Genomic DNA, 72,089 nt, shown 5'->3' with positions numbered 1-72,089 from the left:
GTCCACTAATCGATTTGTTTTTTAAGAGGATGAATTTGGGTGCATAGAATTACTAATGGCATAGTGACCTTACGTACTATCTTACCCGCATTCACGATCAGTTCGAACTTTGCTGTCTTGCTTTTGAAGCAGATTCTGCCACCGTTCCAAAAGCTTATGCCATCTGCAAAGCAAACAAACCGTCTTCGTGAAAATCGAATTTTGGCTGTTGATCCCTGTTCGTCGCATAACACCTTCCAGTTCCACACTGGTGTATTGCGGAACATAAGGCAGGACAGTTCATCATTTGCCGTAGTTTTCTGCGAGATAGGAATGAACGCACAAAACCATTATATTACCATTAGATACCTTTACAAACCATTACGTACGCAGTTTCACACACCGTTTATCGTTGGAGTTGCTTCATTTAGATTGGTAAGCTTTCCAAGAATGCCATTTTGGAATGAGCTATCCGCTTGGCAGTCGCTAATGCAATCAAATTTCACTCTCATTCCAACGTTTCGATGTATTTTACATCTTCTTCAGGAAATGAAAATTCTATGTTGGAGTCGAGAAATTGGGTTGTTTAGCGAAAATATTAATGCCATTGTCTATAGCCTTATCGGAAGAGCTAATACTTCTGAGTATAACAAGATTAATTGTATTCTAATGCCTTTGTTTCGCTGGTCAAATAAACAAAACAGACGACTAAATTACAGTTTAATCGATAAAAGGAGAGCAGTCCCGAAGAAAAAAAAAACTTCCCATACCTTTAAATTTTAAAGGCATTTGAAAAATGGTTTCCGATCTTAATGCTCACGGATTTTGGATTTTCATTAATTTTCTTGTTTATATTTCGATTGTGAAATTATCTGGATACCCGTACTGGAGCCTGATTGTGTCGGCGCTGTTGTCGCAACCTTACACAGTTAGAAAAAATCACCGACTTCGGTAATGTTTTATCGAAATATCAACCGTTAAGTTTTACAGAAAAAATTGGTAAAGGTAACAACTTTTACCGAATTCCGTTAGAGTTTGACAGATAAACGATAACATTTTACCGAAATTTGGTAAATGTTTACTGAATTTCGTTAAAAACCCATTACCGAACGATCAGCGGTTGAGATTTCGGTAAAAACTACCGAACGCGATTAGCTGTGTACTGGTATCGAACACTATGGTTATCTAGGATTGTTATGCTCGGTTTTATCGCCGGTGTCGTATATGACCCTCCGGCCTCATAGAATTAAAGAATCCATTTTTTAATGCCTACTAAACATGCATGTTTTGTGCAATGCGTGCTCGTGCGACCAGCGGTGTCATCCGTTCAGGAGTATTGTGAGTGCTACGGAGGAAGGATTTGATCCCCGCTTTAGCCAAAGGTTTTTCATCAAACGAGAAATTCTCCATGGCTTCATCGGGTATTTCGCGATGTCTTATGCTAGAGTTTTGTAAGTCTGTACAACTCCTGGTTGTGGTGCAGTTTTATTGTTAATTTGCTTAACCCTCCTCGGCATTAGGGACATTTTTTACCCAAACCGTATAGGGTAAACAGGTATAATATGCCCCCCTTTAGCAGAAATGACAATATATCTAAAAGTGGCGGCTTATTCCATCTATTGTCCACTGCAAATCGTTGTTTCTAAAGTCAGTGAAGTGTTGCATGAGAACTTTGCCTTTGGAGGGGCGGCAATGGAAGCTTTGAAACGTTTTCCGAAAACGTTCCAAAATTAACCTTATCAAAACAAACGGGGCAAAACGCCCCATCAAAAGAAAAACGTCCAGCCCCGTGATAAAACTGTACCAGGGAATAATTCCACCACATGCTTATCCTAGGAGGGCCTTTTAACAAGTGTTTAACTGCATAAAAGTTGCAAAATAACCCAAAGAAACAGAACTAGCTTCGTTTACAATGAAGTTAGCTTACAAGAGGTAAAATATTACGCCAAAAACCTCGATTTCAGACTTTTTGATATTTTTATTGCTTTTCAATAGCGGACTAGCTTGATGGCAATTATTCATCAATATTTAAGATTTCCAATCGATCACGCATGCAAAAAGCGCTTGAATCGCTAGAAAATGAAGGGGGCGTTTTGCCCCGGTGGGGCGTATTATACCCTTTTACCCTACTTCGTCAGCGAGCTGCTCCCAACGTGATGCGTTAAATAAAAAGTAACTGATGGTTAGTGTTACCCTGTGGTTATCCAGATAGCCCATCCTCCTAAACTTTTATTTTATTTTATTTTTTTATTTTTTTTATCAATATTTAAGTACCCAAAATAGGTACATCTGCTCAAATGGTACAAGACCTTATAAGGAATCGACGAGCGCCCATATAGATATAGTAAATGCGGCCAGTGCACGGGTATTCAACAAGTCAAAAGGGTGGTACACACTTAGTTTTGATTACCGAGTTCGGTAATTTTTTGAAGAGATTAGAACTGCTGAGCACCGAGCTTGTTCAGCAAAAATGCATTGTTTACCTTTTCCATACGAATTTGACAGTTGTTTTACTGAACCTCAGTAAAATCGATTACCGAAACTACCGAGATCGTACTGCTGTTCTAATTTCGCCAAAAAAGTACCGTACAGGCAATTCAAACATAATTGTGTACGGTCAAATTTTGGTCATACATTTATTTTCATAACTTTAGACTGCGTACACCAAAATAGCTGATTTTTTGATCAGTAATGGTACATCAATCATTCCCCAACCAAGTTAAATTACGCAACCAACTTTCAAGCAATTTGTTCGACGAAAACCTTTCATGATGAAGAGAACAACCCTGCCGATAATACCCTTAGCCACCTCAATTGCCACAATTGCAAAAAACGCGTTTTTCACATAAAATACAATAACATTACAAAAGTTTTCCAAGTAAACCACATATTTTACAAACACTAGTGTATACATATATCGTTTGCATCGTAGATATGGTTAGGAGAGCTAAATTGAAGATAGAAAGTGGACACAGTTTACTTGGTTGTGCATACAACAACATCCATAGACAAACAGGCGTAACATTATCAAAATTTCCATCGACCACGCTTTAAACGATCATTTCAAATCTTCATAGTTGTGATCTTCACAACCAGAGGTACGCGCATCGTTTTTCTTTGCGTTTTAAGGCGAAACTGGAAGCATTTCCTCACTTTTTAGTTTTTCATTTTTTTATTAAATAATGAAGCAATATTTTCAAAATCGGTTTTCGTGCACATGTAGAGTATGGATCAAGGTATCTTCTGATTTTTTTTTGTACTGGAAAATGTTTTTCGTTTTTGCAGAAACCATTTTTGAACAAAATTTCACAAAAAAATGGTTTCTGCAAAAATGAAAAACATTTTCCACCTCAAAAAAATTCAGAAGATACCTTGATCCATTCTCTACATGTGCACGAAAACCGATTTTGGAAATATTGCTTCGTTGTTTAATAAAAAATCAAAAACCGAAAAAATGAGAAAATGCTTCCAGTTTCGCCTTAAGTTTTACACTAATGCCTAATGTTGACTAGGTTGTACAATTCAGTGTTTCGTGCAACATGTCTACCAGGTGATGATCATGTGAACTGGACGATGGATTTTTACGAAAACTGTTCAAGGTGTTACGTCTGTTTGCCTGAGCAACATCTATGTATCTTTATATATAAAAATGTGGTGGCATACGTGGAGCCGCGCATAACAAAAATGTTTATGACGCAAAAAAAAAACATGACAAAATTGAAACTTTTTGAAACTTATTTTTTCATACATTTAAAACGGGGGCTTTGACTTGGAACGTTAAAAAAACGCAGTAGGCAGAACAAAGTTTTTGGGACAGCAACATACTTATTCTTCATTACACCAACAAAGCTGGCCATGAAAATGTTTGACATTTCTCAGGTCATTTTGACAGACTACACGCATGCACGAAAAAGACGGAAGATAGATTCTACTTTATCGATCTTGTTGCTGTCCTTTTCATGCTCATGTTACATCTGTCAAAATGACCTGTGAATTGTCAGTCATTTTGAGGTTAGGTTCGATGGTGTAATGAAGAATACAGCCATTCCATAGAAAATTGATGAAGTGCAATTCCGATTGTCGTGAAACTTGGTGGGTGTGAATAAAGGTGATCCAAAAGTCATAGGTTTTTTAAAATTTTCTAAAAATTTTAGCTTTTGAACCAGGTAATCGATTTGAAACTTCTTTTTTTTATTAAAAAGACAAAGACACCAGTGAGCTATTCACTCTTTGAAGGAAGCACGCACTAGACAACGGACTAACATGCAATGCCCAGTGGCACAGCCGAAAGCTTTTCCTGACAGCTGCGGCGGGAATCGAACCCACGCTCCTAGCACGATGCGACTAAATGCTTGGGGACACTAGCCGCACGACCACGAAGCCACTTATTAAGTTTGGAAGATATTGAATTGTAATTTTCGAATTGGAATACGCTGACTTAAATTTGTCGCATAAAATCTTAAGGATTTGGATTCAGAAGAACGTTTTTAAACCAAAAAAATCTACTGTGTCTTATCCCTTTCGGGACGGAGCGCAAAAAAGAGAAATTTCCATACAAATTGCTCAACTTTGGCTCTCCAGAACTCTTACATTTCCCAAAAAAAGCAACACTTATATTTCCTCATTTGAAAGAACCACTCTTTAACTTTCGATTTCTAGTTTTGACTACCTAGATAAATCGGAAATAAAAAAATATGCGACAGATAAAACTTTTTCATGTTTTACAGTTTTTGCCCACATTTTGTTTACCTGGTTGTGGTAAATTCCACAGGTAATGTAAACAAAAGTTTGTTTACACACAAACAAGTATAAGTAATGGCTGAATTATTGAAACAGTTTACGTCACATAAAACAAAGTATAAACAGATGAAAAAATATGCAAAACTGCTACCGCTCAACAGTACTATTGTGCTGGTTCGTCACGAAAGGGTTATCAGGAACACAACACAAAGCATTAGAGGAGCAGTATTGAGATTGAATCAAATTTTCGTTTAGAGCCTAGCCTCATAGGAGAAATCTGTCCAAGCGGGTAAAAGCCACGTCGAATGGAGTAAGAAGGCCACCCAACATTAGACAACGGATAGCATATATAACACACAGTGGCCCAGTGGAAAATTTTCCGTTTGACGAAAACTTTTCCCTGGCTGTAGCGGGAATCGAATCCGCACTCCGAGGCTTATGAGAAGACACCTGAACGACTGACGCCGCCAACCGCTCGGCCACGAAGCCCACAATTCATAGAATAATTTAGCCGCAGTCCAATCTAATGAAGATTTTTTGTTAAAGCCTTTTTATATAAATAAACGCATGTTTGCGTTGTTTGCGTTGGACGTAACCAGAAACACTATTTTTGTTTTAGTAACAATGAGTGTTTGGGTATTCACATTTACAGTGCTCTAACAAAATCAATCAATGGCGGCCCTTTGGATAACTAAATATGTAAATCAATTTTCCATGTGAAAGATCTTATGAAGTCATATCTTATTGCAATGTATGGAATTCATCTATTTCTAATCGCTATTGTCCCGATGCAAATATAAATTATCTTCTATGTCCGAGACCTTTCATCGTGCTGTGATAGAACTCGTGTAATTCATTGTCAGTTTTAATATACAGTTTTTAGGCTTTAGGGTGGCCGTTTTAACCCGTCTTTCAACAATTAACGAAGTGAGAATGTCATTATACAAATTTGTATTGAAGCATATACTGATACAAAGACAATTATCACATTGTAACAATTAGTATTTTATCATACCTACCACCACCTCATGAACCAATAAAAATGTTGATTGACTGCTGTATATTTATATACGGTAATACCCATGTGCGATTAATATGGATTTTTCTCTAATAATATTCATAAAACAAACTATATTAGCTTAAAAGCAGGTTCTGCTTATACGAGAGTGTTACGTGAGAAATTTCGCTACCGTATCATAAACAGTTTTGTGTACAGAACAAAAAATCTAAGGAATTACCAAAAATAAGCATGATGAATTTTAATTTGTTCACATACTTAAATTTGATTTTCGAGTTTGATAATTTTTGATGAAAGTAGAACAGCAGAACACCAATGTATTAAAATATGCAACAAGTTGCAAAATGATGATTTTTTCAGCACGAGTCGTACAAACACGACGAGTGCTGAAAAAAATCGAGTTTTGCAACGAGTTGCATACAAAGTTTTTTGTAATTGCAAAAATACCCAGTATAATCTTTCCTTGCTACACGAACTTGTATCAAGAGGAATTACGTGCCACCATTCATGCGCGTCAGCGTGGTGCTTTTGTTCGATTAGGTAGGCTATGATAGGGTAGGTGTCAGAAATTTGCAAGCTCCCGTCGTCGTCATACCGCAGCATGGGCAAGAGCAAAAGTAGTTTCAGCTGCTGTTTCTACGCCTGAACTTCTGCAGTCCTAATCAGAATCTGAATAGTCCTAATTCGGATTCGAACTACTCAGAGCACGTAGAAGCAGCAGATGTGTCTACGGTAGCCGAAAAGTTGTCGAAAAGTGGGTTCTGGCAAAGATGCCGAAAAGTACTATTTTTCAGCACTCTTAAGAGTACCGAAAAGTAGTACTTTTCGGCACTTTTGTTGTAGTGAAGAAATGTAGGCCGTTTTATCATTGAAATCGCGAGTAGGGGAAAACGTAACGCAATTACAAAAATACAGTTTTGCGTCAGGTTGATGAAAGATGGCGAATGTATGGGACACTTGTTTCCGATACTTCCTAAAAATTGTGGAAATATATATTTATTTAAAAAGAAAAATACAATTGAAAACATATTTTCAACGTTTATTTGCAATATAAGATATTAGCGAATTACAGTAAAAAAAACTAGTGTAGGTTGATAAAATAAAGCTACGATAAATTTTGTCGTATTTTTATAGGACTGCAATGTAGCTTTCAATCAAAAACCTTAAATGAATCACAATAAGGATAACGCCACAAAAAAAGAGTGCACCGCTTGAATACTGTAGTCTCTGTTTATCGCAAACGCGATACGCCTGTCATGGCATGAAAAGATATATTTGCACTGCACACGATACCTGTCATACATTCCACAGTAATTATCATTCTCGGTCATTTCAAAGTCACCTTGACCGAAAGGCTCAAGAGAAAAATAACTATGCCATCCCAACGCAGATTCGTCCCCATATGTGGATGATTCATGACCAACATCAACGCAAACGAGACATTATCTGCACGCACCTCCGATTGATAATTGGATGTTCATTGAACCAAAATATATACACATTTCCAGAAAAAGAAACCAAAAGGCCACACACGTAAAACCAAAACAATTGCCAATCCCGCATGCTTCGTGGACGTGATACGGCCGGCGGCCTCCGCCGGTGTCAATTATAATTATCTCACACGGAATGATGATCAAAAATCGGCGCTATCAACAGACAACCGGATTTTTCCAACCTTGCAATCAGTACTCGTTCGTTTTTTATTTTATTTTGCAAATCCCTAAAAGTGTTTCAAATTAGCACTAATTTGACACTTGGTGAGCTCGTTCCGTGTGCCGCTTTATTGATGTTGTTTGACCCGCGACATTGCCGCAATTGTGAATGATACGAAATTAAACCATCATTCATGGTGGCGGAGATGCTTTTGCAAGCGGCGGCGTGGCAGCGAAAAATGCCCGTCTGCATAGCCCGCGGTCGTTACGACGAACGACGATAGATAAGGCAGAGCCTACGCAAGGACGCCACGCCGGTACGGCGTAGGTCGTCATTGTTGAAATCAGCAGCACCGCATTTGCTTATCGAGCACAAGAATTTGCGGTCGCTCTTATCGCGTCCGTTTCCACGTGTGCGTGTGGGTGGGAAGGTATAAAATCAGAACCTGTCTGATTCATTTGGGAAAGTCACTGTCAGCTTAGGGCTCACGTACCTACCTATTTGTCTGGCCAAAGTGCATCTACCTAGTTTCTGTTTTACGGATGGTGAGTCGTTCCCATTAATAGTTAATGGGTCAAATGTACAGACATAATCATCCGTGTTGATACAGATCTTCTGCGTCAACTGCATCCTGTCTGGGTTATTGATTCACATGTTTGCTATTTTGTTTTGTTTATAAAATGGTCAAAGCAGTGGTTTTCAATCATATATTAGGAAGACATACAAAAATCGGAATTTATTTCCGAGTTTATAGATCTGTAGAAAAAGCTCAAAAGCTGTAATCGCTGACCTGAAGCAGCACTGGATATCTAGTTGTGAGACCACCACCATGCATGAGCTATATACATACAGCCGTTTGGTAATCTCCATTGATACACATCAGGTTTCATTGACATGCAGCAGCACAGATTTAACGTTTGCGTTATAAATTTGGATTTTGGATTTAGAATTTATTGACTTGGAAGAATACTGAGCGTGACATCATGGTCCACACATCCCAACAAACATTATTGATGTATAATAGATGAATAAACTGTTTTTAAGCATGTATTTGAAAATTTTGGCTGAATAAGCTGTTATTCAGCTATCATTCTTAGTTGCGACTATCTCACAACATGGACTCACGCCTGCCGCCAGAGAGTTCCGTCTTATGTATCCGGTTTAGAATCACTTGGCAGAGGTCTATGAGAATGAGGCATAATTATGTACATAATGCTGAACTACATGAAACAGTTGATATGTCAATGAGTTGGCATTTATAACAAGCTTATTGAAACGTACAGAGATGTGTTGAGCAATACTGAACTGTTATGACGACACACGGAGTAAACATGTTGCACGAAGAATAGCAAACGTTATCGCCTTCAGCGAGCTCTCACTAACGCGAATCATTTAATTCCACAAACAAATAAAAAACAACTCTTACAAGTAGCACGTGACTATACGATGCCCGACTAACGGTTATCTCCCAGCAGTGTATGATTCGTGTTTATTTTTATTCACTTTCAGAGCATCCCGTGGCGTACAGCTGCCGGAACTGGGTCGCTATGCTACCGGTATCTTCTACCTGGACAAGAACAGCCACGAGGAGGCCAAAAAGGACTTCAACACGTTGGCGGAGAGCCTGGGAATACAGGTGATCTGTTGGCGCGAAGTTCCGACCAACCAGGACGCTGTCGGTGCGGTGGCGCGCAAGAGCGAACCCATGTCGGAGCAGGTCTTCGTTACGGCCGATGTCGACGAGGAAACGTTCAAGCGCCAGGTGTTCGTCCTGCGAAAGCGAGCAACCCACGAGTTGGTCCGCCCCGGGCGACGGTTCTACATCTGTTCGCTGTCGATCAAGACCATTGTCTACAAGGGTCTGTTCACCTCGGACCAACTCTGGGAGTACTATCTTGATCTCAAGAATCCGGATTTCTTGACCTATCTGGCATTGGTGCACACTCGGTTCAGTACCAACACGTTTCCCTCGTGGGAACGTGCCCATCCACTGCGTGTCTTGGCGCACAATGGAGAAATCAACACCCTTCGCGGAAATGTTAACTTCATGAAGGCTCGCGAAGGTGTCATGAAGAGCGAGCAGTACGGTGAAGAGTTGAAGAAGTTGTATCCAGTGGTGGAGCCCAATCTGTCTGATTCGGGTTCGTGCGACTGTGTGCTGGAGTTCTTGACTCAAGTCGGCAATCGATCGCTTCCTGAGGTAGGATCCATGTAACTCTCCAGGAATCATGGAATTTGATCAACATTTTGTATTATTTCAGGCCGTGATGACCATGGTACCGGAAGCGTGGCAGAACGATCGCACCATGTCGCAGGAGAAGCGTGACTTCTACCACTGGTCCGCTTGCGTTATGGAACCATGGGACGGCCCGGCCCTGATTTCCTTCACCGATGGACGCTACATCGGAGCGATTCTTGATCGGAACGGTCTACGCCCGTCGCGGTTCTACGTGACGCGCGACAACCTGCTGATCATGGCTTCGGAAGTTGGTGTTTATGACGTCGATCCTAAAGATGTCACCCTCAAGGTAGAATATTTGGAATTTGACTTATATGCTTTTATTTTTTGTAGATCTTTATAACTCATACACACAAATCGTATCATCACATTTGATAGGCCCGAAAGGCGCATCAGAGGCGCGTTTCGTGAACAAAGCCCATCAGAGTCAAAGATTAACCGGTAATTTTTAACTCTGGTAGAGTTAAGTGTATTTTCATTGTTGCTCTTTTTTTGTTAAGGCTCTCCCTCTCAAAACACACTTGCCGTCCCACCACGAACAAAACTGCAAAAAACGATTCTAATCTGTCCATTTCCGTTCTCTTTTGGAATCGAATCGTTTGCGGTTTGATTACAAACTATTACACTCAATAAAAAAAATCAATAGAGTCGTCTCAAGCCAGGCCGTATGCTTTTGGTGGACACGGAGAAGAAAGCGCTGATTCAGGATGTGGAGCTGAAGTCGCAGATTGCCAGGTCCCGGCCGCACTCGGAATGGTTGCAGCAGCAGGTAAGCCCTCCAACGTGTCTTCAAATGATCAACTTCGTTCTCGAATTGCAGCTGCTCGTATGTCCATCTGTGACTGTCCACGTGCATCCATCAGGCTCGCAAACTAACCAAGCATCTCATGATCTCTCAGCGTGGAGGCATATATATCTAAGGTTGAATTGCCATCGTCATCACTGCAACATCAGAATATCACATTCGTTTCGAACGCGCGCATATAACACTGAATTGAACATGGCCTTTGAAAATTATTAATCGTTTCTCTGTATTTTCTCTCTATTTCATCCCTCACATTTATCGCGCACACACACACAAACAATTTCTGAACCAAAAACATATGCAAACAATTTTTTCGGTACAATCTAACCCACACCAGATGGTAAGTTTCCAAATTGGCTTCAAAATTGTGTTTTGTAGATTATGTAGTTTTCGATTGATTTTAGTTTATAGTGTGACGGTTTTCATCATTATTCCATTATTCCGCTGATTTCACAACAGGATGTTTGCGTTACACTATATAGCATGACCCTGCTGAACCTGCCTTGTATATAATTTTTATATTTACTGTTCGGAATCGTGTGGATACACTTTGAAATGAAAATATTGATTTGTGACTTGATTTGAAAACTAACAAAATAAAACACTAAAAGATAGGTAATTATAATGCTCACACAATTTCTCTCTTTTAAGACATTGTTGTCACCAACTGCACACACTCCCTAATTCTTTAGCTCAGTTGTTATAATTTCAAAACAATGTTTAGGATTTTACGGACGGATACGGAAAATAAAGCTTAAACACTGGCTTTAAACCATGATAAAACCAGGACTTACATGGATTTTCAAATAAACTACTTCTGACTGTATTTCACATAATGCTGTTTGGCATAATGTCATTCAGCATAAATCAAATTGGCATAACGACCATCTGAAATAATACTCATGTGACAAAATGACGTTTGGTATAACAATCATTATGCCCTTTTTTCAAATAGACGGCTTTGAATGGTAGGCCAAATGGTATTATGTCAAATTTAATAACATTTAACCAACAACCATTATACCAAATGGCTTTATATCAAACATCACTATGCTAAACAACGTTATGTCAAATGGAGTGGATGCTTTCTTATTAGCTCTATATCTTTATCATTCAGATTATTCTTGCAATAATTTGTTTTTATTTACTTAGTGTTCATCTAATTTGAATTAATACTTTTATTCTCTATTTGTTTTACTAAATACCCTCTAATGATTGATCATACAGTTTTTATTCTGTTCAGGAGCTCGTCAATACGCTATCTTGAACATATATGAATTTTTACTTACATTTTGACGTTCCTTTCTAACCTATTGCTTTCATACTTACTTTATTGTTTACTTTAATTTCTTATGACATTGACATATGCATATAATAAGCCATGTAAAATGAAGTAATTTTTGAGCCTAATCCACGAGGATGTCCATATTAACCATAGCATACAAAAAAAAATATCTGTTTGATTTTTTTCTGGGATTCTATCAGAAATTTTAGAAAATCTTCCAGATTTTTCTCAGAAAATCTTCCGATTTTTTAAACAAATTTCTGCAGAGTTTCATTTGGAAAATTTTCCAAGGATTTCCATCAGAAAGCAGCAAAAAGTTGGAAATTTTCTTCAGGGATTACCGCCAGTCGGGGTGACATTGGGCCTGGGGGGTAACTTTGGGCCGAAAATCAATAAAGATGTTTCGCTCAAAAATACTAACATTTATACTAACATTTATAAAATACTAACATTTATATTTATATACCGTTTTACGGTACATGGTTTTGGACAAAAAATTCAACTTACGAGTCAAATGTTTTCCCATACTAAATTCCCATACTAAATTCCATACAAATTTCAATTGAAGTGCGATAGGAATTCGTTTTTCTCAAAAATGAAGATAGAGTATTGGTGTCTTCTACAAAGTTGCAGAAAAAGATAGTGCTGGAAATTTGTCGAACACAATATTACCTTATTTGCTCAACTTTAAGAGTTATGTGTCATTATTTGTGGACGACCCCTTGTAATAGGTTTTCTGATATAACTTTTTCTATGGATTTTTAGGATTTTTCGAGTGTTCTGCAAAGTTGTTCTATGTGATGGAATACACCTTCTTCTCATTTTCTCTTCGTTCTGGAATAACGCTCCAAGTAGAACAGAGCTTGCATCTCAACAAATCCCAAAAAGACTCCATGGAGGAGTCTTTGGAGAATTTCGCTTTTTGGGTGTTTTTGTGGCGCTCCAGTCTTTTCGGGGATCAAAAACAACTATATGTTTCCAGTTTCCAACGTTTCGATCCTTATTGGCTCTTCTTCAAGGAATCGAATAAGTTGTTGTTTCTTCGTCTAGTAGTCGTTTTTTGAAACATTTTAACTGTCATTTCTTGTTTTTGACATTTGTCCGTTTTTTTTGGAACCGGAAAACTTTCAAATTTCCGCAATCCACTACGGTTCCAAAAAAAAAAAAAAAAACTAACAAATTTCAAAAACAAGTTATGACAGTTAAAATGTTTCTAAACACAACTACTAGAGTCCCACGGTTCCCAACCTTGGCTCTCGCGACCCCCCAGTCTGTCGTCACTGCGCTTTTCGTAAAACAATCGAAGCGTGCCTGCAAGCGGTTGGGGGGTCGCGAAACGAAGGTTGGGAAGCTATGTACTAGACGAAGAACAACAACTTATTCGATTCCCTGAAGAAGATCCAACAAGGGTCGAAACGTTGGAAATAGAAAACATGTAGTTGTTTTTTATCCCCGAGAAGACTGAACGCCACAAAAATACCCAAAAAATCTATCAAACAGTCGTCGTCAAAGTTGTTGAAATTCGCTTTATTCAGAGGAATTCATGAAATAATTATTGTAATGCTCCAGAAATTATTACTGTAATCTCACATGCAATTACAGCTGAGGTTTTTACATACTCAAAAATTGCTGTGACTCTTCTAGGTATTTTTTTCGAAATTTCCTGCTGTGATTCCTTCAAGGATTTCTACGAGAATTCCTACAGAAACTTTTCTTAGTATTTACTCAGTAATTCATGCCGGAAATCTACTTGAGATTCCTTTAGGATTTTTTTTGCTATGGTTACTCAAGGAATGCTTCTGGGATTTATTCCTTGTTGGAATTTCTCAGCCAATTCTGGCTGGTAGTATACCAGGAATTCTTTGTAGACTAAGAGCAATTACTGACGAAATCACAGCTCAGATATTTTTCCAGAAATTCCAGCAAAAATTCCTGAAAAAAATAGAAGAAATATCTGAAGGAATCCTAGCAAGAATTTCAGCCGATGTTGCAAGAGAACCTCTTAAAGGTATCCTTGAAAATCTCTAGAAAAATCTCAAAGAGAATTTCTATAGGAATATTTGGAGGAATTACAGGCAGCATATGTACAGGAATCCTTGGAGAAACATCTGGGCAATCTCGGCAAGAATTATGGGTAGAAAACCCATAATGAATTTGTGGAGGAATTCCAAGAGGATTTTTCCTTGGATTCCACCAAAAGCTCCTATTTGTATTTGTTGTGCATTTCTCCAAGAATTCCTTCAGGATCTCTTTTACGAAAAACTGTAGAATGCCCAACCTATAGAAATTTCTGCAGAAGTTTTTTTTGTGAATTTACAGGTTTTTTTTTGTCAAACCATTCCTCCAACAAATTTTCGCTTCAAATTTCCCCAAAAATGCCAGCTGGGCTTTCTCCACGAATTTCTCAAGTCCGAGTCCACAATATCGAAGAATTCTTCTGGGATTACCTCTGGACATTCCTGTTGGGATTCATTGAATTATTCTTGATGGGATTCATCCAGCAACCACTCCTGTAACTTCTGTATGGGTTTCCCCCAACGATTTTTTCCATTAATTTCTTCTGAATTTCTTTTGCGATTCTTCCAACTTCTCAAGTAGGAATTGTTTCAGGAACTATGTTGAAATTATTTCAAATTTTTCGGGGAATTCGTGGTGGGAAACCTCTTAGGAAGTCTTGCTGGGATTCCTCAAGCAATTAATGGCGGAAAATATTCAGCCATTCCAGGAGAATTCTTTAGAGAAATTGCTGCAAAAATACCATCTGGAAAGGCTTGTGAAATCTCAGCAAGAATGCTTGAAGAAATCCTGGTAGGAGTTCCTGAAGGAATCCCAGCAAGAATACATATAGATAGACCGAGAGGAGTTCTTTGGATAAACTGTATAATACTTCTTGAAGGGACATTCTTTCCCGAAGGAAGAATTCCGACAGCAGAATCTCATCAGGCATTCCTGGAGGAATTGTAAGAGGATTTCCCAAAAGATTACTCCAGCTTGTAGGAATGACTGCTGGGGTTCCTACTGAAGATCCCTACTCCTTTCTGGAATTCTTCTCCAAGGATTCCTCTAGGAATGACTCTTGCAATATATCCAGTAAACAGCAGGGATTCCGAAAAAAACCTTCTGCAAGGGAAACCCAGAAAAAAAAATTCTGGAAGATATCTACCTAAAATGTCTAGAGAAACCCCAGTAGCAGTCCTGGGCAATCCCAGCAGTAGTTCCTAATATTTACTCAGAAGGATTCCCAGTAGGGTAAGTGTACCAATTATAGCTATAGTACCATTTATTCGCCATAGTTGATTTTCACCCTTTAACGATATATATCAACTATAAAAAAATGTGAACAACAGATCACGTTCACAAAAGAAGGTTGCATTCATTTAAAGTCAACATTTTGCTCAAATTATGGTAGAAATTAATAATTTTCCTTCAAATTTCGGCTCCCTTGCACCCTTTTCCGCCATAGTGTACCAATTATGGCTAATCCCATAAGAAATGCATGCAAATAGTGCGAAAAGGAACCGAAGTTAAAAAATGTAGCCATAACTGGGACAGGGTTCCTATCATTGGCACAAGCCGTAATAAATACTAAAAGTAGTTTTGACTCTGTTTCTATATTTATCCTGTAAAGTATGGAAACTAAACTATCTTTTAACATGTTGGTGACATTCGTTGGTTTTCGCGTTATTTTTGTACAAATAGTTTACCTTAGGTAGTGCCATAATTGGTACAGGCACCCTAGGAATAACTTATTTCTGGAGAAATCCATAAATAAATTACAGCATGAATTACTGGAGGAGTTCCAGCAAGAAATTCCTATTGGTAATGCAAGAAAAATTGAGGGGTCTAGATGCAAAGGGGTGTAAGTGACCATTTTGTCGATTTTGAGCTGAGCATATCAAAGAAACTCTTATAATTTTAAGCTGTGGAGTCTCGTAGCCGTGCGGTTAGGGTCACCAAGCTTATAATTGCACCATGCTATGGGGTGAGGGTTCGATTCCCGCTTCGGGCGTTGAAACTTTTCGTGAGAATAGTTTCTTCCCCGTTTCCACTGGTGCATGCTCAGTTGTCCGTTGTCTAATGTTAAGTTTAAAACAGTCTGTACAGCCGAAAGCAGAAGACGTTGTCCGTGTCTTATAGGAACTTTTTCAAGCTTATTTTTACGATGATTAGAAAAATTACAATAAATCGAAGAAAATTGAGCCGATTTTGAAATTCCATACATTTTGCATGGGATGCAAAATTGGTGAAAACTTCAAACCTCATTTACTCGAAAGTAGATATTTGTCACTTACACCCCTTCAATTCTTGTGTGAGTCCTTGCAGAAATTTATGGAAGAACCCCAAGAGGAATTGCTGGAGGAGTTCTTGATAAAAACCTCTGAGGAAGTACAGAAGGAATTTCTAGAAGAGTCCGTGGAAAAATGCCTTCAAATGTCTCAATGCGGATTTCTGGAGGAATCCCAGCAGACATACTTAAAGGTTTTTTTGGGAAACAAAATCTGAATGTATGCTTGGAGAAATCACTGAAGGAAGTATTGTGGAAATATTTGGAAAAGTCCCTAGAGGAATTCATTGAGAAATTCTTGGGTCAATAACTTTAGTGGAATCCCTGGAGGCATCCCCGAAGAAATTCCTGAAGGAACCCATGATGCTATTCCTTCAGCAATCCTCGCAGGAATCTCCAGGAGAAGCCCATCAGGTATTCCTAGAGGTATTCCTTTTGGAATTTCCCCAAGGCGTTTTAAACATATTTTTATACATATTCCTTCTGTGATACCTTCAAGGATTCCATAAATGAATTTTATTGGCTTTTCTCGGTGAACTTAATACTACTCAAAGAAGGAGGAAGTAACGAAAGTAATGAAAGAAACGGTGGATAGAATCGCAAGTGTGCGACGAGAGAAATTGAATAGAAGTTGAAAATTAACAGAGGGCCATAATTGAACAACACAATCACAACGACAAGGATTCAAGGATTCCTCCAGAGATTTCTCCTAGGTATTCTATAGAAATTATTTATGCGATTCATTCATAGATTTCTTTAAGGATTCCTTAAACTTCCGTTACTCGCGTGGTTGGCTACCGTTAGTACCACGCTAATGCTGAGTACAAAAAGCAAGATTTTTACAACATGTTGTACAAAATACAACAGCGCGATCACTGTTTCAAATTACTTCCCAGCTGGAAAATTTGTAAGAAAATTTCTGAAATAATCGCCGTATTCCCCGAAAGAAACAAAACGAGTTTTTTTTTTAAGGAATCGCAGCTGACACCACAAGCGTGGCCAGCTGCTTATTTTTTACTCGTTCTTCGGAACAAACACGAGAAAGAGAAGGATGAAAGAGTTCTTGGGTAGAAAAAAAGGACTAAAAAAGCATATTTTGATATGGATATCAAAAAGTGTTATTGGTTTGATTGATATAATATATTGAAGATCTTAAAAATTAGTCCTGGAACATCATCTTAATATTATATTTAGACCTTGTAAGATCTCACCAATAGCAGCGAGCTATTTGTTTGATCCTAAAATATCAAGTTTTGATATTGTCAAGATATTCCAGGAACATGCTTTAGGTATTATTTTTAGATCTTTTATCTCTTATATCAATCAAATCACCAAACTGTAAATCGCAATGTTATGGCTCTAACTCAGAGGATTCTCTTTTTATGTCATTTGAATGCAGAAGAACTTACAAATATCAGGTTTCAACAACAAGCCGTAGCATAGGGTCCCGACACTTGGAAACAAACGTTTTGAAGCGAATACCTGTTAGCAGCATACAATTTAGTCCAATTCCATGCTGCTGAAGGGTTGTTTATCCAAATACGACTGTATTGTCAAATGTGCCGGTGTGTACAGTTTAACTTTGTGGTTCAAAAATTTGAGCATTGTTTTTATCATTCATCAGCTGGGATTTAAACTTTTTCCGAAATTTTTTATCAAAATTCTCATCTGAGATACTAGAGGAGTCCCTACATTCTTTTACCCAGATTTCAAATAGTTATTCATCCAGCAGTTCTTCCTATAAAATTTTCACTTGAGGAAACCTTGAGGAAAACTTGAGGAAAGTTCATGAATGTTAACGTTGATAACGAAAATCAAGAATTTACTTTCAAAAATGCCTTTCAGCTCTCTGGTTACCTCATTCTTCCTAATGCAGTCTTGAAGAAGTCCAAAAATTTAAGTAAAAATAAAGAAAAATAGTTGTTTTGAAAACGTCTAACCTAATTGTAATCATAATGCAATGAATCCACAGTATTCCAGAACAGATTGTAAAAAATCTCACCTACGTTAATTCATAGAATCACTATCCAATCCAGGAAGCTCACTAACGTCCCAATCCGGTTGCCAATTTGTAGATCACGATGGATGAAATCCGCCAAGCATCTGCGGATCAAAACGGTTGCACCCAGCTGAGTGCCTACCGGCTCTCGGTGGAGCAACGTGGCATGATGGATCCACGGTTGCAGCTGTACGGATACACCACCGAAACCATCCACATGCTGCTGCTGCCCATGATCAAGAACAAGAAGGAAGCCCTCGGTTCCATGGGTAACGATGCCCCGCTGGCATGCCTTTCTGCATTCCAACCGCTGCCATACGAATACTTCAAGCAACTGTTCGCCCAGGTTACCAACCCTCCGATTGATCCGTTCCGGTAGGTTTGACTGTGATTTTCTGAGAATTTCTTATACTAAAAAGAACTTTTATCCTAAAATCTAGCGAGAAGATCATCATGTCCTTGCAGTGCCCGGTTGGCCCGGAAGCCAACTTGCTGCAGGCCAACCCCTTGCAGGTGCACCGAATCTGGTTGGACAACCCGATCTTGAGCATCCCGGATACGGAGACCCTCAAGCGAAACGTGCACCGCGGATGGAAGACCAAGGTAATCGATATCACATTCCTGGCTCGTGAGGGTCCCGATGGTTATCTGAACGCGCTGCGCCGTATTTGCTCCGAGGCACAAAACGCGGCCAAGGGTGGATACCAGCTACTCATGTTGTCGGATCGTGCTTCGTCCAAGGAACGTGCTCCGGTTTCGGCCTTACTTTCTCTGGGTGCCGTACATCATCATCTCATTGAAACGCGTCAACGTATGAAGGTTGGTCTGGTGGTTGAAACGGCCGAAGCTCGTGAAGTGCATCAGATGTGTGTGCTGTTGGGTTACGGTGCCGATGCTATTTGTCCTTATCTGGTATTTGAACTGGCGGAAGCGTTGCGTGATGAAACTGTGATCGATCCAACTTTGACTGACGATGCGATCTACAAGGCGTATGCCCAAGCTGTTGAAACTGGTATTCTTAAGGTTATGGCCAAGATGGGAATTTCAACGCTGCAGTCCTACAAGGGAGCTCAGATCTTCGAAGCCGTCGGTTTGGGTTCGGATGTGATCGATTTCTGTTTCCGTGGAACACAGTCCCGTATTGGTGGTGTTAGTTTGGAAGTTCTGGCGCAAGAAGGTCTTCAGCGACATGAGCTGGTGTACGGAAATCATGCTGTTGATATGAAAATCTTGCGCAACCCTGGACAGTATCATTGGAGAGCTGGCGGTGAAGGCCACATCAACGAACCTGCTGCAATTGCGGCTCTACAAGAAGCTTCCATCAATGAGAACAAGGGAGCTTACGCCCGTTTCCGTGACACAACCATGAAGAGTGTGCAGCAGTGCGCCTTGCGTGGACAGTTGGAGTTCATCAAAGGACGGCCGAAGATCGACATTTCTGAGGTTGAGCCCGCTAGTGAAATCGTGAAGCGCTTTGCCACAGGAGCTATGAGTTTCGGAAGTATTTCCCTGGAAGCACATTCCACCCTAGCCATAACCATGAACCGGATCGGTGGAAAGAGCAACACTGGTGAGGGTGGCGAAAATGCCGATCGATACCTGAATCAAGATCCCCAGAACAACAAGCGTTCAGCCATTAAGCAGGTTGCTTCGGGTCGATTTGGAGTAACTGCTGCCTACGTTGCAAATGCCGACGATCTGCAGATCAAGATGGCTCAAGGCGCTAAGCCTGGCGAGGGCGGAGAACTACCTGGATACAAGGTATCGACGGATATTGCTAAGACGCGACATTCCGTGGCTGGAGTGGGTCTTATCTCGCCTCCACCGCATCACGATATCTACTCTATTGAGGATCTCGCCGAGTTGATCTACGATTTGAAGTGTGCCAATCCGAAAGCTCGCATCAGCGTCAAGCTCGTGTCGGAAGTTGGTGTTGGCGTGGTGGCGTCTGGAGTTGCCAAGGGCAAGGCCGAACATATCGTCATTTCTGGTCATGACGGAGGAACTGGCGCTAGCTCTTGGACCGGCATCAAGTCGGCTGGATTACCGTGGGAACTGGGTATTGCTGAGACTCACCAGGTCTTGGTGTTGAACGATCTGCGATCAAGGTAAGTGTAATTTAATGCAGTTCTATTTGAGAGGTTTCTGACGTCTTTTTTTACAATCCAGGGTTGTGGTCCAAGCCGACGGACAACTGCGAACTGGTTTCGACGTAGTCGTGGCCGCCATTCTCGGTGCCGACGAGTTCGGATTCAGCACGGCTCCACTGATTGTGATGGGTTGCACTATGATGCGCAAGTGCCATTTGAATACCTGTCCGGTCGGTATTGCCACGCAGGATCCAGTGCTGCGTGAAAAGTTTGCCGGAAAACCGGAACATGTGGTTAACTATTTCTTCATGTTGGCCGAAGAGGTAAGTTGGAGATTAGAATGGTGCATTTCAGAATCTTAATGTTTCTTTTATCACCACGTCTAGATCCGGGAAATTATGGCAGGTTTGGGTCTGCGCAAGTTCCAAGACTTAATTGGCCGTACCGATTTGTTGCAAGTGCGTGAAGACCTGACCAACAAGGCGGCCCTCCTGGATCTGCAGATGCTGCTCAAGAATGCTTTGGATCTTCGTCCGGGAACGAACATCATCGGAGGTTCTCTGAAGCAGGACTTTACGCTGGAGAAACGAGCCGATAACATGTTGATTGAGAAGTGCCGTGGAGTTATCGACGGAACTCAGCAATCGATTACGATGGATATGGATATTAAGAACGAAGAGCGGGCGTTCACCAGCACCTTGAGCTATGAAATTGCCATCAAGTATGGGGATGAAGGTCTACCAAACGGAAGATCGATCCACATTAATCTGAAGGGATCTGCTGGTCAAAGCTTCGGTGCATTCCTAGTCAAGGGTGTAACCCTGAACCTGATCGGTGATTCGAACGATTATGTCGGCAAAAGCTTGTCTGGTGGTACCATCATTATCCGACCACCGGAGGAATCACCGTTTGAGTCGCACTTGAATGTTATCGTCGGAAACGTGTGTCTGTATGGTGCCACGTCCGGTAAGGCATTCTTCCGAGGTATTGCTGCCGAACGATTCTGCGTTCGTAATTCAGGAGTTACGGCCGTCGTTGAAGGAGTTGGTGATCACGGTTGCGAATACATGACTGGTGGAATGGTTTTGATTTTGGGATTGACCGGAAGAAACTTTGCTGCCGGTATGTCAGGAGGAATAGCGTACGTTTTGGATGTTGATGGCTCGTTCCGCTCCAAGGTCAATCCCGGTATGGTGGAATTGCTGGGATTGGACACAGATGAAGACCGTGAAACTGTTAAGACATTGATGGAGGAGTTTGTTGAAAAGACTGGATCGGTAGTTGCCAAAGATTTACTGACAAGGTGGCCAGAGTCATGCAACCGATTTGTGAAGGTATTCCCATACGAATACCAGAAGGTGTTGAAGGCGTTGAAGGAGAAGAAAGCTCTTCAGCAGACTATCAAGCCAATTATGAATGGAACGCCGAGGCATGAACCAAAGGTTAAGGATATTGAAGAATCAATTCAAGATGCTGCTCTGGCCAAGAAGAAGCTGGATCAAGTACTAGATAAGACGCGTGGTTTCATTAAGTACAAGCGTGAAACATCTGTTTACCGTAATGCAGTGGAACGTCAGCAGGATTGGGCTGAGGTATACAACTTCCCACATGTCCGTAAGAATCTAAAAGTGCAGGCAGCTCGTTGCATGGAGTGTGGAGTTCCGTTCTGTCAGTCCAACTCTCATGGTTGTCCTTTGGGCAATATCATTCCCAAATGGAACGATCTGGTATTCAACGGCAGTTGGAAAGAAGCAATCGCTCAGCTCCTGCAAACAAACAACTTCCCGGAATTTACGGGACGTGTATGCCCAGCTCCTTGCGAAGGAGCATGCGTCTTGGGTATTTCTGAGCCGGCGGTTACAATCAAAAATATTGAATGTACCATCATTGATCACGCATTTGAGCAGGGCTGGATCGTCCCTCAGATTCCAGTTGAACGAACCGGCAAACGAGTTGCTGTTATTGGTTCCGGTCCAGCTGGTCTGGCCGCGGCCCAGCAATTGAACAAGGCCGGTCACTTGGTTACCGTTTATGAGAGGAACGATCGCCCAGGAGGTCTCCTGCAGTACGGCATTCCAACAATGAAACTCTCCAAGGAAGTTGTCAAGCGTCGTATCGATCTGATGAAAGCCGAAGGTATCGAGTTCAAGTGCAACGTTCACATCGGAAAGGATATTATGCCGTCGCAGCTGGAACAGGAAAACGATGCAGTCCTATTTTCCACCGGTGCCACCTGGCCACGTGACCTGAATCTGCCGAACCGTGACCTGAAAGGTATCTACTTCGCGATGGAGTTCCTCGAGGCTAGTCAGAAGAAGTTGCTCGGATCACGTCCGGATTGGATTTCGGCCGAAGGCAAGGATGTTCTAGTCATCGGAGGTGGCGATACGGGATGCGATTGTATTGCGACATCGCTGCGCCAGGGTGCCAAGTCGATTACCACGTTCGAGATTCTGCCAACTCCGCCGGAGAAGCGAGCCCAGGATAACCCGTGGCCACAGTGGCCGAAGATCTTCCGGTGAGTGTGATTTATTGGGATGGGGTTCTGATTAGAGAGTTGGTCTTCAAGGGTTTTCCAGCAATTGATTCAGAGGTTCTACAATTTTTTTTTAACAAGAATTCCGACAATAATTGTTTCAGGGGTTCCAATACGAGTCCTCCAGGAATTCTTCCCGGGATTCTATTAAAAGATAATACAGGGATTCTTTCAGCGAGCAATGTCCTGAGGTTACTGCAAGAGTACATCCAGGATACTTGGAATTCCTCCGGAAATAATTTCAGGAATCACCTGCAGTATTTGCAGGATTCCCGGAGGATTCCCGGGGTTGTTTCAGAAAGTCCTCCCTGGTAGATTAATAATTCAACTAGGGGGGATTCAACTAGGAAATCCTCCTGGGATTCCTCCAGGAATTCATCCCAGGATTCCTCCAGGAATTCCTCCCGGGATTACTCCATGAATTCCTTCCGGGAATCCTCCCGGAATTCATCCCGGAATTCGTCCCGGGATTATTCCCGCAATTTATCCCGGGATTCCTTCAGGAATTCCTCATGAGATTTCACCCGGAGTTCTTTCCGGGATTCATCCCGCGACTCCTCTCGGAATTCTTCCCGGGATTCTTCCTGGAAATCCTTCTGAAATTCGTCCCGAAATTCCTTCCGAGATTATTTCCGGAATTCCTCCCAGGATTCCTCATAGGACTCCACACGGGATTTTTTCAGGAATTTCTCCCGATATTTCTCCCTCGATTTCTCCAGGAATTTCTGCCGGGACTCCTCCAGAAATTCATCCAGGCATTGCTTTAGGAACTCCTCCCGGAGTTTCTCCAGGAATTCCTCCCGGAATTTTTCCAGGAATTCCTCCCGGAATTTCTCCAGGAATACCTTCCGAGATTCCCCCAGGAATTCCTCCCGGGATTCCTCTGGAAACTCCTTTCAGGGTTCCTCCAGGAACTCCTCGCTGGATTCCTTCAGGAATTTCTCTCAGGATTGCTACAGGGTTTGCACCCGGAGTTCTTCCCGGGATTCCTTCATGAATTTCTCCAGGAAGTGATCCCGGGATTCTTCCAGAAATATTTCCCAAGGTTCCTCCAGGAATTTCTTACGAAATTTCCTTAGAAATTTCTTATGAAATTTCCTTAGAAATTTCTCCTGAAATTCCTCCAGGAATTTCTCCCGGAATTCCTCCAAGAATTTCTCCCGGGATTTCTCCAGGAATTCCTCCCGGGATTTTTACAGGAGCTCCTCCCGGTATTGCAACCGAGATTCTTCCCGTATTTCCTCCTGTATTTCCGCTCGGGGTTCCTCTCGCGATTCCTCCAGAAATTCCTCTTGGGATTTCTCCAGGAATTTCTCCCTGGATTCCTTCAGCAATTTCTCCCAGGATTGTAGTAGAAATGACATACTCTGGGGTTTCCTCCAGGAGTTCCTATCGAGATTGCTCCAAGAATCCCTCCCGGGATTTCTCCAGGAATTCTTCCCGGGATTGCTCCAGAAATTCCTCCCAGGATTCCTTCAGGAATACCTCCAGGGATTCCTCTAGGAATTCCTCCCGGGTTTGCTCCAGAAATTCTTTCCTGAATTCCTCCAGAAATTCCTCCAGGAATTCTTCTCGGGACTCCTCCAGAAATTCCTCCCGAAATTCGTCCCAGTATTCTTCCATTCTATTGAAGTTATAAACCCATAGAGGTAAATACCCCCTGACCCATTACATTAACGGCAGAATATAAAGTAATACATTATATTGTTACTATTTTGTTTGCATTCACAGAGTTGACTACGGTCACGAAGAAGTACGAGTCAAGTGGGGCAATGATCCTCGCCAATACAGTACTACCACGAAGGAATTCGTAAGCGACGGCAATGGAAACATCAAGGGAGTCAACACGGTACAGGTCGAATGGACGCAGAGTCCAACCGGTCAATGGAGCATGAAGGAAGTCGCTGGAACCGAGAAATACTACCCTGCGGATCTGATCCTGCTGGCCATGGGCTTCTTGGGACCGGAGAAGTTGGCTCCTACTGAGATGAGTAAGTTTGAAGTAGATTTTATGTGAAATAGGTAAGGTAATCGAACTATGTTAATTTCCAGAACTTGAATTGGACGGCAGAGGTAACATCAAGACTCCTGTTGGCACATATGGAACGGCCAATCCCAAAGTATTCGCCGCCGGTGACTGCCGTCGAGGACAATCGTTGGTGGTCTGGGCCATCACCGAGGGACGACAGGCAGCCCGTCAAATCGATAGCTATCTAATCGGCAAGCCGAGTTCGTTGCCAGGACCTGGTGGAGTCATTGATCTACGATCACCCTAAATCCCTTGAACGATCTACGTGACGAAATACACACACTGATGTTTAGTAAGATTTTGGCTAACAGTTGCCAACTTCAATGAAGCCATTTGTAACAATAGGTCCAGTACTGTTAGTTCCAGATGAGGCATTCAACATTCAAACCGACAGAAACAGTGACAGGTTTTACAGATATAGAGCGATCTTGAACGTTTGATACGTCCAGAACGGTTCACAATGAACCCTAAACAGATTGAAAATCTAGTGATTCTCATGTATTTCTGCTATTATTTTTTACCGTACGAAGTTTCATCATTTCAAGCATTATTCAACTATTTACTCTAAACCATCCTTAGTTAGTAATTTAGTTTTATGATACTTTATAAACTCTATTGTATTATTGTTAGCTACTGAACAACTGCTTAGTAACGGTCAATAAAAGCTTTTTTATTTTTATTTTTGTAACCACAAAACCAAATGTTTAAAATCATTGCCTAACTTAGGACACCATTTTCGGTTCACACTGTGATGATGTAGCTTCTCTTAGTGTTTAGCAATGTTGCCAACTGTAAAGTGACAACCAAAAACCAGAAGATGCAACGTATCTGTGTTATTATTGTCATTTTTACGAAAACATAAAATTTAAGATTCTTAATCATGTTGATTAGTTCGCTTTTTGAGTTTTATTATCGGAAATATATCTACTGTTTCTTGCTTTGGCTTGTATTTTGATTTCTCCCCCTTATTATCATTACTTCACGCAAAACTCTCATATTTTCTTCATTTTGAAATTAACCAAACAATTGCCAACAAAGGTTCAACAACAGAACACAATATCAACCGACTTTCAAATACCTCTTTCCACGGCCACCGTATATCTCCTATTGATTGGACATCGCGTCCGTACCAACTGTCCTCGTCTCAGACTATCAAGTAACCTGAAGAGTGTACTGAACTTTAAGTCAATTAAGACGATACTAAAACAATGGGTTTTGTCCGAACTGGATCTGACACAAGTTATCTATGTGTACTGACAATAATTAGAAGTTTAAAACAGTTTTGTAGAATGCTATACTTTTCGGCAGCAACGCGGATTGCTTATGTAGGACGAGCAGGAATCAGATGAAATGTCAATCGAAGGGCGGTGGGGATGGAGCAACAAACTATGTTTAGGCTGCGCAACGCATATTAATTCTCATGTTCTCATAAATAACGCGTTCAATATTCATGTAATCTTTAGCCGCTATCTAGTCTACTATACTCCTGTGTTATCGGAAAGTGACTTTTGGTTTTATTCAGCGATTCGAATGAGGTATCGACGAACATCAATGTCCATCAATGTTATTCATATCTAATACTTGTTATACCTCATTGGAACTGCATAATAAACCATACTACTCAATATTGCAATTGAAGTTAAGAAAAAAGTTTCCAAAACTGTGTTGAAATTAAATACAAAAATATTTACACACAAAATAGTTGATGCATTAGGCTAGATGTTGAACCGGATAAGATTACGTTGAATTCCGAATTAAGACAGAAAAAATCATTGGCACATCAGAATCGATCAAACACGCGCTTATTGTTGTAAAATTAACTGTGAAACAAAATTCGTGCATATACAAGTGAAAATCACAAAAATCCGGAAACAGTATCTAATAACATTGTTATAACTATACTATGCAGGCTGTAGTTCCAAACGTGACTAAAGGCACTGATCAGAGAACCGTCGTCATATATTATACACCCCCCAGACTCACATTATAAACCTACAAAAAAATATGGAAACCCAGCTTGAAGTTGTTCAATAAATGTAGAAATGCAAAATTGGTTTCGGTTTCATTTCGCTTTTTGGGGTTCGCTGCAGCCGCCAGCCGGGTGTGTGGAAGCATCACTTGTGATGATGCGGGAATGCGTTCGATGCGTTAGCTGGCGATGATGACTGGACTGATGGATGCAATCGGTTGCTGTCGGTCGATGGCAGATCGGTAGGTACATATGAATGATATCACCGCAGAGTGAATCGGGAGCATTTTCAACTACAATGGTGAGTTTGTGCATTTCTTTTATGTTGGGTAGTCAATTTTGGATTCAATTATGGGGTTTACAAAAGGCATATTGCGATGGGTTAGCTCTGACGCATCAGATAAGGTTGTCTAACTGCTTCAGGAAAGATTTCAACTTAGATGAACTATGGCTATGTTACGGAATATCATCTAATAATTTAGGGAAGAACAATGTTTTAGAGATCTGATAATGGAAAAAGGCATTTATGGATTGGCTAGTAAGCATGAGTATTTATACGGGGATGAACCTTAGACCTTGGACTTAAATAATTTCCCCATAAGTCAATTAAAATAATAAGTTTTGACTAAAATATATGACATGTAGGTACCGTTCAAATTATTTCGTTAGTGTTAAAATTAATGAAAACAAGTTATTACTTACTATCCAAAACTGACTTGGGAACTTGTGCCACTACTCCAAGCGACGAACTACCGATTTAATCAGCGTTTTGTTGTAGTTAACTTCGTGTTACGGCGAACTTTATTCGATCGTAGAGTTTCGCGGAGTCCAAAGTAAGCACGATTTCCTGCCACAATGCGCCACAGAATTTCTCTGCTGTGCTGGTGTCGTTGTCGGCGGTCACCAGTGAGCCCAAACATGAATTCTTCCACCGCCTTGATTTCATCACCGTCGATATAAATTTGGTGTGGCGGGCGCGGTGATTCTTACCTGGAGCCCTTTGCCATCATGTACTTTGTCTTTGACACATAATTGACTAATCCGATTCGCCTGGCTTCATTATTTAGCCGGATGTACGTTTCCGCCATCGTCTCAAATTTACGAGCAATAATATCAATACCATCAGCGAAACCAAGCAACTGAACGGACTTCGTGAAAATCGTACCACTCGTGTTAATCCCCGCTCTCCTTATTACACCCTCTAAAGCAATGTTGAACAGCAAGCACAAAAGCCCTCTGCGAGATTTGAAGGGACTCGAGAGTGTCCCTGATACTTGAACTACGACATCACTCGATCCATCGTCGCCTTGATCAATCGTATCAGTTTATCCGGGAATCCGTATTCGTGCATAATCTGCCATAGCTATTCTCGATCGATTGTATCATACGCCGATTTGAAATCGATGAACAAGTGATGTGTGGGTACGTTGTATTCGCGGCATTTCTGCAACACCTGGCGGATGGCGAACATCTGGTCCGTCGTAGCGCGTTCACCTATGAATCCAGCCTGATATTGCCCCACGAGCTCTCTTGTAATCGGTGATAGACGGCGGCATATAATTTGAGAAAGTATGTAGGCAGCACTCAGTAGTGTGATCGCGCGATAGTTCCCGCAATCCAACTTGTCACCCTTTTTGTAGACGGGACACACAATACCTTCCATCCATTCCTCCGGTAGTACTTCCTCCTCCCAAATCTTGGTAATGACCCAGTGTAGTGCTCTCACCAGTGTTTCTCCACCGTATTTTAGAAGCTCGCTTGGTAGTTGATCTGCTCCTGCGGCTTTGTTGTTTTTCATTCGGCCAATCTCCTCCTCAATCTCTAGGAGGTCAGGGGCCGGAAGTCTTTCGTCCTGTGCACATACTCCTAGATCTGTTACCACGCCACCTTCGGTACTTGCAACGTCGCCATTGAGGTGCTCATCGTAATGCTGCCGCCACCTCTCGACCACCTCACGCTCGCTCGTGAGAATATTCCCGTGATTATCTCGGCACATGTCGGCTTGTGGCACAAAGCCTCTGGGCGAGCGGTTCAGCTTCTCGTAGAACTTTCGTGTGACCTTAGCGCGGTACAGCTCTTCCATCGCTTCGCGATCTCGTTCTTCCTGCTGGCGCTTCTTCATCCGGAAGACTGAGTTCTGCCTGTTCCGCGCCTGTTTGTAACGTGCCTCATTCGCTCTCGTACGGTGTTGCAGCATTCTCGCCCATGCTGCATTCTTCTCGTTTTTCAACTCTTCACATTCGCCGTCGTACCAGTCATTTCTGTGATTGGGAGTCGCGAAGCCTAGTGCTGCCGCCGAAGTACTATCTATGGCGGATTGTATGTCCCTCCAGTCATCTTCAAGTGTAGCTTGAAGCACTTGTAGCACTTCTACGTTACGCAGCTTCTCGATGTTGAGCCACGGCGAATAATAACTGTCGAAAGTTTTGAGCGCATGTATACAGCGACTAAGTAGTGATCCGAATCTATATTTGCACTGCGGACATTGGTTATATCAGAGAAGAATCTACCGTCGATTAGAACGTGGTCGATTTGGTTTCCTGTTTGATGGTCGGGTGATCTTCAGGTGGCTTTGTGGATATCTTTGCGGGGGTCAGGAGGCTGCAAAGTTTACGCATCGGTGGCCGTTATCATTCGATACGGCGTGCAGGCTGTTTCGCCCGATTACCGATCTGTACATCTCCTCACTTCCTACCTGCGCGTTCATGTCGCCGACAACGATTTTCAAGCCACGCGGCGAGCAACCATCGTAAGTTTGCTCTAACTGCGCGTAGAACGCTTCTTTCTCGTCATCAGGTCTCACTTCGTGTGGGACGAATTTCGCCCCAAATCGTATTCGGAGTTGGCAGCACCCTCTCAGATTACAATGAAACTTTCTGGGTATGTACACCAAGACTAGATAAGCCACTTTGCATACTTAGTGTCTTCAAAATTTATCTGGACTGACTTTTGAAAAGGGCTAAACTTTTTTTATGGATTTAAAAAAAAATGTTTTTAATCAAAAAATGACTACTCCTACAAAAAAGTGTTGTATGGGTGATTATCACAAAATAAGTCAAATTTTAAGAAAAAAATACTAAAAAAAATTCAAAATGAGCCCTACACTGAAAAAAAAAATCATTTCTAAAAACTCAAAGTTGATTTAAAAAAAAAACACCTTTTTTGAAAATAAAAGAAAATCGGGTTAAGTACGGTTCCTTTGAATCAATTCAAAGGAACCGTACTTAACCCGATTTTCTTTTATTTACAGATATTCCCCTAACAAGCCCAGGTTAATCATCACCTTTTTTGATTTTGATGAAATTTTGTCTCAAGACTGGTAATTATGTTCCCTACCAACCGTCCATACATCACAAGATGGGCACTTTTAAGGAAAAAAAGTTTTTCTAACAAAAACTTTTTCATGTCCAAATTATTATTTTTTCAGTGTCTTTCTTTAAAAACAAACTAAACCAGTGAAGGTTATCTAGTAATCTCAAAATGCAATGAAACTTATTGTGTCATATGCGACAATGCAATGCACCCATATTCACGCAGCAGCACTCTAGAAGTACGAAACAATATACAATTAGAACACGCATTTCATACGTGCTGCTGTAATTTCTACCCAAACGTTTCTACCCCATGTTCTTACCTAATATTAGGTAAGGCTATTTATTAGATTCGAACTACCTAATCAAAAAAAAAAAACAAATCAAGAGTTGTACCTAAAGCAAATATGAACAAAACAAGAAAATGAATCGGTATCATTCAACGTGTTACTTCTCTTTGGTTATTAAAGGCAGTTCTGAAAACTAATGGATCAATCGTATAAATCAAAATTCAACAAATTCAAGTGCAGTGCAAAAATAAACAATCCAAAGTGCAACCGTCATAATCTACGGGGCATGTCATTAAGATTGATAGATAAAATTCATTCCATGAAATCGACGAATCGATGAGTATTTGTGAGTCATGTCGTGGATTTATAAGTCACAACAGAAGCCCGAATACGAAAAAACGCCGATCGGATGGAAACGACGAAACTATGCAACCATCATTTAGTGGGCAGCAACATCATGATGTTCCAGAACCAGAACCGTCAACGAGTGGTCAACAAATCGAACATGAGCTGGGTAAGTAAGCCTTCAACGTGTTAGGTTCTTTTATATAACTCATTTTGCAGCTCGTTGCAAAACTACATTTTTCAGTATTCTTCGTATTTATCCAACCCGGCAAGCCTCGTTGGATAAATGTACTACTTGTGCGAAAAAAAAATCATTTTTGCAACTCGTTGCATAAATAACTATCATTAACTTTCCACTGCATTTATTATTATATTGTTAACCTTAACTTTTATCTTACAGATATGGTACCATCAATTCCATCATTGGAGTCAATTCCGTCAACAGATCAACTACAGGGTCCCCATAATATTGAGAAGTTTAATACCATTGCTGAAACATTGAGTTTATTGCCAATCTCATCTAGAAACATGAGAAGTATGGAATATCGCATAAACAAATCATTGCAGATTACGAAAGCAGTTCGAAAAAATATCTTCGGAATAGATTCAACGGATGTTGGCAAAGTGGAGGCGTATGACGAGATAACTATGCAGTTAAAGGATAAGTTCAATCACCCTACAACTGACAGAAGCGAACAGATTAAAATACTATCTGTACTTCCTAAGTCTTGGTCGGTAAATAAAATCACAAGAGAATTTAACGCACCAATGTATATGGCGAGGCAGGTGAAGGATCTTGTTTATGAACAGGGTATTCTTTGTACCACCGAAAAAAGAAGGGGGCATGGTATTGATGACGATACAAAACAAATAGTAAGAGAATTTTTTGATGATAATGATATCAGCAGGCCAATGCCAGGAACAAATGATTTTGTTTCTGAGGTTCGAAATGGAAAAAAACAACAAGTTCAAAAACGACTTTTGATGATGTCGCTCAAAGAGGCTTATATGATTTTTGTAGATATGTACAAAACTGTGAATATTGGTTTCACAGTATTTACACAGTTGCGACCAAAGCATTGTATTTTACTTGATTCTACTGGTATACATAATGTATGCATATGTACTATTCATGAAAATGTAAATTTAATGTTCAACAGTATAAGAATTGTGTCACAAGATGAAATAATACAAAAAATGCTTTGCGATATTTCCACCAGAACAGATAATTGCTTTTTCCGTGCTTGTGAAAAGTGTGCTTGTAATGAACACATTGAAGAGGAACTTACATTGATATTAGAATCAAATGACAAAGAAGAGATTATATTTCAGCAGTGGTTGAATACTGATCGCTGTAATTTAGAAACGATTATTAAACCTGTTGATGAATTTGTTCCGTATCTTGTTGATAAAATTGACAAACTTATAACACACGACTTTATTCATAAACAACAATCATCATTTCTCAGAAATAAAAAAGATACATTAAAGGATGATGAAATTCTTGCGATTTGTGATTTCTCTGAAAACTATTCATTCAAGGATATCATTGGAACAACTCGCAAGCAACAATACACCCATTTGAAATTTACTATATGAAAGATAATAAACTTGTAAATGTTAGCTTCATTATCATATCGGAAGTAATGGCTCACGATACAGTTGCGGTCCAGTTGTTCATCTCAAAAATGATAGATTTTATGAAACAATTAACGAACTTTTCTAAAATTTATTTTATGTCTGATGGGGCAGCATCACAATACAAAAATAAGAAGAACTTTGCTAGTCTATGTAGATTCCAGTCAAAGCATGCATTAAGAGCAGAATGGCATTTTTTTGCAACGTCCCACGGTAAAGGTCCATGTGATGCTATTGGTGGCACTCTCAAGCGAATGGCAAAGAGAGCAAGTCTTGCTCGAGATTATGGAAATACCATAACAACTCCACGAGAGTTATATAACTGGGCAGTTGTACAGACAGATAAAAATATAACTAAATTAAATTTCTGTTACGTATCCACTGAACAGTACATTAAAATGTCAGAAGATCTCGAAGAAATATATAATAACGCCAAAACAATACCAGGCACTCAGAAATTCCATAGTTTTTTGCCTATTCCTGGCGACAAAGTAAAGGCAAACAGGTATTCTAATTCAGAAGATGAACCAAAAATAATTAGTATGATCGGAAAAAAATAGAAAAGAACATGTTTGAAATTGGCTCTAAGACACATATATATATATTTGAAAAATTCATAATTATAAATAATTGTATATTTAAAAGTGCACATACATATTGCGATCAAACATTACATTTCCTAAGAAAATACATTTGTAATATTTTGAAGTTTTTTTTATGTATAGGAAAACCCTTCCAAATGATTGAATAAATAACACAAAATCTCCTAGAAAATTGAGTTTCATTGGATTCTGGGATTGTTATGGCCTTCACTGGTTTTATTGTTGATAACAAAATACACTGAAAAAAAAATCATTCGAACAAGAAAAAGTTTTTGTTAGAAAAACTTTTTTTCCTTAAAAGTGCCCATCTTGTAATGTATGGACGGTTGGTAGGGAACATAATTACCTGTCTTAAGACAAAATTTCATCAAAATCAAAAATGGTGTTTTTTTTAAATCAACTTTGAATTTTTAGAAATGATTTTTTTTAGTGTAGGGCTCATTTTGGATTTTTTTTTCAGTATTTTTTTCTTAAAATTTGACTTATTTTGTGATAATCACCCATACAACACTTTTTTGTAGGAGTAGTCATTTTTTGATTAAAAAATGCATAAAAAAGTTTAGCCCTTTTCAAAAGTCAGTCGAGAAAAAAAATTAGAAAAATGAGTATGCAAAGTGGCTTATCTGGGCAAGGTCTACACACCAAGAAAGTTTCGTTGTAATCTGAGAGGGTGCTGCCAACATTTGTTCGAGTTGGCGTGAAATCCGTCGTGGGCAATGGACGTTGATGCTGCTGTACACTCAGAAATAAAAGTATACACGGAATTACTATTATTTATGCATTTTGTATCCACATCTCTCTCACTCTCTTTCTGTTTTCATGCTATCCGCTGCTTCGTCTGGGTTGACAAATCACTTCGCTTCAACCCAGGCTAAACGGCAGATAGCATGAAAACAGAAAGAGAGTGAGAGAGATGCGGATACAAAATGCATAAATAATAGTAATTCCGTGTATACTTTTATTTCTGAGTGTAGTTGAAGCTTTGGTAGAAGGTATTTAGCCGCTCGATGCCCGCTTTTCCACACTTTCTGTCCAGTCCAACAAAGTTCCTGCAACGCCACGATGTCGAAGTTGCGGGGATGTAATTATCCTGTCACATCCTGCGAAACCAAGTGACTTACAATTCCATGTTCCAAGTATCCAATCGTTGTCCTTTATTCGTCGCACGGATCTTTGCCGATTGTAACGAGTCTTTTTTTTTTTCTAAGTTATTCGCAATGGGGATTTTTACGGGTGGCTTATTGGGCCTACACCAACACTCCTGTCTAGAGGGTCTTGCCCGGGATTTCCCGGGACAAAAATCCCGGGATATCCCGGGATCTGAAAAATCCCGAATCCCGGGATATTTTTCAGAAATTCCCGGGATTTCCCGAAAATAAAAAAATATACAATACTAAGACAAATATTTTCACTTTGAAATCTTTTTTTTTTGTCAATGTTTCCTTTTTCGATCCAATTCTACGCTATCTGTCAGGCATAGTTTATTTCTTCTTAAATCAAGTTTAGATGAAAGTCCAACTAATTATGAATTTATGTCATTCATTTTTCATTTTTTTTTACTTATTCGTTTATTTGGAAGGCTCGGGGGTCACATGGGCATAACTGAGCCGAAATCTTTTGTTTTTACATTGATTTTACATTTTACAATTTATTACTGCCTTTCCATTTTTCATTTATGTGGCGTTACGTTACAATTATAATCAAACTGAATCAACAGACAGAATATCGGAATGTGAAATAAAATGATTTATTTTAAGCTAGATTGTTCTGGTAGTATTCTAGGAATTTATGGCAATGTTCAACATTTTAACAATATGTGAAATATGTAAACTGTTGCAAATATTTTTAGATGTTTCTGGAGTTAACCCTTAAGAATACTATGTTGTTATATAATATTCAACAGCCCTGACCAATTGCTTGCACATTTACGTTTAAATTATGAGGAAAATACGCTGAATTTTCAAAAGAAAACAGATAAACAATCCCTAACCTCTGCAGGACTTTGACAATCTTTGAAATATTTGTTGAATACAGGTAATCTTCGATATAACGTACCCTCGATATAGCGTACCCTCGATATAGCGAATTCGATATAACGTACATTTTGCTTCGATATAACCACATATAACGTACAACATTGAAAATTTAAATTTTCCCGGGAAAAACCCTCAGATAAGCTACGAAATCACTCAGATCAGTGTTTTCTTGCAGTTTTAGCCTTGTTACCTAAAATTAGCTCAAATTGGGAAAAAAAATTAGTGTACGTTATATCGAAGCAAAATGTACGTTATATCGAAGCACAAAAAACGAAATTACTTTTTCGTGAAAACTCATGTTCCTTAATAATGGTTTTGTGAATTTCACTGAAATCATTATCTGGGGTTAATTTCACGTCGAATTCATCATAACTTGCATAAAAAATATTAAAATTTTCTCTGCTTCGATATAACGTACACTTCGATATAACGTACAAAGAAAAAACTTTTTTGTACGTTATATCGAAGAGTACCTGTATTTCGTAAGGATATTCGTTGAGACGTTTTGTTCTTAAGTCCAGGCGAAATTTTCTGCGGAGTTCATTTCAACAATCACTAAAGATATTTAATACATGTGATAATTCTGACGAAATTTCTAAGAGAAATCGGTAATTTATTTACAAAAAGGAACAGCACACCGCTTTTAGATCTTCTGCAGAAATATCTGTGATGATTTATGGCAAAAAACAGAGCGATATCGAATTGCAAAAAAATAAACTAATAAAGCGAATCGTACAATAAAATCGAAGACTCAAATTTAATACCTTGTCATCCTGCCAAATAAATCGAAAAAAAAAATCAAAGGACTTTCGAAATTTTCGAAAGAATTTTATAAGGATTTTTTTGAAGATATTCATATCAGTTTAACAAGAAGTTTGTTGAGAGGGTCTGTCTTGAATTATTCTGGATTTTTTCCACAGTTTCTTCAATGTATTTCACAAAAAAAAAATAATCGAAATTCTAAAATGTTAACATATATAATTGAAATAGTCACACATTTTCTTAAAGAAAAAAAAAATGCGGACAAATAATATCTTAAGAAATTGCCGTTTGAAATTTTCAAATCATCATTCTAACACTGCCATTTTAACTCCGTCATAAAATTCTCACACAGAATTCATTCACGTCTCAGAGTAAATTATAAGGGATTACTCTAGAAATATCAAGTTCTGTCAAAAAATTCCTTCGGATAAGTAAGGCAGAAGCTAACCTATAGCCCAAGTTAACCTATTGCGGAAAAAGATGAACTTTATTTGAAAATTTTCAAATACCTTTGAATGTCTCCAACTGCCCTCACACAATCAAATGTCTACGAAATATGTATTTTCTTTCGAATATAATGGTTATTAGTTGATCGAATTTAATAAAAAGTGCTTAAGAAATCGTCCCATTAACTTTTTCATCGTTTTTTAGAAAATTTAGATTTTTCCCGGGATCCCGGGAAATCCCGGGATTTGGAAAATAAAAATCCCGAATCCCGGGATTTTTTTCAGTCCGGGAAACGAGACCCTCCTGTCTCGCCGGAGGGCCATCGTGCAGGTTCTGTTTATCGTCCAACCCAACAATGGGACGACCACGCTGATGGGGCTACCACCTTGAATCTAGCTGGGCGTGATGCAGCGTTTCTTACTCAGCCGCTGGATGTCAGAAGAGACGCTGTTTGACCCGCACCACCTTGGTGAACAAACGCTCGGGTCGTACCACCTCAATCTAGCTGAAGTCAGAAGGACAACAGTGCCCAGGCTGCACTACCAGCTAAGCTCACAAGTCTTAGCTGGCGGTCTTTGTCATTGCTTAACCCGTGGAAGCATGAGGTAGGAACTTGTGAGGATTAGAGCTGTGTTGAACGCTCTCCTTATCGACTCACCGTTTTGCTGCCTATAATCTGAGCCCTGGGCCCCTTTTCGTAAGAGCTCCAAGGACTAGATGGGTGATAAGGAGCGGGTTTCCGATGAGGAGCTTACGAGGATTCCACATTCCTGATCGTAAAAGTAGCAGTTGCTGAGGCTTCCGAGATATTCAGATCTGCTATTCGCACAGTGCGTAAGCTCATGCATGCCACATGTGTTGGGAGCACGATTCCGTGTAATCTTGTTGTGAGGGTGTGTAGGGATGCTTTTGGCTGGAACGTCGTTTCAGCGGCTCTCGCCTGTATCATCTCGGAATTGCAGAAGAGGTGGCTCATAGAGTTCGAGGAGTGGCATGGTCAGTCACAACTAATAGGGTAAAAGGGTATAATACGCCCCACCGGGGCAAAACGCCCCCCTTTATTTTCTAGCGATTCAAGCGCTTTTCGCATGCGTGATCGATCAGAAATCTTAAATATTGAAGAATAATTGCCATCAAGCTGGTCCGTTGGTTGGTTGGTACAGAAAAGCAATAAAAATACCAAAAAGTCTGAAATCGAGGCTTTTGGCGTAATATTTTACCTCATGTAAGCTGACTTCATTGTAAACGGAGCTAGTTCTGTTCGCTTGTGTTATTTTGCAACTTTTATGCAGTTAAACACTAGTTAAAAGGCCCTCCTATGATAAGCATGTGGTGGAATTATCACCTGGGACAGTTTTATCACGAAGCTGGACGTTTTTTTCTTTTGATGGGGCGTATTGCCCCGTTTGTTTTGATAAGGCAAATTTTGGAACGTTTTCGAAAAACGTTTCAAAGCTTTCATAGACGCCCCTCCAAAGGCAAAGTTTTCATGCAATACTTCACTGACTTTAGGAACAACGATTTGCAGTGGACAATAGATGGAATAAGGCGCCAGTTTTAGATATATTGCCATTTCTGCTTAAGGTGGGCATATTATACCTGTTTACCCTAGGTGGTTTCAGGGTAAGGATGTCAGCCGTTGTCTTGCAGTCTAAGTCGACATCGGACTCTTTAGTAAGTGGCAGCCTACTAGTTTGGATCCGAGCTCACGATATGGAAACGGGTCCCTGGAAAGGTCCGGGTTCGATGCGGTGTAATCGGAAAGCACCTGTGCTAGGGGAAGGTAAAATTACGGAAGCAATTTGATATTGTTCAGAATTAACTCGATATTCACCCTCATTCTTGTTTTCGAACGAATCCACTATCAAACGCAAAATCGATCGTATTCCCATTTACGCCAGCAAAATCAAATGTGATACGGATTCGAACAAATCAAATACGTTCGAACGTCGATACGTTCGTAAACAAGAATGAGGGTGACTGTCTTTTATTGCAGGCGTTGTGTCGACCCTGCCTTGTCAAACAAAGACATAGGGAGAGATGAGGCCACTTTAGAAGCTACGCCATATCTTATCCTCCTAAAAGAACGAGTCACGAAATCCATAGCTTATTGGATTTCCACTATTATGATATAGAGCAGCCTTTCTCAAACTTCTTTATCGACACGTGAATTTCTTATGCGGCTGGTGGGTCGCGACCCATACTTTGAGAAAGGTGGATATAGAACTTTGGGAGATGGCTCAGCAGTTTTGGTGGGAATTAAAAACGAGTTGTTCAAATCTTCCCGATCTAAATCGATCCGTTTGGGATCTTTTTCAAGGGTTCGATTTGTTACTGTTTTTACGTCAAGATCGGTTTTGCATAACGTGAAATTGTCATATGAAGAAATGGTCTGTTTTTCGACTTGGTCCAACTAAGTTTGGCGGTTGGTGCGTCGGATAATCTGCAATAGTTTGTACTGGTCGAATTCGGGCACAAAGCTTTGCTGTCTTCCACCATTCCGTAGCTGCAAGACTAGGCAGCCCACATCGAGAATTGGTCCTTACTGCGCTAGTCCATTTCCTAAGCAATAGGGTATTGTACCATTTGGGCAGGGGTACCTATTTTGGGCACTTGTCGCTATAACTAAGTCAATTTTAAACCGATTGATTTGAATTTTTGTACAGAGTTAGATACCGTACGTGCCTAACTCTATACAAAATTTCAAATCAATCGGTTTGAAATTGACTTACACCGTGTCCAATAAGTTCTCATACAAAATCAAATTGAATTCATTTCACATCTGTAATTAGGATTTTCAAAGTTATTTATTGAAAGGCCAACTAACATACACCAAATACAGCACATGTTTCGGAACTAATTGTCCTTTATCCTTCTCTGCTGATCGCTTATGTGTCGAAAGTCCATTTCAGCTCGCACGCACGCCATTTCATTGGTATTTTGTCGTATTTTAACGAGTAGTGGTTTTAAGTTGAAACAAATTAGGTTCCTGTCCTCCCCATTGCTAGTAGCAACTATGACCAGAAGAGAAAAAAATATTAGACTCTGTATTGGTAAAGTACGAAGCCGTTTTTTGTAAAAATAAAACGTAAATTAAACAAAAATTTCCATTTACCTGTTTTAATGAAATTTGTTGTGCTAAAGTAGCATGGCTGCATATTATCTTGTTGATTCACTTTATTCTCGCTCTTAGAACATGTTTGTGTCCCCATTGTGGTAAATTTTGTTCAAAATTTACGTTTTATGATGTTTATCTTTAATATAACGGTCATTTTCAAGGAAATCAGCCCAAGTTGAGCTTACTTGCTAATTTCTTACCATATCTTCACTAAAATTGTATTGTTGTAGCCTTAGTATATCCATCTGGTACAATGCATGGGATACAAACTCAAAATTTAACCTTATGGACACTTTTTAGCTACCCTAGAATGAAAAACTTTACGAACATTTTTTTTTGCGTGTCGGAGCAAACGGATTTCAGAAAACGGAAGTGTACTGCTAGGCTTCTAAAAACAAATAGAAAGTAAAGTTATTCTAAACCGTATGCTTTATTGAATCAGTATTATGTGGCCCTTCAATACATGCATTCATTTTGAAAATATGAAATGTGAACATAAAATAATATTTTCTAAATTTGTATTTTGGATGAGAACTTATTGGACACGGTGTAGTTATAGCGGCAAGTGCCCAAAACAGGTACACCTGCCCAAATGGTACAAGACCCTACCTTCTGGAGTTGCCGATCTATATGAAAACTGACTCCACGATGTGTATTACCGCCTCTTGAAGATGTACATGCAGGAAGTCTTGGCATACCTTTCTAAATTAACGATCTCCAAAACAAGGACACTGTCCCTTTTGAATATTAGCCAAGCATAAATACTCCAAGGGTATGCCATACACAAGCTAAAAAAATCGCCTGTCTGGGCTCATTTAAAGTCTAGACATTTCAAGTACCGAGTTTCCAATCAAAGTCCTTGTTTCGCTGCGGAGTCGATTTCCGGAAGTATCAGTCGTTTTTCTACATTCTACATATTCTGATTAAATTCTGCTGATTCTGCTTCCTTAATGATAACGTGGTCACTCCACTCCATCGTTTTCCAACCTTGGCTTTCGTGACGGCCCAGTCTGTTGTCAACCCGTTTTCCGTAGAACAGTCTAATCGTACCTGCAAGCAGTTGGGGGGTTGCGAAACAAGGGTTGCAAAAGTATGCTCTACTCGATGAGCTGAATCTATTCCCGCTGAATGGAGGATTTTAATCAATTGGGCCTGGCTCTGGAACTACCGCATCCAGTGGCCGCTAGTGTTGAGCTGAGTTGAGGAGGACCTCAGTCCTGTACTGCAAACTTTTTGTTGGAGACCATGTAACAGGATGTCAGAGCCAAGCCAATATAAGAACTTTGGGTTTTCAACGAGCTCTTGCTTTCAGTTATATTATTTCATTATATTTAATAATTTAATAATAACTTTTACATTCTCGGTCTGTGTAATGGTCATCTTTTTCCAATCTCTAATGCTCTGGTTCAGGTCTATGGCGGAACTACCCGGTCATGTATTTATGGCTCTCTACACATGCATTTTCATTGGCTATGGGATTTACATGATGCGTTTTAAAAGCACTCCTGCGATAAATCAAAATTCTCAAGTCACGTGAGTAAGGTTCCCGGGTAGAGATGAATGGCAAACCAAAAACAAAAGAATAACAAATTTTATTGTCATAACTTATTTTATCATTCATGAGTTCTTCATGAAGAGCTTAAAACTACATGTGAATAGCATAATATTATATCATATCAAAATATGCCATTCACTTGTCATTTTAAAATTTGGAAGAATAACTACTGAATGTCTTATTTTGCTATCATAACAAATTTTGCAATTGGTGAGATATTGTTGACCTTTTGCGAGTTTGATGAACTCGCAGTTTTGACACTTAAGAACAACATAATGACAAAATTTAAATTTTGGTTATATTTGGTTAAATTTTGAAATTTGTTTGTAATTACTTTCCATCCAGAAAACTTATAAGTTTTCATTTTGTTATTGGAATAAACAGCTTAATATACCCTTCTTTTGGATGACAAGGGAATAACTAATTTTGATATTGTTCTATTTTCAATAACTCAATAATGGTATATTTTGCAATTCTCAATCTTAATTTTTTTGTTCTTGGTTTGCCATTGTAATGTCAAAACTTGACATTCTTTAGTTATTTTATCGAACAATGTCAGTTATTATTTTTGCCCTTTTGTCACTTATTTCAAACAAACCAGTGACAAATTTTACCATTCAGTAATTCTTTTTGAATGGTAAAATTTGCAATTGTTTTGTAATTCTTTTCTGCCCGGGTTGTCTGTAATGTTTTGTTAATATGTACTCACAATTCCAATGACTCTTTATAATTATCAAACCAGTTATGAGCTCAATCAAATTATTTTGTTTTGCAATTGTGAACCCAAACAACCCCTTATCCATATCCAAAGCAAAAAGCGAATAAACGAATCAAAACAAAGACAAATCTCTTCGCGTAATCTACAGAGCCAGTGAGTTTTTGGCACGATGCAAAGTTTAATACATACAAAACAATATTGTAACCCAACGGTCTTGTCCTCCAACATATCCCACTCAACAGCTGGGGTAGACGCTATTGGTGGGATGTCGTCCACCCACATCAACACTCGAAAAAGCTCTGACGCTCACTGATGTCACTGTCCATTCCATACATCTCCATCGCTCAGGTGTGTCAAAATTGGCAATTTTATTTTCCTTTGTATTTCACTTTCTCCCAAATTGGCCAAACAGAGTCTTATGAGTCGATGCACCATCGGTCACCACCACGGATATCCATACACACCGTCGTCGTCGTCGGACCAGGTTGGGTAGTAGACGAGATCCCAGCAGCTTGTGTTTGTTAAGTCGGTAAACCACCCGAGAGTAGGTATTGCATAAACTCTCATGGTTGGACCCGATCTGGCTACGGTCGTTGAGTGCGCCTAGCTTTTTTTTGGTGGTGGCTCCAATAGTGCGATCAACTGCTGCGAAATGTGTATCGAAATTTGGAAAGAAATTGTCTGAGTGTTATGCTGATAAGAATGAACATTTTTCAAGATGTTTAGGATAATGCAACGTAACTAAAAGGAAACATGGTCCAAACTGCGGTGGGTTGAACTGGCCCAACGCTCAAAATCTTTACTGAATGCGATCTGATCGATACTATATGTGAAATGTACCACAATATACTCACTTGAAGTCTCACAGGTTATTTTGTTTTTGTGGTTTCTGGCGATTTTGTTATCAACATTGTGTTTCAAGGAATTGAGAAACCCATGGATGCGCATGGTTGTTGGTGTCTGTGCTACCATGATTATTGGTATCTTACCTCATGACAGTTGACATTTTGTGGCACTTCCATTAAAAAAAAAATAGAAATAAAATCATTAAAACTTTGTTGGGCAACAGAGCTGAAGTTCGATAAGATAATAAGGATAAAAAAATCACTCGTGTGGAGACAGAAAATACGAACCTTCATGATCACAGTTTAGCTAAATAAACCACAAATCAAAAAACCGTGCTTTTCTGAGGAAACCCGTGTAACCAATACACGAGACGTTTACGCCTGATCCGTGAACAAAACGTTACAGTTGAGTCGCGCGCGCACACCCTAAAAACGCGCGCGCCAGATGGCTCTCTGGCCTCACGTTCGGAGTGGAGCAGCATGGGGCTACCGCGGTGCTCGCCGTACGACAATGGCCCACACGTCCAAGCATCGAAACCATCCAGCCAACCACACGGCTGCTGACTGTGTCGGTTCGGTAGAGTGGGCACCATTCAAGTGGTATCGTATATACCGAGGGGATGGTGTTTTGGCGCCGTCTTCGGTCGCGAAACTGCAGTCCGGCCACATCTAGGGTGCCGCTGCTACAAATTCGATAATAGGCATATATAAGATTACGAGAGAGGACGACGGAAAACGGTCAGGTCGCGGACGAAATTTTCGGTTTTGCGGAATAATTTTTTTGTGATATGTTCAGTGCACTCGACGAGCTTAAGCAGGAAGTATGACAAGTGTTACGGTGCTCGCAGCAATTTTGCTGGGCCCTCAGCTGTGGGGTAGTATGCATGCTATCACCATTGCAAGTGGCAAAAAGGTTTCCGCCAGTGAAAAAGAAAGGAAAACTGAAAGGTCAGTGTGGTTTTGGTGGACCGAGGTTTCAAGAAGAACCCTACAAATGTGCAATCTATTTTGTGTATTTCCAGTTTAACGTTTTCTGCAAACGGTGAAGATCAACTGATATTCAGCGATACGACGTTTCAAGTGAGCAATGATGGTTCTAGGAGAGTGCCGGAGTCTATAAGAAGAGTTGGTGATGCTAAGAGGGTAGAAGAATTTTTTGAATCAGGCTGGCGACCAGTGTATGTCTTCAATTCGGAAAAAGCTGGGAGGAAATTGTCAGATCAGTTTCCTCAGGAATCAGTTCATCATACAAAGGTGGTCGCAGAGCCGTGGAATAAAACAACAAGGTTGTTCCGGTTTTCGGAATCTGATATTATGATGAGTCCTGTAATTGTGCAAACGGAGCAGTCAAGTGTGGCATCAACCAATAAGGTCAGATTTAAGGATGATTCATCGGAGGAAGAACTATCGTACGAAGATTCTTCGCAACAACTGAATGTTGGAGAAGTGAATCTGGTTGAAAACTACTCGGGAATTACTCCACGAATGTTGAAATTTGAAGAAAAAGATCGAATGAAATTTGAAAAAGATTCACCAAAAACTTCGAAAGTTGTAAGTGAGTCACCAAAAATCAAAAGAGACGAAGCTGAATCAGTGCACTCGGCAAACTATGAAGTGTATTTAGTAGAAAAACTGTTAAAAAATACTACAGATCTACTGCGAGCTGAAGATACTGATAACAAACAGGATTATTCTGGTGATACTCAACCACGAATCTTGCAAACTGAACGGAATATACCAGATGCAGAAAACAACACTCCAACAAGTTCAAGAAATGCAAGTAGATTTTTCCGATTCGAAGATACTGTAGCAGTACCTGAAACAAATCCAGTCAGAAATTTCAAATTTCAAGATAGCCATTCATCACGAGACGAATTCAAATTTCCTAAAAATGATGAACCCAGAGTCACCGAAACCCGTTACAGTTCTGGAAAACCGTTCAAATTTCGAGAATCCAATAATAAACCGCAAAATCCAGCATCGTCTACCATGCGATTCGAAGAAACGCCATCAACGCCGAATCGATTTTTCAACGATGCTTCATCTATACCGCACAGCACAGAGGATCAGTTTTATACGGTAAAAGCAACAATACAAATTCAAGAATCCAATAGCCCCGCTATTACGCCACCGACAATCCCCATCACTACTAGAAGACCTTATAAGAAAAAGAAGGGTAAAATCTACAATCAAAACGGAATCGATATCCGCAAGCAGGATGGCTTCAACTACCAGAGTCCCCAAGAATACGACAACTATCTACAAAACGGTCAACATCAAGCCAATTATCAGATTCCCCCGACACCCCAAGGTGGCCCCGATAGCTCCTATTACCCAAACCCCAACCCTGGCCCCGTCAGCCCAGGAACGCCATATCCACCCTTCGACCCCAGCACCTACTACATTCAGAACTATCTCGCCAACTATCCATACCAGCAACAATCTTCACCGCTCCAGCAACCCTACGCCGATGCATCCGCTTCCTATCCGCAGCAGCCGAACGTCCCAACGAACCTCATCAACGGTGGCCAATCGGACAGCCCCATTAGCCCCCAAAGCATTTTCGGTTTCCTACAGAGCATATTCAACTTTGCCCCAGGCACATTTGGCAACTACGCCGGCCCACAAGCGCCATCCCCGTCGTCTAGTCATCATTTAGCCGATCCAAGTGGAAGTGGCGGCGGTGGCGGAGGAGCACACACGCATCACTCCGCATCGCCGATCTCTGGGTCGCCCATCATGTCCGTCAGCAGCCAGCTTCGGAAGGCACTGGACAATATCTCCGGCAATGACGAGCTCCAGTGCGTGCCGAAGCTGATCTGCATGATGTCCAGGCGGTCCAGCGGCCAGGGATTCAGTACCTACGTCAATCGGGGATTGTTGAGCACGTAAGCATGCAGCGTTGGGGTTGGAAAAGATTCAAAATCTTTTTTATGAGGTTTCATTGGTTAGAACAGGTTAGAACGTATCGTTCACTCTCTCTCTCTTCTTGGCGTAACGTCCTCACTGGGACAAAGCCTGCTTTTCAGCTTAGTGTTCTATGAGCACTTCCACAGTTATTAACTGAGAGCTTCCTCTGCCAACGACCATTTTGCATGTGTACATCGTGTGGCAGGCACGAAGATACTCTATGCCCAAGGAAATCAAGGAAATTTCCTTTACGAAAAGATCCTGGACCGACCGGGAATCGAACCCGTCACCCTCAGCATGGTCATGCTGAATACCCGTGCGTTTACCGCCTCGGCTATATGGGCCCTCGTATCGTTCAGCAATTGCCTAATCGAAAGAGCTAATTTTTCTGCATATGACAAGATTTTATTGTGTTCAAATTCCTTTGTTTTGATGGTAAAATAACCAAAACGTTTTGATTTCTGTGGATAGAATGACAGTTCAATCGATAAAATGACAGTTCACCCCGAACAAAACATTTTCCCTTAACAAACTTTAAATGCATTTTAAAAATAGCTTCCGGTCATCAAAATAATGAAATTTTGGATTTCGACTAATTTTTGGAGGGACATTCCGATTATGATATAATCTGGATACCCTCAAAGATCCCAATTAGGTATCATCCATTCTATATAATGTTTTGTTTCGTTAAATCCTATACATACGAAAGAGAACCTGTTCTCTGTAATTTAAACAGCAAGTAGAGTACAAACCACATAAGGTTTATCCTGAACAAAAAAAAAAAACAAAATTTCAAAATAGCGTAACTGCTTTTTTCAAATTTTTCGAAAGTGGCTTTAGAAGCGATGACGATACGATTCACAGTCATGGCAGAAACAGTTTCCTCGATAGCTAAAATATCCTACACTCAGCCAAATAACCTTAAGATTTCCATAAGGCCCAACTTATGAAACGGCCTTTAAATAATTCATAATGATTCGGATGAATTTCATAAGGTCACTCTATGACGGAAAATCGTCTCACAGCTTGGCTTTTATTCATGTTTAGCAACATGGTATTCTCAAGCGTCGGTAGCCGTGTGGATAAAACACGGGCTCGGTGATCCCGACGTTCATGGATCGAATCCAGTCTGCTTCATTTTGAGATTTTTTTGTTCTTTTCATAAGTCTATCTTATGAAATTTGTCATAGCAAGCACGATCAATTTTCATAAGGTATTCTTATGCTATCCATAAGAATTAGTTATAGCAAATTTTCATAAGGTATTTTGATGAATTCCGCTAGTTTTTTTCGCTGAGTGTATAGGTTAAAATAAATGGTAACGCGGCTGTCTAGCAGTGCTGTCATGGTAAAATCAGAGCTGGGTACTCAGGGTTTCCGAATTCCAGCTCCCCCTGTATTGGTACGCCCTAAGGAAATAAATTCACTATTGCACCTAATTAAGAATTATTCCGGGAAACCCCTCCAGGGACACCGCCAGAAGTTTCTTTTGGAATTTTCTGAGGATTTATCCATTTTTTTTTCTTAGGAAAGTTAACAGAAAGGATATTCATGCAGAATTTCTCAGAATAATTTTAGCAAGAGTTTCTCAAAAAAATCATCTAAGTATCTCTTCAAAATGCATTCCTGTCCGTGGATTTCTGAAAAAAATATATCCTTTGATTACTTCAGAAACTCTCCCAGGAATTTTATTTGGCACTTCTCCAGGAGTTTCTCGAGAAATTTCTCAAAAGATTATTCTTAGAGCTGGTCCACGGGTTTCCTCTTCCTAAATTCCACCTGGGATTTCTCAAGGAATTCTTGTTTTCCTTCATGCATTTCTTCAAACTTTCCTGAACGCAAGCCCGTGCACAAGTAGGGGTTTTGAGGGCTAAACCCCTCCCATTGCCGTGGAGCCATATACTAGGCGCCCCTCCGCCTCTCGCCAAAAGTAGGAAAAACCCTCCTTTACTGCCCTTTCTGTGCACGGGCCTTTCTAAAGGAATTCCATCAGAAAAATTGTACGATTTTTTGTAGTTTTTCTTTGGGATTTCTCCGAAAATTCTTTTAGAATTTTTTAAAGATTTTTTTTTGGGAATTTCTTGAGGGGAGTTCCTCAAAGGCAATTCCAGGAGATTTTTATTCCCAAAGATTCGGAGATTTTTTTCAGACATTCAGACCTCTACGATTTTTTCGTAGAAAATCAGAAATTTTACCAGAAGCTTTTTAAGAAATCATTGCTTTATTATTTTCAAAAATTTATTCAGGTATTATTTCACTTTTTCTGGGATTGATTTGGATATTCCTCTGGAAAACTCTCAAGAGATTTATCTGGAAGTTCCTATAGAAATTTCTCCAATAGTTCCAGGCATTTCTTTCGATTTATTATCTCCTTCCTTCAGGTCTTTTTCAAGATTTTTTTCCAACGATTCTTTTAATAATTTCTACTGAAACTATACCAGAATATATTCCTGAGCATTATCCAAGGGGTTTTCATTAAATCCTTTTATGAATACATGCACAGGATTCTCCAGTCCTTTTTTTATTGCTTCAGTGATTCTCAAAAAAATCATCCAGGATTTTTTATTGTTACTGCAGAGTTTCCTTCAGAATTCTCTTCACGCAATAGTTTAGGGATTCTTGTACACAAAACTTTTCAGAAATTCCATAAAACATGTTTCTGAGAATTCCTTCCAGAGGCATCTCTAGGAGTTTTTCCAAAGATTCCTTCAGAAAATCTCCCAGGGTGTTCTGTCTGCGATTTGTGATAAAATTCCAAAGAGATTACTAAGAAATGCATCTATGGATTTTTCCAGGAATTCCTAGATCCTGAAGGTTTTTTTTCTTTGGAAATATTTTCTAGAGTTTTGTGGAAGATTTTCTTTGCCTGAAGAAACGCATAGATAAGCGTCTACAAAAAATCCCTGGAAAATACTGAGATATGCCTAAACGAATTTCTGTAGAAATTCCTAGGAAAAGTTTTTGAATAAATTATTTTATAGAATCCGTGGAGAAGTTATTAGAGTAATCCTTAGTGGAAAAATCGGAGAAATTTCTAAGATAATATAATATCTGAACGAAATCCTGAAGGAATCATTATGAAAGTCTCTATAATAAAGACAAGTCAATCAGTCAATCAATCAATCTGAAAGAATCACTGTATGAACTTCTGCCTAAATTACTGAGAGTAATAATGTTAGAATCTCTGGAGGAATTTCTGTACAATTGCACGTAGAAATTTTTATTGGAATTCTTAGAGCCATTCCAGAAAAAAATCCCTGGTGGACTTCCTGAAGAAATCGCTGATAGGGTATCTGGAAAATTTTCTGAAGAAACCACTGGATGAATTCATTAACGAAGCTTTGGAAGAATTTCCATAAATTTCGCTGTAGAAGTTCTGATGCAAATTCTTTACAAAATTTCCGGTGATTTTTTCAAACGAATTCATAGAAGAATTTCTAAAGAATTTCGATGTGGGGTTTCAGAAGGAACCCGTAGAAATCTACCTAAAAGAATTCTTGTAGAACTTCATTATTTATTTATCTTTATTAAAGAGGTTTTCAGCCGGGGCTGGTTCCTTTCTGTATCAAGATTGTAGATCTTCATGATGGAATTACTGGAGGAACCCCTGTTTCAGAAATTATAAATACACTTTGTTTATTAAATAAAATGAACTATTCTTATGATTTTTAGCAGCTTCTTTAGTATAGCATATTGTACTCCATATTTTTATATTTCTTTTCAATTGTCCTGATATTTTAAAGAACAGTCGAGTTCTCTAACAAATAACATAATTTTTCAAATTTGCATTTGCACAAAGGTGGTTTTTAATGATTTCAACATCATTTATCACTAAATACCAAAAATTATCTAAATATTCATCACATTCGCTTTCTCAAAAAGTTGTCTAAGGAATGCCTTGATCAAAATTTGGGAAAAATCAACAAAGGCATTTCCACAACATTTTTTTGCAGATCAAGTTTCTTATTTTTTAAGGTTTTCTACGGAACATTAGAACTACCACACAGTTTTTTAGCTCTCCTGAACGCACTCAATCAAAACAATCTTATTTTTTCAGCTCGTTTAATCCGTCAGATGGCAAAGATGGTATGACAACCATAAAAACGAATGCAGTAAGCAGTAATTAAGACATTCGTTTGGCTTAACGTTTGTTGCTACTGCTGTTGTTGAGAAATTCGAAACCAAAAATTTTGTATTGAGAAGGCCCGTAACGGGGGTTCTTAATCAAATATTCTAGTAAAAATTACTCTTACCAATCGAGAAATATCTTTTATTATCGATACAACAATTTTTATTGTGTTTGGAAATCAAATATTTTATCTGTGAAATTTTTTTCTTTTCTACTATGCTACAGTTTTTGACCACTTTGTGCAACTTCAAATTTTGATCATCTAGTTTACAGAGCCCTATTTTTAACTTTTATCAGAAACATCAACAAAATTGGTATTATTTTCTTCGTTAGCATTGTGTAAAGCCGAATACCGCCGGAAAGGAATCATCCAGCACCACAGCTCAGCACGTCTTACCTGAACGCTGTCCGACGAGAGAAAGCGGTATAGAAGCGCTTTGCTGCATGCACGAGCACAGTGCAATGGCGCTGACGAAGCGTAAACCCAAAGGGCGAAATCTACTCGATGTTCAGCTCCGAACACCCTTGGAGGCTGAATGCTCTTTCATGCCCACACATCCACCCTTTTCTCTAAAAAAAAAATATATTTATATAAAAAAGTGTATTTATTTTTCTCCTCAATACCTTTATCTTGAAATCTCTCTTTTGTTTTTTTTGTTACATTTTAATATTTGGCCATACTGCTTACTACCTCACTGTTAATTCTGTGCATTAGTGTCTCGCAGTGCGGTTTCATGACGTTTCATGACAAATTCGCAATAATTTTTTTTTTTTTTATTTAATTTTATTTTAATATTTATGTTTTGCGTTAAGCTGTTTTACGAAATGACAACCACGCCAGTGCCTACCAAATGTGTATGCATAGAATAAGAGATCAGCTAATCCAAATCCGCTCTCAACTTTATTTATTTCGCTCAATGTGCACACATTTCGTATGTTAGCATGAACGTCTGTTATCTGTGCTGTACATTCCGCCCACAAATTGAATTGAAAATCTTTTCCAGTGTATGTTCGAAAAAAAAGGGGTCACGTTCACGCCACCTCTGCGGTGACGTCGAGATTGCGTTCGAAATTTCTTTTGCGTCAAGGTGTGCTGTCAAACCTGCCGTTCTTGTTTTGATTTCTGTCGCGACCGCGGTAGGTTTTTTTTTCGATTTTGACGTATTTTCCAGGTTTATAGTTTTGATGCTGACAAATTTAGGCGTACGGTAGAGATTTGTAAGTATTTTGATTATATTGATCATTAGAAAGATGCTGTGAAGTTTTTATGCTTTTGATACTTTTTAGCATTGATAAAGTGAAGGAGTGTTACGACTACACAGTTCCAGCTTAATGTCCAGTCGAGGTCGAAGCTTTACGGTGGTGAAGGATGGAGGCCCAATATTTATTTATTGACAACCGGGAATATAACTGCACGGATCCGCGCATAATCGGGAACTCTTCGAGTAGGGACGCATATCGAAGGACTAACGAAGGAGTCGGGATTTAGCTTTATGCAAAAGGGGTGAATAAATGCGTAAGGTAAATGCGTTATTTTCTTTATTTTACTTTAATCTTTCGTTTTCGTGTATCATTACAAACATTTCTTTCCATTTGAGGTTCACATTTGACAGTTCTCTACAACCTGAACATAATCATGAAGATATGTAGGAGCTCGTTTTTCCCGGGAAGGTCTATGGAACGACTCGGACGAAGCTTTTTCGGTTATTGATTGTTTCTCATCTGAAGGTATACTGACCTGGTGTTGAAGATCCCGCCACCGACCAACCTTTTTAGTTTGCGTTACGTGGCGTTTTGCGACCTTTCCATTCCCATCGTTCAGGATAAGGCTCCCGTTTCGCTCTTCGATTACAGTGTATCTGGTAGGGGAAAAACGGGAATAGCCTTTCGGACGGTTTTGTCGCTCGATCACAACTTCATCACCGGGTTTTACTCTGCATCTGCGAGCACCGCGTCGAGAATCCTCGCGCTTCTTCCCAGCTATTTTTCCTTCGCGATCCCTGCGCTCCAAATCGTCTTCATCGTAGCTTGATTTTCCATGCTGAATCAGGGGTAAGCCCCGTTTGATTTTGCGCCCATACATAACTTCCTCAGGTGGAACTTTAGTTACGCTATGTGCAGCCGCATTATGTGCATCAATAGCTTTCTTCAACTCCTCAGCGTAATCGGTTTTGTTGGACGTTGCAGCAGCCATAGCCTTGTTTATGACCTTCATGGAGCTTTCAGCAAGCCCATTTTGCTGTGGGAAAAGGGGTGTCGAGAATGTTGCTGTGATGTCCCGCTCCTTGCAGTACTCCGAGAAGTCTGTGCCGTTAAATGGCGGACCATTGTCGGTCCTTATGGTTTTCGGGTACCCTTCTTTGTCGAAGACGTCATCCAGCACGTTTTTTGTGTGTTCAAATTTTGTAGATCTAACGGGTCGTGCGATGATGTATCTCGACCGGTAGTCAACTATGACGAGGATCAAGATACCGCCGAATTTAGTGTAAGGGCCGTTAAAATCTATGGCAATAGACTCCCATGCTGTTTTCGGTGCGAATACGCGATCCATCGGGGTTGGCCGTTCCGGTTTACCGTTGACACAGCATGTTTCGCAAGAGTTCACCCATTTGGTTATATCGCTGGCCATTCCAGGCCACCACACGCGTTGTCGCATTATGCTTTTCATCTTTGCAACCGTCGGATGTCCCTCGTGAGCCACTTCTAACGCACGTGTTTGAAGTGCTTTCGGTACTACGGCGCAGCCAGTCTTAAGGAGGATTCCGTTTCGAAAAGTAAGCTCGTTTTCAATCGCCTGGTATTTCCGTAGATCCTTGTGCCACATTCCAGTTTCAATGGCAGAAATTACTTGCAAAAGTATTTCATCTGCTGCCGTCCCGGTTCTGATATCCATCTCCGTCAGGAATTCGATGGAGTTTGTTTCGAGGGATGCTATTTCCCACGGGCTAGCTTCATCATCGAAAGGTGCATCGTCCCCGTCGTACAACCTGGATGACGAATCTGCAATATTGTCTATACCGCGAACATATTCAACGGTATAACTGTAGGGGGTTAACCTCAAGGCCCATCCGTCAGCCCGTGTTAGCGCCCTTTTAGACTCCTCACGGGATCGGTTGAGAATGAACGATACTCCCTGAGCGTCAGTACGAAGCGTGAAGTGCCTACCGAGCAGGAAGTAGGAGAAGTGCTCCACGGCCCATACTGCGCCCAGGGCCTCCCTTTGATTTTGCGCGTAGCTTTTCTCGGTAGGGGTGAGAGCTTTTGAGGCGAAGCTTATTATCCTTGGTGGTTGGTTGCGACTCGCCTGCACCAATACAGCACCGAGAGCGACTGGCGAGGCATCGGTGTATAAAATAGTATCATCTTTATCGGAAAAGAATCCCAAGGATATCGTGCATTCTATGATTTTTTGCTTGATTGATGCGAATGCTTCACTTTGTTCCGGACCCCACAACCAAGCTTTAGTTGCGGTAGCAGCCCACAGTGGACTTGTAACATTCGCATAATTTTCGAGGTAAGGACTCAAAAAGGTTGTCAAGCCTAGAAAACTTCGAAGCTCCGATAGGGTCGTCGGTTCTCTGAAGCGGCGTACACTTTTAATCTTCTCATCGTCTATGTGGAAACCATCAGCATCAAGGAGATGACCAACGAACTTGATTCTGGTTTGGTCATACTCACACTTCTCTTGGTTCAACGTTAAGTTGTTTTCCCTCAGGACCTGAAGTACCTTTGAAACCGTTTTCCGGAGAGATTCCAACGTTTCAGCGAAGATTAGAATATCGTCGATAAATACAATAATGTTATCGATTCCTTCTAAAATACGGACCATCTCACGCTGGAAGATTTCCGGCGCGCAATTGACGCCGAACATGAGCCGGGTAAACCTATACATGCCGTCTTCGGCCAAGAAGGTTGTCAAATCTCGGGATTCCTCGGACAGCTCGAGATGGTAGAAGGCACTGCGGAGATCTAATTTGGAGAAATACCTCGAACCATGGAGTTTTACTCTCATCTCGTCCAGTAGAGGTAATCTATAATATTCCCGGTTAATAGCGCGATTAGCAGCGCGCATATTAACTACAAGTCTGAAATCGTTGCAGCCTTTGGCCACCGCGGACATTCCACTAATCCAATTCGGGGCCCACGTCACTCTTTCTATTATGCCTTGTGCTGCCATTTCATGTAATCTGGTTCGTGCAGCCTCTCTGTAACCAGTGTAAATAAAAAATCCTTGTTAAACTATTTTCAAAGCGAATAAGTAAAACGGGGATTCCTAATGTTAACATATAAGACAAAATGGTTTTCATTGTTGCATTTTCCCCCAACATGGTCTTTGTCACATTTTGGTATTACAGAGACAGACGACGAGCTAATCTAGTAGTTATATCTTACTTTTGAACCCTACATCCAGTTGAACAATATCCGAAATGCAATATTTAGGCAAAACTCACCTGTATGCAGCAGGTACATTGTAGTACGCGTTTTTGGCCGGTGGGACGTCACTGTTGACGCTAAAACGCACCTTCACCCCAGGCATTTTCGGGAAAATGTTCGTTTCGCACTGGTTGATCGTGTTGTTGATCTGCAGCAGTCCCATGTCACTTGCAGTGGACCGTCCAAGTAGGGATCTTGTTCCTTTTGGCACAACGTAGAAAACGGCGGATGTTGTCAGTTCTGAAGAGTTTAGGCCTACCTTCAAGATATCTGCTTTGAAGACGCATTCTACAACCATGGGTTCTCGCATCCCATAGGCGTGCAGCCTATTGCTTGAAGTGCTGCCCATCATTTCAAGCATTGCTTTTCCTGATCGAGCCTCTTGTTCCAATCGCTCCCAGTCTTTCCCGCCGATGATGTTCGCATCGGCACCTGAGTCTATCAGGAAACGTATCGCACTAGACGATCCAACGGTACAGTCAATCAACACATCTTGTAAAGTAAGTGCATTGACTTCCTGCTGTAGATGAAAATGGATATTTCGATCAATATGATATTTTTTTTTTTTTTTACTTGTGTATTTGCTTTATTTAATGTAACAAATTAAATTCAATGTTTGTAGTAAATCAATGAGTGGAATTCAAAGTATTTAATCATTCAGTACCTGCTTGTCATCCTTGTACTTGTCTTCAATCGGGGATGTCATTCTGTCCGTGGATATGTCGTTCCGTTCATTTTGCGCGAAATTTACTTGTTTCTGTCGGCAGGCGGCCACGAAGTGTCCTCGCTTGCCACATCTGTTGCAATTACGATTCAATGCAGGGCACTGGCCGTTACGGTGCCTGAACAGAAAACAACGGTTACATCTGGAGTGTCGATCTTGGGAGCGCTGGTTCAATGCGTTTCCTTGGTGCTGCTTAACTGGTGGTTCTTCAGTTCGCCTTCCAACATTCGGTCGCTTGCGGTAGTTTCCGCTGTATGTTGCAGCTCGATTCATCTTCCTGACCTCGAACGCGCTGGATTCTTCGTGCCGGTGTGTCTCAGCTTCAAACGTCTCATCTCTCGTTGCTGATTGTACGATGAAGTTCGTATCAAATCCATAGGTTCGTGCTTGTTTTACCAGCTCACGATTTTTGAGTCCGTTCAGCAGTTGTGCCCGCACAAACCGGTCTTCGTCGTCAACGCTGTAGTTACAGGAGCGCACTTTACACATTAGGCGCGCATGGAAGGTAACAGCCTTTTCTCCGGCTTCTTGTTTCATTCGGGTGAAAGCCTCGTGTTCGGCGGCGGTGTCTGTGAGTGAACGAAAGTAACCTTTCACGTTCGCTACGAAGTCCTTGTAGCAATCCGGATTCGTCAAGCTTGGGCGCAGCTTGGCAGCTTTCGCGATTTCCTGTAGCTCGCTGCCCATGGATAGAAACAGCAACTGTGTTCTCTTGACCGGGTCGTTCACGTTTCCCAGCGTGGCCGCTATCTCGAAATTCTCCATGTAGCGGTTCCACTCCTCCCACATTTTGTTAGCGGGGATTCCACTGGGGAATGGCTTAACATGGTCCCAGCGGATGCTGGAGGAGGAAGTCGGAGTGGTGCACAAGCTCGTTTCACTTGGAAAGCTCCAGGTTGCGTCAGGATTTTCACCGAATGATGGTCGAGTTGGGCCGGGCTGGAAACGACTTAAAGCTTCATTGATACCAGCGATCATTTTTTCCATTCGCTCGATGCGTGCCGCGTTCTGCACTTCCACTGTATCACAGGTAGTGTTCCCGGTCGGTGATGCTGTAGGGGCCGAGCAGGCGACGGATGGCGGGCCCGGCGGAGCAGCTGGTGCGCTAGCGTGTGTACGGTCGGGAATTTCAGCCACTTCTTCGACATGGTTATCGTCAATGTCAGATTCGTAATCCGATCGGTAGCTTCCATCGCTGCTTTGAGAATTCGATCTCGGGGAGCTTGGGGTTGAGGAGTGCTCACTCTCAACTTGGTCTGTGGTTGAGTTGTTATCATCGTCATGGGTCGAGGTATCGACCGTTCGGACATATTTACCGTTGTTCGCCATTTCGTTGCGCGGTATATAACCTCTCTTTATTCTGTAATGAGAATCATAAATATGCCCATTAGTTTCCGAGAAAAAAATACTGCGAATGAAGGCAACATGCTGCTTGTAGGATATTATAGTTCTATTACTTTATCAATATGGCGCTAGCGTGGTTCCGCGACGTTATTTAGTTTGTTTTTCGCGATCTGTGTCCGTTTCGAGGTCCGTTTGCCAACTGCGCGACCTTTTCGAGTCCGCTTTTTTCTTGGAAGTGTGAACCTTTAAGCAGTGGTTCACTTCATCGGTGGCTCAATTTTTCGAATCATTGCGCGATTATTGATCCGCTTTTTTAATGCACGATCTATGATCTGCGTACCTCATGCACGACGTTTCCGTCTGCTTTTGTGATGCGCGGTTTTCACACCCGCCATATTGCGCGACTTTTGTCCGCCCACTCGATATTCTCGCTCAGGAACTTTATTTTTTTTAGATGCGCGACTTTCCTGGTCCGCTTTTTAATGCGCGATCCTAGTGATCCGCTTTTAGAATGTACTACTTTTGCTGCAGTTTTGAAGCGCGATTATTTTATCCGCTGTTTCCACAAGCACATGCGCGATTTTAGTGATCCGCCATTTTCTTTATCGAGTTACGAGGTAAAACGTTTTCACTTTCACAATTTTGCCAATAATGTTCTTTTTTATGTTGGCCTAGATGATTCCTTTCCGACGCCGAAAATATTTTAAAATTAAATTGCGAGGGTCCGCGTTTATGTTGCTAACAAATAGCAACACCTGGCAAAGGATAGCCATTGTGTAAAGCCGAATACCGCCGGAAAGGAATCATCCAGCACCACAGCTCAGCACGTCTTACCTGAACGCTGTCCGACGAGAGAAAGCGGTATAGAAGCGCTTTGCTGCATGCACGAGCACAGTGCAATGGCGCTGACGAAGCGTAAACCCAAAGGGCGAAATCTACTCGATGTTCAGCTCCGAACACCCTTGGAGGCTGAATGCTCTTTCATGCCCACACAAGCATGTTTACTATAAGAGCTAGAAGAAACTTTTTTGGATATTGTGCTCAAATTGAAATGGCAGTTAATCGGTAGTGTATTTATAATTTCTGAAACAGTCTATAGAATTTCTGAAAAAAAAACCAGAGGTGTTTTTTTAAGAAACCATGGTAGATTTTAGGGCCGAATTCCTGGAGTAATTCTTAGAGAAGATTTTTTTTGAACTTGGAATCATTGGACATATTTATGGAGCAATTTCATAAGGAATTCTTCAAGGAATCTCCAGGGAAATTTCTAAAACTTTTCGTATAAGAATTTCTGAAGAAATTGTTGATGGATATTCTGAAGAAGTCTGTGGAAGATTTTCTACAGAAATCCTTGGAGAAATTCATGGAGGAGCTTTTGTTTTTACTCAAGAATCGGTGAAAGCATTTCTGAATCCTTCAATGAAATTTCGTGGAAGAATTCTCGTACGGATTCTTGAAAAACAAAAGATATTTAAGGAAACCCATTTAAGCTTTTCTAGGAAAATTTCGGGGAAATTGCCGGAGAATCCTGTAACGAAAAAGAGAAAATTCGGAAGAGAATCTTGGAATGAGATATTTAAAGTGCTTTTAAATGAAATCCCTGGAAGACTTTCCGATAGGACTTCCTGCAGGATTTTCTAAAGGCATTCATGGAGCAATATCGGAAAGAACCCAGGAAAGGTTTTATAACAAATATCCTAACTTAATTTCTTGGGTAATTCTTGTGGAAAACTTTGGAGAAAATTCTAAAGGAAACTATTTTTTTCTCCTTATCTCCTACGGCATTGATGGCAGAATTTTCTAAAACTCCCTGGAATATTTTCGAAAAAGTCGCTGGATAAATTATAAAAGAAATACTTGGAGAGTTTTTGGGTGAAAATAAGCAGATATCCTTGAAAAACCAAAGAAAATCCTGGAGAAAATACGACGAATTTTTCTTTGGAATCAGTTAAAATGATGATGATGATCTTGAGCGTGGTAGTCGAATACCGTCTACCCCCGTTGGTTTGAACGACGCCCCATGCAAACCAACGGGGTTCATTTTTTAATTTAGTACTTCCAGGACACGTTTAGTACTTCCAGTGAGCTATTCGCTCTTTGAAGGAAGCACGACACTAGACAACGGACTAGCATGCAACGCCCAGCGGCACAGCCGAAAACTTTTCCTGACAGCTGCGGCGGGAATCGAACCCGCGCTCCTAGCACGATGCGACTAAATGCTTGGTGACACGACCACGAAGCCACACAACTTCTAGTAACCCTGTGGGTATCGAAAAACACACTGATGGTAACCCATTTTGTTGTTTTGTTTTGATTCTGCGTTCCGTTTCACCCCGTTCCATGAGCAGAATGAAGTTTGAACGATGTGCAGATTAGAGGGGGTTAAATTAAAAAGTGTTCAGATTAGATGAGGTCAAACCAACGAGGGAAGATGGTAACTGTCAGTAAAAGAAAATCGGGTTAGCTGCTGTTCCTTTTGATTCTAAAGACTGGACTCATTTTTTACCAGGAATAGTACATTATGTGTAGCTTATACTATAAGAGTTTCATCAAAATACGTTAAGTGTTGGCGGAGATATTGCTGAAACAAGAGACTTGCCATTTGGGAACCTTGGGCCAACAAACACTTTTAAAAATATCACTTTCTTACATAAAACTGTAGAGCCAAAAATTGTGAACCGGTTTCAATAAAAAAAAAATTACGGAAAGTATGTAAGGTACACCGGGGCAAGTTGAAACGGGTGGGGCAAGATGAAACAGCGAGTTAACATGATGTTATCCAATGATAGTGAACAGTTTGAATGCCATAACACATAGTTTTTGATTCAAACAATCTTTTGAGGAAAGAAAAAAATCTAAATTGTATTGAAATCTATTTCAAAACTTCGCGTTTCATCTTGCCCCACCCGTTTCAACTTGCCCCGATGTACCTTATGCAGAAGTACAGTGTCAAAATGTCATTCAATTTGATCTGACTAGAAAAAAAGTTATAGCCATATATGAAGCACTATCTCACAGCACTATCTCACAGTAGTGGTTTTTGTAATAGTGAAATCCACTTTGCTCTGAACACTTTTATTAACTAAAATGGCTGAAATTTTCACTGAAAACAGTTTAACACATATTTTTTACAGTCAAAGTTTTATAAAAAACGAGACAGTGTTGCCAGTTCTACAGTCAAATCAGTGCACACTGATTTTAAAATGTGAAAAGTGCCCAAAAAAAAGTTTTTTTTGCTCGAGTTGTTAAAAAAAGTACTACACCGATGAAATTTTCACCACTTATCATGCCTTACTTGAAGGACTTATAATCAAATTTTCAGACGTTTTGATGAGCAAACATCGAAGTTATACCCAAAACAGCTTTTAAAATGGATGCCCAAAGTGTCCAAACTTTCAATATATCTCAGAGTGGGCCTCCCCATAACGAAGACAACAAACCAGCCTATAATACCGAAAGTCACCCCAAAACAAAATTGTACAATTTCTCCGAAAAACTCACAGTTTTCTGATTTTTTTTTGTTTGTTGTGTTTTGTCCACGATAAAATCAACAATGTTTTATGGTGCAGGTATTTAATACACAACGCAACCGCTCTCCTGGGTTAAGATCAATATGAAATTTAACCAAAATTGTATAATTATCCTAAAAAACCCATGGTATTCAATTTTTAGTAGTTTTTTTTTAAAGAGAAAACTATCAACAATTTTCTGAGAACTTCTTCCTCGTGTATATGCAATATGCATGTATTATGAAATATAAAAAAAATACATAGCGAGAAATTTAAAAATGATATCTTTATAACACTCGTGTGAGCAATTTACTGTCAAAAAATCATGTGGTAATCGCGATAAGTTTAAAGTTCTGCGTAAACATAAAAAAAAACTTACACTGTGGTGCATAATTGATCGGACAAACGCAGATTTTCATACAGAATGGCCAAGTTTGCGATGCTTTAACTGTGGTTTGCTTTGATGGATTGAGCACATGTTGAAAGTTGTGAATAAAAACATTTTGTACTTCATATACGTATCATTCAGCATATTCAGGGTACTTATAAGACAAAATAAAATTCCCTGAGTTTATCAGGTTTTTTCAGAGGGAAATTTTAAATGTTTATTATACAAAAATTAGCCAAAATTTTATAAAATTTCTGTATTTCTTAAAAGTTTTACAGAAATATCCTCAAAACTTAAGTAAAAAAATAAGGAAAAATGCGCAGGATTTTTTATCCAAGAGATTCCACCATATCGTAGAATTTTTTTGACAGCTATGTTACTCTTTCGAATTTAATTCAAAAATCGATTAAGGTATTTTTTTCAAATTTTTCACAGAGATCTTTTGGGTTAATTTCAAGAATTTGTTTCGGTATTTCCACCTACCATGATAAAAATTAGTTAAAAATATTCAGGATTTCAATCAGTGATTCCACAGACTATATGACCGTTACATTCCATACACAGTTTTGAATTTGAACTTGGATGTTTGTACTCTGTGCTGGAGGTATATTAATGTTGAGATTTCGAAATTCTACCCATGAATTCCTTCAAATCCTTCCGGAATTCCGTCTTTAAATTCATTCCCAGTTTCTCACAGAGTTTTTCCAAAAAATTATCAAAGGTTTTTTTTCTTTTCTGGCTTTCTCCAGTTTTCCCAAGTGTATCCAGAAGTTTTTACCTTCCACAATTAATTCTTTCTGAATTTTTCACGATTTCAGGTTTTTTTGAAGTTTATTACGGGGTTTCTGCTAGAGTATGTACCGCCGGACTTTCTTCCAGAGTTTCTCGCTGGATTCCTCTCTGAGATCATTCCAAATTTTATACAGGATTTGTGCAGGATTTAATCTTAGTGGTTTCGGGATAGTTTTCCAACAGTTTCTCTCGGAATTTTTGCACAAATTCTGCAGATATTTCTCGTGGATTTCCTTGCGGGATTTCACACGTAGTTTCACCCTGGATATTTTTAGCGGATTTCAGAGCTCTTATATTTCCTCAAAATTTTCTAAATATTTCTCCTGGGGTTAGTCCTAAAACCTTTTTTTTTTTTAATTTACCAGTTCCTCTCAGGGTTTCTTTTGAAGTTGCTCTCGAGATGTCTTCAATAAGTCTTTGCGGAGTTTTTCGCAAAGTTTTACCGAGATTCTTTTAGATTATTTTTGGAAAAACCTTGCAAGAACTTCAGGAGTAATTATACCTACGGTTTAGTAAACTCTGTGGACTCTATTTCTGAGTAGATCTACAAGTACTGTAATTCGGGGTAATATTGATCAGTATTCTCGATTTTTCTTGATTATTTCTCTTGTTCAAGCAAGTGTACCATGTTTTTTATTTTTAAAACAAGGACTTGCCCTCTGTGTATGTGTTAAGCTTCTTGAAAGAGTATTGTGAATCTTAAAAACTTTATTATTTACTTTAGCCTATTTACTTTTAAATAAAATCTTCGATTTTTTTGATTTGTGGTAACATTCATCTCCTAAGTGAACAATGTTCGTTTGTGTTGAAAATACCCTTTCTTACTAAACTTGAAGCCCTGATTTCGAATATGTTGTCTAAACTCTTACAAGTCATGTACTTTTAAAGTTATTTTAAAAATAAAATTCTCTAAACCGCGAATAACGCCCGAAGGTAGGCAATAGCCTAAAGAAGTTATCAACTTTTAATAAATCGTATATTTTACTGAAGAAGAGCACTTTCATAGAAGCTTTTGAGCAGAAACTGATTCTATTGAAAATGTGTTTTTCGGATATTTCATGAGGTCGGTCAAACCGATCAATGTTACCCCGCTGATTAATGGTAACCCGTTTTACGGTAATAGAATTCGCTACTTTTTATTCATACGAACCTATATTTTATTTATTTTTCTATCGGTACAAAATTTCTCTGAGTATTGCAGGTTTTTCCCTGTTAAATAAAACTCCCTGAGGGTTCCCGGCTTTCCAGATTTTTCCAGGTAGTGGACACCGCACCCTGTGGTAGTTCCGCATCAAAAATTGAGCTCAATCCATCTAAGTAAACCATAGTTACAGCATCTCAAACTTGGCCATTTTGTATGAAAATCGGCGTTCATCCGTTCAATTATGCACTATAGTGTACACCCGATTCTTAATTTGCACAAAATCATAAAAAAATTTCAAACTCTTATTTTTGCATGATTTGTCGAGAAATCATATTACTTTTTATGCACGGTTTTTCGAATTTTGAACCAAACACTTTTTTTGCATGGTACGCATCTTCCGTGCAAAAGAGAATCGGGTGTATAACGACTTGCTCCGGGTATTTCAGTACTAGAAATTAGAATTCAGATCAAAGATGAATTTCAAAACATCTATGCTCATCAATGGATCTTAAACAAATCTTTGCAAAAAAATTGAAATCGGACTTGTAGTGGCCAAGGTATAATTCCAGATTGTTTAGATCAGTTGCTGAGTTCCGGCGCATACTTTCTTTGAAGAGAAGAAATTTTCTTCCATTGCTCACCAGCAAGAAAATTTTCTAATCTTCGAAGAAAAACTGCACCGAAATTCACCTACTATACAGATTTGTGTGAATTTTGCTTATTTTAGAGTAACTTTTTCTTGGCGTGAAGACACTCTATGCTCAAGGAAGTCGAGGAAATTGCCTTCACGAAAAATTCCTGGACCGACCGGGAGTCCAACTCGTCACCCTTTCCTTTAATTATGTTGAATTCCATCTCCTTTACAGCTGTGAGGGGCTTAAAGGGCCCTCGCTATGTTACTCTTAACACCCTATGCTTCTTACATCTTCCATTCCAGAGTGCTGAGTGCCGTCCCCGACAGTTCGCCGTGGCTCAAATTTTCCCGGGCGGCCCTCCTCGGGTACGGAATTGGAGCCAACAGCTGTGATGTGTACTACCCCAAGTGCCCCAAGGACGAACCGGAGATCATTCACTACCTGAACAACCACCGGGGAGGTTTCTTCCGCTTCTTCAACGATGACCACAAAAGTTCCTCCAGCAGTGGTTGATCAGACGACGCGACGGTTGAAGTGCCAAACGTGAACGCTTAAAACTAAAACAAAACGACGACGCTAGACAACCTAATAACACTACGTGCGACCTTAGATCTAGGGGAGAAAGTGTGACTATTTATTTGATTAGCTGGTAGTTACAATAAAGAAACCAAAATTAATCTATTAACCCCATAAAACTTTCTGCATTCACAATCTGTCCCAATTACGACCGGTCCGGTAAAGGTGGCGGGTATCCTCACCTTCCGCCAAACAGCCTGTCTCCAAATCTACAGCTGCTCAAACAAGCGCAGCGACGAGGTTGTTTACTCTGTACGACTGACTGACTGCAGCGAACCCATCACATCTCCTCTCGTATATTGGCGATTATTTAGACTGGAAAAGCCACTCCACCTACTCACATCGGCTGCTCCGGGCTCGCGATTATCGTCATGCTGTTGTAGTCCTTCGCCAGGGGTTAGTCATACTACATATCAAGGCTATGGACGGGGGGTGCACCTAAGACCACTTCAACCACGAGCAGCGCATCGTCAACGACGAATCTCCTGGGAGCCGTTTCGACCAACAACAACGGAAAGAAATAGTTGCTTTCACGCAATCACACCAAAATAGATGCAGCATGCGTGGGGCAGCGAGCTCCACATGGCAGAGGGGCACCTTTGCCGTATAAATTATATTTATGGCTCTGATGTACGAGTCCATTGGAGTCATCTCCGACGTCCTCGGCGTCAATTTGTTGATTTTGCTCATTATCTGCGATTTTATTATTTTCTCCTATGCGGTAAAGCCGGATAACACCTGATTACCGGAATGGTGTGAAGGACCTAGCCAGGTACACACAATATAGCTTCAAATGCTGCAGCAAGGCCTCAACAGAAAGATGGTAGGTGTTGATGCTCTGTTGTTGGATTTATATGACAATCTATTACTAAACCTTCCCGCACAAAAATTTCCCTGAACAAACTTTTAGAAAATTTTGAAAATAGTTCCCTATTTTGGATTTTGATTTATTTTAGGGTGGAGATTTGAAGAACACAATTGAGATAATCTGTCTCAACGTGCATTTGAAATATAATATATTGACGAGGTATATTCAAAATTTCAGCTTGATTGGTGCATTATTCACAGAGAATGATATATGAAGTGAGCAACTTTGCTTCAAAATAAAACAAAAACCGGTTTCAAAACATCAATCTTGTATAGGAAGTCGAAAAAATTTCCGCTATACTATATTTTTTTTCTTCAGGTTATTGAGCTGAGAGTATAATCACAGACAAACAGACGTAACACTTGCAAAATTTCCATCGACCACGCTTTTAACGATCATTTTAAATTTTCATAGTTGTGGCTTTCACAACCAGAGGCGCGCGCATCGTTTTTCTATGCGTTTGATGTTTCACACTAGCGCCTTCTGTTGACGATATTGCACAACACAGTGATTCGTGCAACTTTTCCACCAGGTGATGGTAGTGTGAACACTGTGAACTGGGCGATGGATTTCCATGAAAATCGTTCAAGGTGTTACGTCTGTTTGTCTGTGGTACAATTCTGCATTAAACATGATCGACAGCTTACCCAGCCAAAGATTACTTTTAATTCGTAATGCACCTAACTGTTATTATGTCTACGATTTTTTCAGCCCCCAGTATTAATTTTATAGGAGTTTTTTGTTTATTCTAATCATTTGAGAAGATTTGATTTCAGTTTTTTCATCTAATTTGCAGTATGCTTCAGATAAAACGTCAGATTTTAATTAATAGCATATTTTTTACAAGTGTTGTGGTGCACTTGACAAGGCTTCGCGGTCCACCAAGTGCTCCACGTGGCACGATCTAAGAACCTGCTTTAGTAACTGTAAGTATAGTTGTGAAAAGAGCAGCTTAGGTTAACAAGCAGCTCTATATTATACATAGGATATTGTACCATTTGGGCAGGTGTACCTATTTTGGGCACTTGTTGCTATAACTAAGTCAATTTCAAACCGATCGATTTGAATTTTTGTACAGAGTTAGATACTGTACGTGCCTAACTCTATACAAAATTTCAAATCAATCGGTTTGAAATTGACTTAGTTATAGCGGCAAGTGCCCAAAATAGGTACACCTGCCCAAATGGTGCAAGACCCTATTTCACAAATAGGGTTTTTTTTACCAGCATCAGGGTCAGTTTTTTTACCAGCATATAACCAGTGTGACCATCCACGAAGTCGCCGAACTCTACATGAGCAGTCCACTAAAGCCTGCCGTATTTGAATATGCCGTATTTCAATATGTTTAAGAATATTCGCTTTTTTTGCACACTTGATACGTCTACGCTACACACTACACAGAAAAGAATCCTGCGGTAAAAATTACTATAACAGGGGGTTAAATTAAGCGCAACCTACCTACAATTTTAAGCAGACCACAATGTCTGATCACGCCAACCACATATGAAGATGATTTTACTATATTTCAATTAAAAGGCTTTTCTGTTATTTTTACCATGTTTGTAGTATTTCAAAATCCTTGTATTTTACTACAAAAACAGTCAATTTTACAACTTCTGGAACGATTTGGTGCATAGTAAGTTTAACTACATTCGGTATTATTTATGATATGCGGTCGTGCAGTCGTTTTGTATGCCAATTTAGTACAAAATTGAAGCCCCGAGTCTAGAACACTGCTGTTTCTATACAATAAATATAACGTTAGAAAAAATGTGCCTTAAATAATTTCCGATTTTATGTTCAACGGTTAGGAACAGCAGCACAAGCCTATGTTACGACTTCCGGCTCCAATTTAATACTAAACTTATGTATTTTTTATTAGAATAAACTAATTTATAGAATAGAGTCGAAATGTGATTAGACCGATAAGACGTTTTCTTTTATTTGTGAATCTGTATTTCCTACATAGATTTTGTTATACTATTCACATTCTCTACTCGGAATATTTGACGACGATTTTCCCTTTTTCGTTGCGGCACGGTATGTCGTGCTGCAGCTCGGTCGTCACGGAAGTTGTCAGCAGGCGTTGCTTCAAGGTTGCAGGCGTTGCTGAAGTTTTACTCTTCTTGGAGCAGCTGCTGGAGCCCTTTGAGGTGCTTACGAATAATTTCCATTCAGAAATCCGTTTTTCAAGCTCCGAATTATTGTCCTCCTCTGCAAGAAAAAAACAAGAGGGGGAACTTAGCACTTGATTTATCGTATTAACACACAAATTACTGGTACCTTAAATAATTTCCGGGTCTGTCAGCGTATCATCCACATTAACGCCAAGTTTCTCCGCTAATTCCAAAAAAGTTATTTTAAAATGACCGATTTTACTAAATAAAAACTTGAAATGAAGCAAAAGCGTCTGAACTTGAAATCCATTTATTTACAAATGGCGCGCTGTCGAGCATCGGCTATCGCTGAGTAAAATTTACCATGTTTATGGTAAATTTCAACGCAAAATGTAGTCAGCTGAAAACTGTCGGTACAACACTTTTATTTCAACCACAAACATGGTCAAACAGAGGACCAGGAAAAGTTCTTGAGGTTTGGAAAAAAAACTCGGTCATATTTATCGCAAACATGGTATTTATGGTATCAAAAGCATTCTTTTTTTGACTACATAAAATAGTCAGGAATACTATAGGTTTTTTGAAGAAACCATAGTATTTTTGACAACAACTCGGTTGTTTTGACTAATATTGTTGTTATTTTTAATAGATATAACCATTATCAATTCGAACATTTCTTGCTAGTCATATTTACTACAAGATTTTTTTCCGTGTACCTTTTGGCACAGAGCAACGCACACTGTGCCTTTGTTTTCCCAGCGAGAACTGTCCGCAGCACCTTAACCCTCCTTTGGCATTAGGGTCATTTTTGACCCAAACCGCCCGGATAAAAACTAACCATAGGGTGTTTGGTGAAATCCATTCCTGCACCATACAGTGTACCAGCTACAATCATGTATATTGTAATTAAATGGTTCGCAAAAAGCTTCGCACATTGTAGCTACTATACATTTACATTCGATTTTTATGTAACAAGTATAATAAACTGTTTTTCTTACGTTGGAACCATTTACTTTTCCGGAACATTATTTTTCCGTGCATTTTTAATTATTTATTCAGTTTTAGATTTTTTCCGTGCTTTATTTTGTTAATGTTTGTGACTTTTTTGATGCAAAGGAAAAGAAAGAAAAGAAGTGAATAAGTTGAAACATCAATTTAAAGTCAATAAAATGTTTAAATAAGTAGTAAACCAGATGTCTTAAGGTGAATATAGAACGAAGCCACACCTATTTTTTTAAAAGCATATATCTGAAGAATCAGGTATCGCACTAAGCTGAAAAATTGATCGATTGGTCACCACCAGCGGGTGACCAATCGATCAATTTTTCAGCTCGGTGCGATGTTTGGTTCCTCAGATTTGTGCTTTCGCAAATTAAAGGTGTGGCTTCTTTCTATATTCACCTTAGGAACTGCAGATCCAAGAGACATGGCAGGCTAGGTATGTAGAGTGCGATGAGAGGAATACGATTGACGAACTTTATCTTTGGAGTGGAGCCATCTTTAACATAACAAAGAAATTCTAATATAGGTTCGTCTGTGGGTTCGCTTTTTAACCTAACTTATACTTAAATCGAACTTGACAGTTTTTTCATGAGTTGTTATGTATTTCCCCGTGTATTTCAAACTTTGGTCAAACTGGAGCCTCAATATTGCAATAACGGTTAAGCACGCTGTAATGATACTTACATATGTACCTCGTCACCCACTTCATGCAACTACATTACTGCCCCTCTTCGCATGTCAGTCCCATGTTGTTTTTCAAAGCGTTTACCTTTTGTACTGTAACTCCATTTATTTTTAAGAAATTGTATTCACTGCATGCATACCCTTTTCGTGGCATATTGAACCGTGAAATGAGGCAGGAAAGATATCAAATTTGTTTCAAATGAGTTCGTGAGTGACAAACATATGATTGACAATAAATAAAAAGAAAATCGCGTTAAGTACTGTTCCTTTGAATTCCACTAAGAATTTGCATCCTTTGACAGATACGTATTTCGACCTCAACTGTAAGGTCGTCTCAGTGTCTTAAACTTGACTCGACTTGACTTGAGTCGAGTCAAGTACAAGACACTGAAGACGACCTTACAGTTGAGGTCGAAATACGTATCTGTCAAAGGATGCAAATTCTTAGTGGAATTCAAAGGAACAGTACTTAACGCGATTTTCTTTTTATTTACAGATATTCCCCTAACAAGCCCAGGTTAAGGCCGCACGGGACGACGTGTAATTTTTGCTATCTTGCCTCTCTTTCTAACGATTTGCCTCGCGATTTTGAAGAAGGAAATGTCCATTTCTACTGCACTGACGTAGCTGAAACTTTAGTCGATTGTGCACCGAAAGTGAGCAAATGAACGATCAAATTTCTAGTCGAAAATATGAAGTAGAAGTTGAGATTTGCATCTTTTTAACAACAGAGCAATGGCGGACGATTCAGCCACCGTCCCGTCCGGCCTTAATCATCATCATATGATTGACATTAGAAACGACATGGGACTGGCATGCGAAGAGGGGCACATTAGTGGTCTAATAACACCGACAAACCGACGTGCCAGCTCATACAACTTTCCCATTTTATCTTGGCAAATAAGTTCTCCTTTTAATCACTGGCTCCATCTGTGCGATGATTTACACAGCTTCTTCTTTATGTGTGCGTGCGTTCAGGAACTTTACCTTGTCAAATTATTTTACACATTTTGAAGTAATAACCTGCATTTAATGTTATCCGCAATAAGAAGACATTTCGTTGTGAACGTTGAAATGAAATTTCATCCGGTGAAAGTTTTTATGTTTGGAATATTTTATTCCGGACTTATTGACCATTTTGCTTCATATATCGAAGGATTTCTTTGAATAGCTTCATTGCATGGTTGATTGTATCTTCTATTGGTGAGATAGAAATAAGAGTGTGTGTGATGTTTACATTGATCAGCTGGAAATTTTCGCGCTGTTTTATGACATCTTATTCAAGGTTACTTTTGTCAAAAGACGAAAATGACAGAACGAGTTACGATTTCGAAACGGTTTGAGGTTAGAATTTCTTGCCAATCTTGGAAACAGAGTGTCACGTCGGTTTGTCGGTGCTAATAATACTTAGCGCGCTCGGCATAGTTCCATCATGCCGCTCAAAGTGTTGCCACAAATAATGCTTAGTTTGCGAAACCCGGTTATCTGGCTGGTGGGGCATGGGAGCCTAAGCTTCAACTGTTAATTCAATCAGAGACTACTCAGACCTCGACTCAGACCTAGACGTGAGCGATCCACTATATGAAGGGTTATCCAAAACGCTCTGGAGAATTCCCAAAGCGCATTCTCATAATGCTAGTAAGCCTAAGATGCCATTAACAGGAGGAAAATGACAAGGTAATATAACATTATATGGTTTATGTGATGTAAAACAATACAACTTAACAAAAGAGAACCATTCCAAAACCATTTATTTAAATGTATAACCAGTAGTGAAATTACAATTAAAAACAATATATTAACGGTACTGTTACGATCTACCACTAATAATTTTGAATTGTATAATTAAAACCGCTCACCAACAATTATTGTATCTACCCTACAACCAACACACTACACACGCACTCGATCGCCGAACAGATCGATGCTCTAGCACCATGTAGAACCACACAACACAATCAGTTATTAAAAGCAATTGAAATAGAACGCACGCTTCTTTTGCTATCTCGTCGGTCGGCCAGTCCGAAGTGACCAAATCGAGTCCAAATTATCCCGTCGTCGTCGCAGCAAATTTGCTATTTCGTTGGTCGTTCTTTAGTGGATTTTTCGCTAGTGATAAATACTGTTTTTCCTCCCACGTTTGAGACTTTTCCGTCGTGATCATATCACGGAGCGTACCACGGGTCAGTGTCGCGAGTGACCATCGTAATCGTGAACATTTTGGTGCCGAAACCCGGGACAGTGCGTTGCAAATTTGTGCCATCGCCATTGCACTAGTGCGCGTCGTGGAAGGTTCCAGATAACCGCCATCGCTATTCGGGCCGCGTTCAGAACACGTGTTCAAACGCGCAGTGCAGTGAGAGTGATTTGTTCCCGTGGATAGATCTGTGGCCAAGCCAAGATCAGCATCGCTCCCGTCGGCTCCAGCAGCATCGGAGGATAGCAGCGCAACGTTGCACCGTGTACCCTTCCCAGCCACAGCAGTCAGCAGAATTAAATCGGTCAGGTAGAGTTTACCACCGATCCCAGGTACGTGCCCTTTCTGGTGGTGGTGATCGATTTAATTATGCCGGTGAAGAAGGCAAGCAAGGCCAGCTCAGCTACAAAGCTGAAGCTTTTACATCGTCGTCGCTCGAACATTTTGGGCTCGGCGATGATGGTGAATGAGTTCAACCGAACGTATGAGCCCGCTCGTCAAAACCAATTAGCCACTCAAATTGCGCTTTTGGATGAGTTGTGGCGTGATTTTCTCTCCACCCAGGAGGAAATCGAAATTTTGGAGGACAGTGAGGAACATTTTTCCGAAGAGAGGCGAGATTTTCAACTGTTGTACCTCGATCTGAAGGGGTCGTTGCAGAGCAAGCTTCCCACTGTCCCTCCGGCCCCACCCGCACAGCCTCGCGCACCGTCTTCGGTTTGCGCCCTACCGGCCCAGCCAATAACCAACGTTCGGCTGCCGGAGATTAAAATTCCAAATTTTGGAGGCAAGATTGACGATTGGGTACCGTTTCGCGATCTTTTCGTCTCGTTGATTCATTCCAATCAACAGTTGACGGCAGTGCAAAAGATGCACTATTTGCGAGCATCGTTGACGGACGAAGCAGCTCGTATTGTCTCCACACTTGATATTTCTGCTGATGATTATCAAGTTGCGTGGAACCTTTTGAAGGATCGCTTCGAGAATCCTAATTTGCTTATCAAGCGACACATGTCGGCATTGTTGGCGATCAGTCCCATAAAGAAGGAGTCTGCTTCAGGACTGTCGGAGCTGGCCGACAGCTTCGATCGCCATGTGCAGTTGCTGAATAAGCTCGAAACAGTGGAGGAACACTGGAACTCGTTCCTCGTTGAGCGATTAAGCAGTTGCCTGGACCATGGCTCACTGCGGGAGTGGGAAACCCATTTAGACGACGGCCAGAGACCCACTTATAAACAACTGATCGATTTCATTCATAAAAGATCGCGAATCATCACAACATTAATGCTCTCCCACACTACTAGTACCCAATCAGAGTCAAAACCGTCAAAACCACGCCTCACAGCCCACGTCGCTTCTGAGAACGTGAAGAAGTGCCCTCACTGTAAGCAAGCCCATCTCCTGTTTCAGTGCAGCGGTTTTCAATCTCTCGTTCCGCAACAACGTTTCGAATTCGTCAAGAAGCACGGGCTCTGCATAAACTGCTTGAAGGGTGCACACCTGGCGAAGGATTGCTCCAGCGGTTCCTGCAAGCAGTGCTCCAAGAAACATCATTCACTGCTGCACCTCCCGCCGATTTCGTCTGCTTCGGCTCCTGGTGCACCAGCAGTAGTTCCCAACCAATCTGTACCAGTTGCAATTGGTCAATCCGCTGAAGCAATCGGTTCGCGTTCGTACCAAGTATCGCCACGCGATGCTAACGCCGCCGTACGTTCACCATCGGCAATTTCCGGTGCATCACCACTCGCGAACTCGTCGTTCCGTACGTTTCCGCAATCGTATTCGGTCGGTATTCCCCCCACCACTCCGTCGGTCGATTCTCTCGTCGAAACAAATTCGCCTCCCTCCACCTCCTGTCAAAGTGCTGAAGTGACTCAACATTCTCGTCAGTATACGGTCGTGCTATCGACAGCCGTTATCAAAGTGAAAGATGCCGACAACAACGACCATTTCGCTAGGGCGCTCTTGGACAGTGGCTCCCAACCCAGCTTCATCAGCGAATCACTCTGCCAGAAGCTCCGTCTGAAGCGTTTCAAGATCAACTCGCCTGTCAGTGGGATAGGCCAATCCACCGTGAACGTCCATTTCGGTGTAACGCTTTCGCTCGCTTCACGCTTTGGAGATCATCGCTTCACTCTGGACTGCCTGGTACTGCCAAAGCTAACGGTGTCGCTACCCAGCCACCACATCAACGTTTCTCGTTGGCAAATTCCTCGCAATCTTCCGATGGCGGATCCCCAGTTCAACATCAGCCAGAAGATAGACCTCATTATCGGCGCTGAACTGTTCTTCTCGTTGCTAGAACATCAGCAAATCTCTCTCGACGCTGGGTGTCCGCTACTA

At 40.3% G+C, this 72,089-nt stretch overlaps 3 protein-coding genes across 6 annotated transcripts in view; all 3 read left to right on the top strand.

The window, feature by feature from the left end:
• Positions 1–25,607, top strand: part of LOC109410517 (uncharacterized) — a 108,969-nt gene extending 83,362 nt beyond the window's left edge. For 3 of the 4 annotated variants that reach the window (XM_062853589.1, XM_029869764.2, XM_062853588.1), the window contains exons 4-12: positions 8,900–9,590; positions 9,652–9,918; positions 10,276–10,398; positions 18,080–18,378; positions 18,444–20,111; positions 20,173–20,416; positions 20,480–22,611; positions 24,361–24,620; positions 24,682–25,607. In XM_062853589.1, coding sequence (XP_062709573.1) covers positions 8,900–9,590; positions 9,652–9,918; positions 10,276–10,398; positions 18,080–18,378; positions 18,444–20,111; positions 20,173–20,416; positions 20,480–22,611; positions 24,361–24,620; positions 24,682–24,905 — 5,908 coding nt within the window. In that variant the 3' untranslated portion in view covers positions 24,906–25,607. Of the gene's footprint in view, positions 1–8,899; positions 9,591–9,651; positions 9,919–10,275; positions 10,399–18,079; positions 18,379–18,443; positions 20,116–20,172; positions 20,417–20,479; positions 22,612–24,360; positions 24,621–24,681 lie in introns of those variants that run through there. The other variant, XM_062853590.1, reaches the window with a different exon arrangement.
• A 17,047-nt stretch (positions 25,608–42,654) lies between these two features.
• On the top strand, positions 42,655–63,610 carry LOC109426645 (uncharacterized). The gene is made up of 3 exons (XM_019702170.3): positions 42,655–43,242; positions 43,317–45,182; positions 62,605–63,610. The coding sequence occupies exons 1-3, from the start codon at positions 43,118–43,120 to the stop codon at positions 62,813–62,815; spliced, it is 2,202 nt and encodes a 733-aa protein (XP_019557715.2). The 5' UTR covers positions 42,655–43,117; the 3' UTR covers positions 62,816–63,610.
• Positions 63,611–70,115: 6,505 nt separating this feature from the next.
• LOC134286884 (uncharacterized) overlaps positions 70,116–72,089 on the top strand; it is a 5,466-nt gene continuing 3,492 nt past the window's right edge. Inside the window, exon 1 of the mRNA XM_062848581.1 lies at positions 70,116–72,089. This exon is cut by the window's right edge and continues 3,492 nt beyond it. Within this exon, the coding sequence (XP_062704565.1) occupies positions 70,116–72,089 (1,974 nt within the window).

This window comes from Aedes albopictus, chromosome 2, assembly GCF_035046485.1.
Source record: "Aedes albopictus strain Foshan chromosome 2, AalbF5, whole genome shotgun sequence".
NCBI classification, from domain to species: Eukaryota; Metazoa; Arthropoda; class Insecta; order Diptera; family Culicidae; genus Aedes; species Aedes albopictus.
The sequence above is the reverse complement of the archived record's forward strand: the minus strand, read 5'-3'. Positions and strand labels throughout refer to the sequence as shown.

Excerpts from the sequence above, each read along its gene's own strand:
- LOC109426645 (XM_019702170.3), top strand. The coding sequence starts at position 43,118 with ATGACAAGTGTTACGGTGCTCGCAGCAATTTTGCTGGGCCCTCAGCTG. Across the intron at positions 43,243-43,316 it reads AAAGAAAGGAAAACTGAAAG|TTTAACGTTTTCTGCAAACG; the intron begins GTCAGTGTGGTT and ends GTGTATTTCCAG. Across the intron at positions 45,183-62,604 it reads AATCGGGGATTGTTGAGCAC|AGTGCTGAGTGCCGTCCCCG; the intron begins GTAAGCATGCAG and ends CTTCCATTCCAG.